Here is a 72,089-nt window from a genome sequence, read left to right on the forward strand (position 1 = left end):
TTGGTGATGATTTTAATTTGGTGTTTTCTAGGTGCATGGACCCACGCAGTGCTGCGTCCAAATAGATACCCAGACATTTAAAGACCAGGACCACTTCCACTGTTTCACCCTCCAACTTCCAGTGCAGCTTTTTCCTCTTCACAAAGCTCAGGCAGAAAACTATAGTTTTGGTTTTGTCGATGTTTATGACAAGAGAATTGCAGGAGGCACAGTGTGCTAATTTGTTCAAAGATGCCTGTAAACCCCAAGAGGTGGAGTCAAGGAGAACTAGGTTGTCTGCGTAACCCAACCAATGCACAGATCTATCCCTAATTTTGGAGCGTTCGCAGAACAGTTGTAAATGTAATTACCAAGATTTGTAGGAGGGGTCAAATATATTGACAATGAATAGTTCTTTCTTAGGCAGGAGGACAATGGCACGATGGAAGGAAATTCTGCCATCCAGAACCTCCTTAAATTCAGGCAGAACTGTCTCTAGCCTCAAAGGTTTCTTCACCCCCAATACCAGCTCACCCTTGGGACGGCCTCTCGAGCCTTGAGTGGCTGAACAAGAAATCAGATTCCAACCATCAATGACCAACAGAGTTGTGAGCCAGGTTTCGTGGAATGCAAATTTAACAAAACCATCAATCAACAGATTACCTTATTGAAATATGCAGCCGTTTTCACGCATGTCCTACCTTAACATTAATGAGTGGTGGTTTCAGTCATGGGTAGAGACATGGTAGTCCCCTCTGGTCCACCAGATTATCTAACCACACCCATCGAAGCTCCCTGCTCCTCTCGACAGCAACCGGTGCCTGATTCTGACAGCTGTCCATCAGAGTAGGTGCACCACCCTGGGGTGGCGAGCGGCCCCTAGAAGACACTCCCCAACCACCCTTGTCACCAACATAATTTTGTCTTGGGGACCCATCCTCTCAGATTTCCTGTCGCCGGGATTTGGGTATCAATGGGACTTCAAGCAGACTTACTTCCCATGGGAGGCCTGGATATGGTGAAGAAATCCAGTTACGCTTCCTGGTCAGTCCAAGAACAATTTTTAAAAAAGTTGTTCTTGTTTCCTACTACTCTGGGCTCTTCATCTTCCTTCTGCTCTTTTACCCAGTGGATATGGTATGTGTGCAAAGGTTTTTGCTGGTCCATTTGTTGAACTCAAAAGTTTATAGAGCTCCCAATTTCTATTACCGTGTACGGCACAGAACAGTGTGCCAATTGCTTTTTCTCTGAAGGTGGAAGTCGCAGGTCTATCTAATATGCCAGTGGCAGGGCATGCGTTATCCAGTCGTTTGTGCTTTGTATAAATTGGGCCATATTCACTGCTTGATTATCTTGAGCCTCCCAACTTTCCTTGAGAATTTCCAGTAAATCCCAGGGCTCCTGGCCATAGACTAGTTTGATTGGTGAAAACCCAGTGGATGCATGAGTGGACTGCAGGTGGCAAACAATGCCCATAATAGTATATCAGCCCAGTCTTTCCATCCTCTACTACCAGTATGCAAAACAGCTTGTTTTGTCGCTGATTAAGTTGGTCCACCACGCCATCCAGCAGGGGTCTGTATATGAAAGTGAGCACCATCTGTGTTTTAAAAAGAGTCTTCCCTTTTGCGTTTGGACATGTAGGTGCATCTTTGGTCCATAAGGATCTCTTTCATATCAATAGTTGTGTGGAGTTGTCCTTCAGAGAAACAGCGATTCCCATACCTAATCATGTGTTTTGTACTTGAATAAAGATAAAGTGGTTGGAGGAAGGCCACACCTGCATCAGCTTGGCAGGTTTTCTGGAAGATGGGGCAGGTTTCACAGTACTGAGTTATCAATAGATCCCTGGCCAGTATACTCTTGTTAACACATTATCTGGGGTCTTGGAAATATCTTTGTACTAACATTCTATAATAGATTTAGTGAACCATAGTTGAGCAAATTTTGTATACTGTTCCTTCAAGGCATTTGCTTGGGGTCCCACTATTTGTACCATTCACATTGAAGAATTGGCTGTGTGCATCCATGGTAGAGCACCTTCTGGAGGGCAATGTGTAACATCTTGCCCTCTTTACAAGTCAGCTGTTTGATATGATATGATATGGCATTTCTAACGCGCCTATACACAAGTGTTTCATTAAATGGAGCCTGTTAGTCATTTTAACTTCTTCTTCAAAAAAAGTTCACTTTCTGAAGTAATTTTCATTTTTGTTAAAGGAACTATTCAGGAGCCCATATACACAAGCGTCCCGATGAAGGCTCGGTTTTGAACAAATGTCAGTGAGAGAGCCGAAACCTAATTTCTTAAGTAGACGCAAAAACAAATCTCACCCTAGAAATTATCAAAAGTATAAATAGAATAAATGATAATGTTCTCACATTAAGGATTATTGTTTGATTGTGCAATATGCTAATATGCTTAGATTGTGACTGCATGCATTCGTTTTCATTTCTGGCCATGGTTTGTTGGTATCATAAATATTCTTTCAATGTGTCTCTTGTCTAGATATGTTACATAACCCATGTGTGTATTTCTTGTGCTTTTGTGTTGCTGTTTCTTGTGCTCTTGTGTTGCTGTTATATTCAGTGTCCATCAAATAAATGTGTATTACATTGCCACATTGTTGTTGTCCATCTACAAATGATTTGTAAAGATTTCTCACAGATGAATTTAATATACTACACCCAACAACATTTCTATGATCAAGCTTTAATTTAATAGTGCAGCAAAATAAATGAAATATGTATTGAAAGAAAATGATGTTTTTACATTACATGGCGTCATGTGCTACATGTGGAGTCTTTCATGTTTTTGTGGAGAGTGGACCATCTCCAGCAATGCCACGCAGAATAGACTTGAAACCAACAACTGTTTCTGGGTGGTAATGTCCACTTTTGCACTGCTCTCCCCACTTTTTTCAACAAAGAAGGGATACTGTGTCACAGCACCCTTCTCCACAAGCGCCCAGAAACGAGGGATCAAGCAGTTGAGCGGTGGCAATATTCCATGGCATTAGTTTGCTGAGGTTTGGGTGGCTGTCCCTTGACCCTGTAGGTATGATGGCGGTTCTGGCTGAGGATGTCCATCCTCATTCAGCAATCAGGGTTGTGCGTTGATTGTCATTTTCTGCATCAGGAGCCATAGCTTGCAGAGGTCACCGCCTATCAGTGATTGTATTTGGGTTACAGAATGTAATTTGCTTTCAGGGAACCACCGTCCTTAGCACTTACTTGCTGCGGGGTCCTGTGCATGCAATTGTGAAGGTATGCTGGGTGGAGGGGAATATGCAAGAGTAAATGCCAGGCAAACGTGCCTTTATTCTTGCATTTTCCTCTCCATCTCGTGGACAAGTAAACGCTGCCTGAAAATTACACCTAATAGGTGTCGTTTATTAATGTATTCCCAGGTACAAATCCAAAGCAAAATTCATAGGAATCGATTCATTTTAAAGCTGCATGAAAACCGCACTGATGAGACACATGAGATCAGCCCAGCAGAGACCTTACCTCCGCCCTGTGCCAATCCTCCACCTCAACACTGCTCTAAAATGCACAGGATGGTTAAATGGAGGCGTAAAAGCAACGTGACTTGCTTTCACACCTCCATTTAACGCACCACCTATTTGAAAAGGAGATTTAAAGAGCTACTTGAAAAAGGCCATTCATTGTTCACTTTGTCTTACTATGGGCTTCTTCCCCCAGTTTTCGCATTTCTGGTAGGGTGTGATGATTTCAGTAGATATTCCCTGTCTCCTGCATGGCAAGTATGCAGCGTTGGAACCATCTACGTTTGTTTATGTATTTATATATATGCACTATAGTACTCACGTAGTATGTCTGAGTGTCGGTGGCAGTCTTCCATGCATCCGAACACACAACTGATGACGATAGTAGCTGCAACCTAAAATAAGCCAAGAATGCATTTTGAGTATACCGTGGAATACAAGCAAGTGCCACATAATAGCTGTAAATTGAGTTTTGTGCATCTTCCAAAACTTTCAGACTGCATGTTTCGTGCATTCATGCACGTTCTCACAGATACTGTCAAAGAAGTGGTGAAGCTCATGTTGCTCCTGAGCGTCATTGGACGACGGGCACCTGGTTTGTTTGCACTCGAGTGTAGCCAGGTCCCCACTGCCAAATGTTCGTAATTTGCACTGCAGGGTGCAAATGTAAAGGGCACAAGGCGGTATACAAGCATGTATGCCTCATTTTGCCCTTCACATTTGAAGCCCACATTGCAAATTGAGCAAATGCTGCGTTTACTTTTCATTGTGGGCACGGCTTACAATCATCACTGGCGATTGGGACGGCTCTCGCCGGATGCTACATCTGGCACCACATGTGTAGTGTCCACAAGCAAACTGTAACTTCCTCTGGTGACCCCGTCCAAGGGATCACAAGAGGAAGTTACAGTCGACCCGGTCGTTGGCCATGACGCAGTTTATTTATATATATATGCAATGTTTGTCAGATACATGGACCCGGATTATTTATTTATTTATGCAATGTTTGTCGGATACGTGTATCCGACAAACATTACATTAATACATGAATGTACAAGTATCCGGCAAATACTGCATGAATAAATAAATACGCCTATTAACATTGAAACTATCACACACGATGCAGCCACCTAACTGCTTCATAGGCGAGCTGCAGGAGCTGTGTGCAGTGTGGTTCAAGTAAAAGAAAACGTTGCTAATGGCGAACAGAAATCACCCTGTTTGAACAGTACCCAAAGGGGAGATTTTTTTTTGTAAAATGGGATGCAAACTGCATTTTAAACGATATTTACTCAGCAACACTTAACAAGACGTATCCACATAGTGAAGTCATTCATCAGCAGTGCAATGGAAGTGGTTTAAAATGGAATTTATATGTAGTTTGGAAAAGAAGCAGCATGAAAGAAATAGCGTCGTTTAAAACTATTATTTTGGACATTTCCTTTGATTGGAGGTCAACTGCCAGCTCTGGCCCCCTAAACCCTGCCTCCTTGGGCAGTGCCCCCCCAACCTCCGCCCCCACCCCAGCCCCTGTGGGATCACCCACCAATTATTTTCCGTTTCCACCACTGCTTACCATGCTCATGTCCGGGAGGGTTTCATTTCAACTGGGAACGTCCTCGCATCGTAAGCAGTGTGCTCAACTGAAGCATGCCAGAGAGGGTTTAATTTCAATTTTACACTGTCCCCTCCATGCTCACACGGCAGGGAGCCTCTACAATGGATCCCTATGGTATCCTCCTGCCTTATGCTGGTGCATAAACCTGGCAGACCCTATAGGGAGCTCGAGCAGTTGTCCCGTCATGAAAGTCCATGCCGGAAGCATGTGCTGGAGCATTTGTATGGTGGAGAGGAAGAGAGGCTGCAAAAACACAAGTTGCGTTCCACCCCTTCTCTCTGACATACACATGAATGAAAGTGGGCAGCAGTGGTGTTGCTAGGAGGGTTAAGGGGCTATAACGCTGGGTCTTTTGGTTGCCGCCCAAGGTAGAAGGTCAAGGGCTACAACCAAAAAGCTAGCTAGCCCTGAATCCCGACAATCCCGACATTAGTGTAGCCCCAGATTTTCTCCAGACCTAGCAACACCCCTGGCGGGCTCTGTAGTCAATGAAAGGAATAAAAGCCTTATGCAAGGCTTTTGAGCCTTCCATTAATGTGTATGGCTCAATTGCACATGAGCCCCTATGACACATTAAACACTGACATGAGGGCTCATTTCGGAATTAGAATTGTGTCAGAGTGATAAAGTCTCTCCCACACCTGCAAGAAAAGCATGCAGCTGGGATCCGGCCATGGCATAGCTCATTTCTGTGGCGGCATCGACATTTATTGTAGAAAAATCATGTCAAATGAAGTCTTGAATACGGGCCCTGAAGAAGTGTAGGCAGTTACGAAACATGCGCTTGTTCGCTCAATGATGCACTTGGTGTATTGAAAATAAATGAATGCAAAGAAAAGGCCAAGCATTGTTGCATTTGTTCCAATTTTGCTTTTTTCCCAATTGCAACATATTTTGACCTATTTCAATAAAGAAATATTGTCTTGACAGAGGATTTCTTATATGAATTAGGGATGACTGCAGCAAAGTTTCATTTATTCATTACATTTACGATTGGAGTATGCAGAGAGCTGCGCCCTGGGCCTCTATAGAGCAATGAGTCGGCAGCTCATGCGCCTGTGGTGTGAGAGTTGCTACAGCAAGGTCAAGCTATTCGCTCTTGACTGCTCTGTTCCTCTATGTGATGCACAGAATAGGAGAAAAGCACCTAGGATGTGTGTGCACCTGGCTGGTCTTGCCGATGGATGACTGTCAGAAACCGAGTGTGTCTCTACTGACTGCCGGGAATGCTACAGATACACAGTATCCGAATGCACAGAGCAGCCTGAGTTCAGAAAACTGAAGCTGTGTACAGAGCCGCTTCAGTTCTGAAAACTGAAGCTGTGCACAGAGCCGCTTCAGTCCTGCACAGCGCAGCTTCAGTTCTGAAATCTGAAGCTGTGCACAGAGCAGCTTCAGTTCTGAAAACAGAAGCTGTGCATAGAGCTGTTTCAGTTCTGCACAGAGCCGCTTCAGTTCTGAAAACTAAAGCTGTGCACAGAGCGGCTTCAGTTCTGCACAGAGCAGCTTCAGTTCTGAAAACAGAAGCTGTGCATAGAGCTGTTTCAGTTCTGCACAGAGCCGCTTCAGTTCTGAAAACTAAAGCTGTGCACAGAGCGGCTTCAGTTCTGAAAACTGAAGCTGTGCACAGAGCTGCTTCAGTTCTGAAAACTGAAGCTGTGCACAGAGCCGCTTCAGTTCTGCACAGAGCAGCTTCAGTTCTGTAATCTGAAGCTGTGCACAGAGCAGCTTCAGTTCTGAAAACGGAAGCTGTGCACAGAGCAGCATCAGTTCAGCAAACACAGTACAAAGTATTGTTTTGTCTCAATCGACATCATTTGTAATGAGCGCAATATGAATAGACATGCTGGGAGTTGTAGTCGAAAACATCTGGCGAGCCAAAGGTTGCGAACCCATTCAGTAATGCATGCGTGTTACACAGTGTTCTTTCTCCCATTGGCCCAGCTCATTTTCCAAACCGGCTTGACACCTGTAATTGTGTGTGCATCAATTACAGGTCCATTTGCCAAAGCTCCATCTCTCTGTGTTCTTGAAGTGCGCTATTCCGCCACCAATGGCGGCAGTGTGTGGGGGGTGACGCATCTGATGTTGTAGCCATGATGCCCCCACGTCTGCTGGAGCCATGAAAACGGGACATTGGTCAGACCCTAAGGGGGATGCAATGCAAAGACGAATGCAATGGTGGAGAAACACAATAAAGTACTTAAAATAGTGCACTAATCTTTATAGCTTCAATCAGTTATGGAAAAGAGAGAACAAAAATATAGAAGGGAAGACTTACATGAAGAGTTGCATCTCAAAGATCCTTCTGATCTCAGTGCAGTCCATAGATAAAGAAGAAGGAACAGGACAATATATTCTTAAGCTACAAGAATAACATGGACTGCATTCCATAGTGGCCTGGCTATTCTAGGCACTTAGAGACAAGAAGAATTCTGCTACCTTTAATTCATTTCCCTGTTTGTTTGTGGCACTCCTTGTCTGTGTTTCTTCTTGTCTCGGGAGGATAGCTCAGCGGCAAAGTGCTCACCTTGGAAGCAAGAGGACACGGAGCAACAGAGGTTTGATACTTGGGTCCGCGCTTAGAAACCTCTGGGTATTAAGTGCATTATAAATAACCTATCATATCATATCACTCATACCTTTAGAGAACAAACAGGGCGTTTTATAACCATTCTGAAAACCAACAAGACATCATAGAGACTGATTAAAAATACTTGGGGTGGTGTTCAAGTTTGATAAGCTATGGTCAATGTATTATACAAACATGGGAATGAAACAGTGACAAGCAACCTGACCTCCTTGCCAAGCGTGTTTTCAATCTAACTTAAGAAATCTGCTGGTCCAAGTCTGCTCCCCCTACATCTTTCCTCTCCTCTGACGCCATGTTCCATTCCTCTGCATTCTATGTTCTGAGCACTTCTGGTGGAGATAGAATAAACACTTTCTGGTCAAGCTTTGGCACTCTCAGACCTCTCCAGTGGCGACTGGAGCAATATAAAAACGTGTTCTTGTAACAATTGGAATACAGCTAAAGGTGCTGCAACAAAATGGAATGCAACAGACATGCAACCAACTGGGATGCAACCTACAGATACAAGCTCATTATGCATTTCATGTGATGCGGAAAAGCAGCGACCACCCTCTGCAGAGCAAGCAATCACTACCACCAGGGAACACCCCAAAGAAGGAGGAAGGGGGGTCTTTGCTTGATAATGGAAGATGTGTTGTGCCTTGAACAACAGTCTTGAATGTGGAGACGCCCATTAGTCAAAGGGGTGGATGGAGTTTCACAGCCTTAAATGAAAAAACAGAACAGATATACTGTGTGTCTCTTCCAAGTCTGCAGGGTGACTCCCAGCAGCAATCAAAGGTTTTTTCCAATTAGCAGAAACTGTAGCAAATTCAGTTGATTATAGAAAAAACAAAGGCCGGCGCTTTGTGCAGCATCGAGTGCTGGCTTGAAAAATGTTAATTTCACAGGCTTCAGTCTACTTTCCAAACTTTAATGTCTGCGCCTTAATTATGCCAGGAGATCAACGTCTTGGAAGGCCGTCAAATCGTTTAGCGTTCACTTTCCGAAGCTTTGTTAATAACCACAAACATCAACCGCCATATTAATATGAGCAGAGCGCCGGCGCTTACTCGGCGTGCTGAGGAAAGCCTGTTAGTTGCTTGGAGAGATTTACTTCTTTCCCCTTTCATCGCAGGCAACAGGACTGTATTGTCTCTCTTTTTGTCTTATTAAAACAAGGAGCTCAAATACTTCATGCTAAACAGCAGGTATCTTGTTTCTGCAGGGCAGGAAAGCAGCATTTGGTCACCATGAATCTCGTCTGTGCACTGCTCAGGAACTGCAATTTCTTAGATGTTAGGGAGAATTCTCTGTTTAGGATGAATTTCCTAACCTAGTGAGTCCCCCAGCAGCTTTGCTGGATTTCGGGAGTTTGTTTTTTTCCATCCTGCCAAGAGTGAGACTCTTTTCCTCCCACTCTTGGACATGTATGTGTGTAATTCCTTTGAAATGTCAATGTGTTCGATGGGCTATGGGGACTTTTACTCCATAGGGTCTCATAAGTTTTTCTATGTGTGTTACACCACACCCTACGTGCCGTAACACTGGGGCGTCCTAGCGGACCTCCACCATAGACTCCATACCCGGGGACTGACTACTGTCTCCCCGGGCATGTAAAGTCACCATTGGCTTTACTAGACCTAAATTTACTAACAGAACTAGTACAAACCATCTTATTGTGGACGTACTAGTAGGGGTAATTCGATTACTCCTAGATCTGTTACTCGAGGGGCACTGTCCCGTCCCCCCTCGTCGAGTTTTGGCTGGTGGCAGTGGAAACTACTTGTTATGTTCGACCCCGAACATAACCCTATGGGATTCGTCCCATTGTTGGAGATTTACTCTTTTTCTCGTTAATCTCTAACGTACCACCAGTCTCCTTATCTTAAATAAGTTTATCGGATGGTATTTTCTGCCAGAACTCGGTTTTTAAAATGGGGTCTGTGTTCGTCTCTGTGACTCCTAAACCAAAGGTCGAGCCCTTTGTCCCACTTGTGGCAGGCTCTGTACAGAGACCCTCCAAAGTGGTGCCATTCTGTCTGGGTTACCACAGGGGTGTGGGAGGGGGTTTAGGCACCCTGGACCGAGTTGCCTTGCCAACTCCGGTCACACTCTGGAGTGATTGGCCCAAGTGGTGAGCCTTCCCGCTCACCACTTAGCATGTGTTGATTGACAGCTAGGCTGAATGAATGGGGGTTTTCTGCATAAAAGCAGGGCTTTTGGGACTGGATCTTCAGAAGTCGCCACAAGACCTAAGAATCCGACGAGGGAAACGCTGAGCCGACCTGCAACGACGACACCTCCGGTGGAGCCCTGCTGAGCTGACTCACCACTTCCCGACGACAGAGGAGATCTCCCTGCCGGAGAGTCTCTTCCCCTGACTGGTGGGAACAACCAGTCCCCTTTGCTTTTTATTCGCCTCAGGACACAGTGGTCGAATTGCCCGTGCAGAGCACCTCGGCAACTGGATAGCCACTACCCCTGTACCGCGACCAAAATGTGGTACCTTGTGACGGAGCACTCCGCGGCTGGTCTCTTCCCTGGTGGTGCACCGGACTTCACTTTCCTTCGACGACGAGATCATCTCTACTCTTGGCAAAGACCCGACGTGCATCCACCACCAGGAACAACTGCCCCCGCCGGAGCTGCCCTCCACAACAAGGTACCGTGTCTGCCTGGCTTCCCTTTCGTTCGGTTCGAGCGAGGTGTCTTAATCCTCTCCGTTCCGCTGGGTCGCCTCCAAGCTTTGCTCATTCTTTGTTCTGAACTGGTTCAATCTGCCGATAACAATTTGCTCTAAAGACTTGAATGCATCTCCACTAGAGACTTTTTGGGACATCGCGCCTTGCCTCTCTCCGAGTGGGCCTGGCCTCTGAACTTTATGATCTATTGTGATTCTTGCCTTCTTGCCTTGCACTTTATCCGCGTAGGATTGAACTGTGTTGATTTCATAAGCTGCCTATCTTTTTCTCTCCCGTCCTAACTAATATTCGAGTGTCATCTAGGTTGAGGTATACACCTCTGTCTGAAAATAAGTGGTACCAGTAGAACCTAGAGTTGTCGACATTTTGCTAGGGGGATTGATCGTTTTCTATTTCGTAGAGTAATTGTGTTTGATTTGTTTGCCGTGATTTGCTTTAGTGTTTTCCATAGATGTTGTGTTATAAATAAATACCTTGATATCTTTACACTAAGCCTCGTTGCGTGTTTGCTTGTCTTGCTGTGAAGAATTGCCCTATATTGTATACTCCACATACTGCTCAACTTTTCTTGAGAGAAGTCTGACTGCTCAGCCACAGCTACCAAGTGAAACTGTGTGGTGCAGACTGCTACCAAGTGGGTTCACCGCCAACGCCTGTGGTCCTAAATCTTTTGCAGTGGTCCCAGAGGGAACTGCACAGGTTTCCGCCTAACACTGGTGTACAGCGGCTAACCACAAAACTTTGCACAAAAAGCAACTTTCAAAAACATGTCTACGATGGAAACTTACAGTCAAGAGTCTTTGTCAGGTGAAAATACTGAGAGTTTGCGAGCTCTCTGTAGGCAACAGAATCTTTCTGTAAGAGGCAAGAAATTAGAATTAATTGAGAGATTGCTGGCGAACCAAAGTCTGGGTACTGGTTCAGAGGAACCAATCTCCCCAGCGACTGTAGACGACAGTAATGGTGTTGACCTGAATCATAATTCTGATGATTGCGATGAAGAGGCTGACGAGGACGGAGAGGCTAACAAAACTGTCTCTCCCGCTCCTCTACCTGCCTTACCAGCTGTGCCTACGGGGCCCATACCAGGTCCCACAAGTAACCTTGCTTATTTTGAACTAGAAAAAATTAAGCTCGAACTAGAATACAAACGGTTCTTGGCTCAATCTGAACAAAACCAAGAGCTCGAGTTCAGACGGATGAATGCCCAGGCTGAGCAGAAGCAAGCTGGCGAACCAAAGTCTGGGTACTGGTTCAGAGGAACCAATCTCCCCAGCGACTGTAGACAACAGTAATGGTGTTGACCTGAATCGTAATTCTGATGATAGCGATGAAGAGGCTGACGAGGACGGAGAGGCTAACAAAACTGTCTCCCCCGCTCCTCTACCTGCCTTACCAGCTGTGCCTACGGGGCCCATACCAGGTCCCACAAGTAACCTTGCTTATTTTGAACTAGAAAAAATTAAGCTCGAACTAGAATACAAACGGTTCTTGGCTCAATCTGAACGAAACCAAGAGCTCGAGTTCAGACGGATGAATGCCCAGGCTGAGCAGAAGCAAGCTGAGTTAAGACTCAGAGAAATAGAACTTAATCACGAATTAGAGATGAAAAAGTTGTCTATGGAAAATGCTTCTCTCTCCTCTGGTTCCTCTAGGAGCTCCAGTCCCAAAAGACCCCGGATGCCGAAGGAATTAGTGGGTATGTATGAACCGAGATTGGATGTGTTGGATTGGCTGAAACTGTTTGAATACAATCATGGGCTCCAGGACATCACCGGGAATGCTTTGCTTCCCTGGTTGTTCTCTAGGCTCCCTCCTGTTGCGACTGATGTGGTAATGGAGTTGGGGGAGGCGGATAAGACGGATTACAAAAGTGTGAAACTAGCTTTGATAGCTAGATTCAGGAAGACCCCTTCCCAGTATCTTAAGAGGTTTAGAACCCTCAAAAAGCATGATGGTACCCCTTGGGCTACCTGGGTGAGTGAAGGGTTGAAAAACTTAGAGGATGGATTAAGGGTTACAAAGTGAACACTTATGAGGGTATGATAAATCTTTTTATGTTGGAGTCTATTTATGATGCCTGTTCTCCTGAGCTCAGACAGCACTTGGCTGATTCGAAGGAATTGGATTCCAGGGTGCTAGCTAAGGCTGCTGACTTGTGGGTTGCCAACAGGGCTACTCATAAGGATTCTGGGGCAACTCAGAAAAAGGATGAGGGAAGACAGCCTAAAAAAGACTCAAATGAGAATTCGAATAACTCACCTTCCAAAGAGGGCCCCAAACAAAACCAGAAGGGTAAGCCACCGGGAAAACCACAGCAGAATAGTGTGTCTTCTGGTGCCAAACCGGAAGGAGGTCAGAACAAGCCACCATTCCAGAAAGCATTCGGTAAATGCTTTGTTTGTGGCTCGACTGACCACGTGAAAGGAGATCCCAGATGTAAGGGTAAACCTTCCGGGGTCCAGCTTGTCTCCTTAGCCTTCGCTCCAGAGGAGGAAGTCCAAATGGCAAGTGGAAACTTTCTACTGCTAGCTGACGAACCCATTGGAGTCTCAGCCAGCGTTTCTTTAGTATCTCTGGGGTTGTGGGAACAACAGAATTTAGATGTCTATAATTCTATCCCCGATAATACTAAAGAGTATTATAAGGACAGTGTCCAGGTGAATGGTCAGGAGACTCCTGCCATTAGGGACACTGGGGCCAGCATAACTGTGGTGGATAAATCGTTTTTTCAGGCTGAGGATGTTGCTAAGGCACCCAAACGCCTCACCAAGTTAGCTGGAGGGCCTGTGCAGATGCTTCCCCAATTACCAGTTCTCATCCAGTGTAACGACATGACTGTGAAGATACCTGTCACCATACAGAGTGAGGTACCAGGACGCGTACTGTTGGGTAACGATTTGAAAACTCTCGGAGTTGTATCGCATACTCCCAGACCTCCTAGTAAACGGTTACAGGAGCTAACCAGACCCGCAAGAGAAAGGACCATGCGCGCTACTCTCCAGGAGATGATGAAGAAAGAGATCCCTCCTGCTCCACTGAAATTGTCGGCCGCTGTCTCCAAGAAATCAGAAGCGAAGGGGAAACCTAAGACTTCTATCCCGAAACCAGCCGCCAGCATTCCAGTGCAGCTGACACGGACTTCCCCGCGGTTGTCCAACGTCACACCCGTAACTCCACCTCCAGCCGAGGCTGAGAGGGAGGTACAACCCTGTGTGGTGGAATTAGACTCTGAGGAAGAGCTAATGGAAGGCCAGGAACTCATTGGAGATCTGGATCCTGTTGACCATCCTGAGCTGCAGTCTTTACTGGCAGAAGGTGGACCCAGCAGGGCAGACTTCAGTAAGGGACAGAGAGAATGTCCAACTCTGGAAGGTCTTCGCCATCAGGCAGAAGCTCAGGCTGAAGGGCAAGAGCCTGGGAAATACAGGTTGCACTGGGAAGATGGCCTCTTCTACAGTGAACCGACCGAGTCTGCACCTGGAGACTACAAACGACTTGTAGTACCCCAAGAGAACAGACCACAGTTCTTGCAGTTAGCCCACGAGATTCCTTTGGCTGGTCACTTGAGTTTCAAGAAGACTAAGGAAAGGCTCTCTCTCTATTTCTATTGGCCAAAGATGGGGGCCGAAGTAGAAAAACACTGCAGGAGCTGCCACACCTTCCAGACCTCTGGTAAGGTTGGCTCCAAGAATGTGGCACCTTTAGTGCCTCTCCCAGTCATGGGAGTCCCATTTGAGAGGGTAGGGATTGACATCGTTGGTCCCCTTGATCCTCCAACCTCCTCAGGCAACAGGTTTATACTTGTTGTAGTAGACCATGCTACTAGGTATCCTGAGGCAATTCCTATGAGGACTGTTACAGCTCCGGCTGTGGCTAAGGCCCTCCTTGGTATTTTTACCAGGGTCGGGTTTCCTAAGGAAGTAATCTCTGACAGGGGGTCAAACTTTATGTCCCACTCCATGAAAGCCATGTGGAAAACCTGCGGAGTAACTTACAAGTTCTCAACGGCTTACCACCCACAAACCAATGGGTTGGTAGAACGGTTCAACCGAACCATGAAGAGCATGATAGGTGCTTTAGAGGAACCCCTTAAGCGTAAGTGGGACCTTCTACTGCCATGCCTTCTCTTTGCTTATAGAGAAGTTCCTCAGGACGGAGTAGGTTACTCTCCCTTCGAACTACTCTATGGTCATCCCGTCAGAGGTCCATTGGCCCTGTTTAAGGAGGGGTTGGAGAGTGCTCCTTCCCCCAAGCCAGTCCGAGTGACTGACTACGTGAATGGTCTCCGGAGGAGAATGTCGCACATGATGACGGAAGCAAGCGATAACTTGAAGGCTGGACAAGCATTGGTTAAGCACTGGCACGATCAAAAAGCTAACATGGTTGAGTTTGCTCAAGACCAGCTCGTTCTCGTTATGATCCCAACAATGCAGAGGGCCTTGCAAGATAAGTGGATGGGACCCTACCGAGTAGTGGGTAAACTCGGAGAGGTTAACTATCTGGTGGACTTGGGCAATCCCAAGGAGGCTCCGACAGTCTTTCACACCAACCGACTTAAAGCGTATGTCTCGTGACCTGATGTAGGAGCGTTGCTTCTAGCATCATCCGAGGAAGAAGAAGAGAGTGAAGCTCTTCCGGATCTCCTCAGAGGCTTTCCTTTAGATGAAAAAATTGAAGGAGTGAATCTCTCATCCAATCTGACACCCGAGCAACAAGAAGAGTGCAAATCTATGTTGAATGAGTTTGCCTCTCTGTTCTCGCTTTCACCAGGCTTGACCCCTTGGGGCCAGCACGACATACTCACTGGTGACTGTCTGCCTGTCAAAAGCAGGGGATACCGCATGTCAGAAAACGTACAAACCCACATCAAAGGTGAGGTCAGCAAGATGCTCGATCTCGGGGTAATAGAGCCCTCTACTAGTCCATGGTCTAGCCCAGTTGTGTTAGTACCAAAGGCCGGATCTAAAGAACTTAGATTCTGCGTGGATTATCGAGTTCTTAATGCAGTCACCAAGACTGATGCCCACCCTTTGCCAAGAACAGATGAGTTGGTGGGTAAACTTGGCGCCGCCAAGTTCCTCAGCACATTTGACTTGACGTCAGGCTATTGGCAAATAGCCCTGACAGACCATGCCAAGGAGAAAACTGCATTTTCTACCCCCGTTGGCTTATACCAGTTTAAGGTAATGCCTTTCGGATTGAAGAATGCACCTGCTACGTTTCAACGGATGATAAACCAGGTTCTGAATGGGATGGAGGACTTCTGCATGGCATACTTGGATGACATCGCAGTGTTCAGCAATTCCTGGGAAGAACATGTAACCCACCTGAGAGATGTTTTGCAGGCTCTTGGACGAGCCAATCTGACCATAAAGGCGAGTAAATGCCAAATTGGACAGAGTAAGGTAGTCTATCTTGGGCATGAGGTAGGCGGTGGAGAAATAAGGCCTTTGCTCAGTAAAATTGAAGCTGTGCAAACTTGGACAACACCGACTACTCAAACCCAGGTGAGAGCCTTCCTAGGCCTCACTGGGTATTACAGGAATTTCATAGAGAACTATGGGACCATAGCTTCTCCACTGAATGTCATCTCCTCGCCCAAATTCCCTAAAAAGGTTAAATGGAACGAGGAGTGCAATCAGGCTTTTGAAAACCTAAAAAAGGCTCTTTGCCAAGCCCCAGTACTCAGAGCTCCTGATTACGGCCAACACTTCATTGTGCAGACAGACGCTTCCAATGTAGGGATAGGTGCCGTACTCAGTCAACTGGATGGGAAAGGTAGGGAGCATCCCGTTTGCTTCATCAGCCGCAAGCTGAAGGATCCTGAAACAAGTTGGGCAACAATCGAAAGAGAGTGCTTTGCTATTGTGTGGGCTCTGAAGAAGTTTAGGCCGTACTTGTATGGTTCTACTTTTGTCATTCAGACTGACCACCAACCCTTGAGATGGTTAATGCAAATAAAAGGGGAAAACCCAAAACTATTGAGATGGTCGATCTGCCTGCAAGGGTTTGATTTCACCATTGAGCACAGTTCAGGGTGTCACCACCAAAATGCTGATGGTCTCTCTAGGATGTATGTCATCGACTAGAGGTATGAGATTCATCCAGGAGTGGATTAAATCCTCCTGTCCCTTAGTCTGGGGGGGGGGCGAGTGTTAGGGAGAATTCTCTGTTTAGGCTGAATTTCCTAACCTAGTGAATCCCCCAGCAGCTTTGCTAGATTTCGGGAGTTTGTTTTTTTCCATCCTGCCAAGAGTGAGACTCTTTTCCTCCCACTCTTGGACATGTATGTGTGTAATTCCTTTGAAATGTCAATGTGTTCGATGGGCTATGGGGTCTTTTACTCCATAGGGTCTCATAAGTTTTTCTATGTGTGTTACACCGCACCCTACGTGCCGTAACACTGGGGCGTCCTAGCGGACCTCCACCATAGACTCCATACCCGGGGACTGACTACTGTCTCCCCGGGCATGTAAAGTCACCATTGGCTTTACTAGACCTAAATTTACTAACAGAGCTAGTACAAACCATCTTATTGTGGACTTACTAGTAGGGGTAATTCGATTACTCCTAGGTCTGTTACTCGAGGGGGCACTGTCCCGTCCCCCCTCGTCGAGTTTTGGCTGGTGGCAGTGGAAACTACTTGTTATGTTCGACCCCGAACATAACCCTATGGGATTCGTCCCATTGTTGGAGATTTACTCTTTTTCTCGTTAATCTCTAACGTACCACCGGTCTCCTTATCTTAAATAAGTTTATCGGATGGTATTTTCTGCCAGAACTCGGTTTTTAAAATGGCGTCTGTGTTCGTCTCTGTGACTCCTAAACCAAAGGTCGAGCCCTTTGTCCCACTTTTGGCGGGCTCTGTACAGAGACCCTCCAAAGTGGTGCCATTCTGTCTGGGTTACCACAGGGGTGTGGGAGGGGGTTTAGGCACCCTGGACCGAGTTGCCTTGCCAACTCCGGTCGCACTCTGGAGTGATTGGCCCAAGTGGTGAGCCTTCCCGCTCACCACTTAGCATGTGTTGATTGACAGCTAGGCTGGATGAATGGGGGTTTTCGGCATGGAAGCAGGGCTTTTGGGACTGGATCTTCAGAAGTCGCCACAGGACCTAAGAATCCGACGAGGGTAACGCTGAGCCGACCTGCAACGACGACCCCTCCGGTGGAGCCCTGCTGAGCCGACTCACCACTTCCCGACGACAGAGGAGATCTCCCTGCCGGAGAGTCTCTTCCCCTGACTGGTGGGAACAACCAGTCCCCTTTGCTTTTTATTTGCCTCAGGACGCAATGGTCGAATTGCCCGTGCAGAGCACCTCGGCAACCGGATAGCCACTACCCCTGTACCGCGACCAGAAGGTGGTGCCTTGTGACGGAGCACTCCGCGGTTGGTCTCTTCCCTGGTGGTGCACCGGACTTCACTTTCCTTCGACGACGAGATCATCTCTACTCTTGGCAAAGACCCGACGTGCATCCACCACCAGGAACAACTGCCCCCGCCGGAGTTGCCCTCCACAACAAGGTACCGTGTCTGCCTGGCTTCCCTTTCGTTCGGTTCGAGCGAGGTGTCTTAATCCTCTCTGTTCCGCTGGGTCGCCTCCAAGCTTTGCTCATTCTTTGTTCTGAACTGGTTCAATCTGCCGATAACAATTTGCTCTAAAGACTTGAATGCATCTCCACTAGAGACTTTTTGGGACATCGCGCCTTGCCTCTCTCCGAGTGGGCCTGGCCTCTGAACTTTACGATCTATTGTGATTCTTGCCTTCTTGCCTTGCACTTTATCCGCGTAGGATTGAACTGTGTTGATTTCATAACCTGCCTATCTTTTTCTCTCCCGTCCTAACTAATATTCGAGTGTCATCTAGGTTGAGGTATACACCTCTGTCTGAAAATAAGTGGTACCAGTAGAACCTAGAGTTGTCGATATTTTGCTAGGGGGTTTGATCGTTTTCTATTTCGTAGAGTAATTGTGTTTGATTTGTTTGCCGTGATTTGCTTTAGTGTTTTCCATAGATGTTGTGTTATAAATAAATACCTTGATATCTTTACACTAAGCCTCGTTGCGTGTTTGCTTGTCTTGCTGTGAAGAATTGCCCTATTTTGTATACTCCACATACTGCTCAACTTTTCTTGAGAGAAGTCTGACTGCTCAGCCACAGCTACCACGTGAATCAGTGTGGTGCAGACTGCTACCAAGTGGGTTCACCGCCAACGCCTGTGGTCCTAAATCTTTTGCAGTGGTCCCAGAGGGAACTGCACAGGTTTCCGCCTAACATTAGAGTTGACCAAATTTCTACAAATATTGATTTAGCTGGTTTTGATTCTCTTTCTCCCTGGCGTGGGTTCAATCAGGGTGTGGATGATGTTTGATCAAGTCCAATGCTGGCTTTTTCCTGAAGAACATCTTTCTTGTTAACCGTTATCCCATAACACCTCACAGCATTTAAACTTATCACAAGGCCCGTCATCTTGCATTCATGCATATCTGGTGGGTATCCAGATGCTGCAAAATATATCCCTCAGATGTAGTCCAACTGATAACTGCAACAATGTAGTCACAATATTCTAGGTTGACTTTCAGTGATACCGGAACCTGTACAATCCGCCATTTTGGACAAAACAAACATCATCCAATTTACAGAGGTTGTACACATACTATTGTCAATAAAGGGTGAAACACACACTTGACGCAAACCTTTATTTAAGGCATGCAATGAGCTCCTCCTTCTAGGGTTTAAGACCTGCCGGTGGCTTCAGTGCTTTCAGTGCCTGATAACATTATGTGATATGCGAGGGTCTCAATCTAGGGAAATGATATCACTCAGTCAGTAGGTGTTTAGACTTAAATATGGTTACCCTTTCCAAGCCCCATACTCAGCCATCCTCTGCGGCTGCAAATAACAAGGGGGGTCCTAGGAGTCTCTCTGTCAGACATTAGTCCTGGTTACGAAAGCCTTACCCAGAGTCTTTAGCTCACTATCTTTCACAGAGGAGAAATATCCAAAACGTGCCAGTCTTTGTCCTGCCCTGGGGCAGTACAGCACGACATGCTAGGCAATTCTCCTCTGAATAAGAGTAACAACAGCAACCCCAGACACGTGTTTTGTTCTGGTTGGACCTCATCAGTAGGGTGGATCTGTGACTCCCTAAGAATAGCGAGCAAGGGGTCCATGTCTGGATTCCCATAGTAACTTAGAGTGAGACCCAAATTTACTTAAAATATGCAAATAACAAGGGGGGTCTGGGAGTCTCTCTGGCAGACATTATTCCTGGTTAGGAGAGCCTTACTCAGAGTCTTAAGCTCACTAAAGCCCATTTATCTCTGAGTAGGCTGACCTCTCCTCCTCCCTCCTGGCCTCTACCACTCAACTCCTCCTCCTCTGTGACCTCAATATCCATTTAGACTATCCTTGTTCCTCCTCTGTACTCTTCTGTGAGCTCTGCAACTCCCTCTCCCTGTCCATCCTCCCCTCTGGCCCGACTCACTCTGCAGGACACACACTCGATGTCTTGATCTCCTCTGACCTCCCCCTCTCCATTCTTCTGACCACTCCTCTCTCCTGGAGCGATCACTCCCTCCTCTCTTCTCATCTCTCCCTCTCTTCCCCCCAAGTCAAGCCTACCCCAACACTGCCACCTACCTTCTCGGATCCGGCCCATGAAGCGTGTGTCAGTTGAAGCTTTCGCCACCACGCCCCCCCCCCTTCACCTCTGGCTGTCTCACCTCCTGACACAGCCCTGTCTCTCGCCTACTCTTCAATTTCTGATACTCTTGATGCTCTTGCCCATGTAATGAGGATCCGTTTGAAGTCTAAAGGCAAGTCCAATTCCTGGTATGACTCTGACCTAGCTACAAGTGTAGGGCGGCTGAGAGGAAATGGAGGGCTTCTTGTTCATTCTCTGACAAACTGGCCTGTCGCCTGCTCCTAAGGCAATACTGGCTCCCTGTCCTCACCAAGAAGAGAGTTCACATTCAAGCTTGTGTCTCTGCAGCATCTAACAACTCAGCCAAACTCTTTAAAGTCTGCAACGAGTTGGCTAACCCTGCTGCAGTCTCTACTCCTCCTGTTGCCTTCAAGGTCTTTGAAATGCCCTTGCCTCTCACTTTATCTAAAAAATCCAGGACATCTTGTCCACCCTTTCCGCCCCTTCCCCTCCTCTCCACCTCTCCATCTGTGCTTGCTGACCCTCCTTCAGCCACCCTCCACCCCCCCTTCTGGTCCTTTCCTCTTTTCTCCCCTGACGAGGTTTCTGGACAAGTCCGATCTATGAAAGCCTCATCAAAACAGGTTCATCCCTGTTCCTCTAAAACCATCAAGGACCACATTGACACCCTCCCTCTGGCCCTTGCTGATTTTTGCAACCACTCCTTTGCCTCGGGATCCTTCCCCTCCCCTCTGGAGCACTCCCTTGTGCATCCTCTTCTCAAGAAACCCACAGCTGATCCTTCTTGTCCGGCTAACTTTTGCCCAATTTCCATTACTCCTTTTGTGGGCAAACTCCTGGAAAAGCTGGCCATCTCTCAGCTTAACATTCATTCCAATTTTGTTGGCTGTCTCCATGACCACCAGTCTGGTGTCAGAGCTGCCAGAAGCACGGAAACTGCTCTCCTGAAAATCTGTGAAGATCTGCTCTCCAACCTTGACATTAACATTCCCTCTGTCCTCATCCTCCTCGATCTCTCCTCTGCCTTCGACACGGTCAACCATACCATCCGGCTCAACCGTCTCAGTGATAACCTGGGTATGACTGATCAGCCTCTGGCCTGGCTGACCTCTTTCCTCTCTGAACAACCCTCCCAGATCCACCTTGGGTCCTTCCTATCATCTATCTTCCTCTCTACCTGTGGTGTTGCCCAGAGGTCTAACCTCTCGCCCTGGCTTTTCAGCCAATACCTGGCAACCCTAGCCCACTGATTGCCATTTTCTGCTCAAATTTCCAAAGCTACGCTTGATGACACTCAACGCATTTTCAGGCTGCCCTCTGCCACCCCCTCTCCCTCTTTCATCTCCGATTGCCTAACTGCCATTCAAGATTGGTGTGCCACCAATGATCTTTGTCTGAATGCCAGCAAGATGGAGATCCTCCTCATCGGAACATCTTCACCATCCTTTCCCCTCACTCTCTAACCAGCCTCCCTTGGCCCTCCTCCTACCCCCACCTTCGAGGCTAAGAAGAACCTGGTGGTCATCTTTGACTCCACACTTTCCTTCTCCACCCTCATCTCTGTCTCTAAAAAGTCAAACTTCCTACTGCACCTCTTCAGAGGTACTCTGCCTTTCCTTTCCTTCCCCCAGAAGCTCATGGTCTCCCAAGCTCTGGTTCTCTCTACTTTGGACTATTGTATCAGCCTCTTTCTAAATCTACCTGCCTCCACTCTCCGCCCTCTGCAACTAATCCAGAACAGGACTGCAAGATTTGTCCTTGGCCTCAGGCCCTGGGATCGTATCTCTCCAGCTCTGAAATCTCTCCATTGGTTCCCAGTGGATGCAAGGATTAAATTCAAGACCCTCTGCATTGTCCACAAGGCTTTCTGTGGCCTGGGTGCAAAATACCTTCAGCTTTCCCTCCGCAAATACCTCCCCTCTCAACTTCTTCACTCCTCTACCTCTAACTCCCTCAGGGTCAGACGTTTTTCAAAGAAACGAGCTGGGGGTATATCTCTGTCTTAGGTTGAGGCCTCCCTCTGGAACAGCCGCCCTGCCACTCTAAAACTTGAGGAGAACCATCCACGGTTCCGGAAGCACCTCAAGACCTCCCTCTATTCTTCTGCCTTCGCTCCCCCTCTACCCTGCTGATCTGTTCTCTATTGACACCGTGCACCTGGCCACCCTCTGTCCTCCAGGCCCAGGTACCTGCTCACCCTGCCACCCTCCTGCACTGCCTCCGGACCATCCCTTGCACTGGGTCTGTATCTGTACCCATACAGTCCCCCCCTTTTTTCTTCCTGCACTTATCACACCTACCTTATCTGCTGCCTTAAACCCAGCACTTTCCAATTGCTGGCTGAACTACCACTGTTTGTTGCCTTTATTATTAATTAATTTATTATTATTTAACTGTTTCTTCTTTGCTCCGCACTTTCTACTTCTCCCCCTACCATGCGCTTTCCCCCTCCGCCTCTCCCATGCACTTGCGCATTCTCAATGTCACTGGGACTAGTAAGATTTCTGTTTTGTTCTCCCCTGTTCCCCTCCCTTCTGTTGCGCTCTGAAACACTTGTGTATGAGCGCAATAGAAATTAAATATGTATATCAATATCAATACTATCTTTCACAGAGAAGAAACATCCAAAACATATCAGTCTCTGTCCTGCCCTGGGGCAGTCCAGCACCAAAATGCTAGGCAATTCTCCTCTGAACAAGAGTACCAACAGCAACCCGAAACACGTGTTTTGGTCTGGTTGGACCTCATCAGTAGGGTGGAGCTGTACCTCTCTAAGAATAGTGAGCAAGGGGTCCACGTCTGGATTCCCCTAGTAACTTAGGGTGAGACCCAAAGTTACTTAAAATATGCAAATAACAAGGGGGTTCTGGAAGTCTCTCTGCCAGACATTAGTCCTGGTTACGAGAGCCTTAAGCAGAGTCTTAAACTCACGATCTTTCACAGAGGAGAAATATCCAAAACATATCAGTCTTTGTCCTGCCCTGGGGCAGTCCATCACCAAAATGCTAGGCAATTCTCCTCTGAACAAGAGTACCAACAGCAACCCCGGACACGTCATTTACTTGCCCTGAAAGGAATAAAAGGTATGGGCTATGCCTGCCATTTTTTGGATATAGTATTAGGCCAACAGATAGTCAAATAACTAACATGCTTTTTTCACAATATGCATTGTATCCATGTTTTCAGAGTTCAATGGGGCATAGACCTTAACATATTGACCCTCATTACAAGTTTGCCGGTCTGGAAACAACGCACCATTGTTTCCGGACCGGCAAACTACGAGTCTGCTGGCGTGTGCCGTTCTGCCCGTCATGTCTGACCCTGGCAAGCGGAACGGCACCCACCAGCAGACTTTCAGGGAAGCAACAGTACTGTTATTAATGGTGCCGATGTTTCCGTGGTCCCCATTCCTGTGGAGTTCTATGGGATTCCATGGGAATGGGGATCAGCATTTTACCGGCGCCTGACTTACCGGACCCCGGGGCTGTAATGCCCTGGTTATTCCAGCAAGTCAGGTGCCGGTAAATCATTACGGGTCCGGCGGCTACCTGCTGGTTTTCCGGCAGGGTTTCTGCCGGACTCATAATGAGGGCCATTATGTTATAATTCGCTGCTTTACAAAAACAGTTTCACTGAGCACTTATCCTACCCAACAATTTAAAGGTGGGGTATGTTGCAAACAATATTGTATTCAATGTATAGTAATTGTGCACATGCAGATTCATAACATGTTCTTAAACTGCACATAATGTCATGGTGAGGCTTTAAATAGGTTTTGCTTGTATTGTGGGTATGCAAATATCCAAGTTAGTGCTTTGCTACTACAATCTCTCACTTTTAACAGAGCCCTGTCAACTAGTATTGGAGGGCAGCACAGGAGATGGGTAGGTGTATCGGTGGAAGGGCACAGAGAATGCTCCTTCAGGGTGAAGAACAAATCAGCAAAAACCAAATCAGATGTTTTGGCAGTACATTACAGTGAAGGAAATGTGTTGTTTATTTGCTAAAAGATAAGAAACTCTGGTAACAGTCTAGTAACTTCTGTTTCTTTCTATTCTCCGCTGCTGAGTGCTTTTCAGTATAATAATGTGTTCGCGTTATTGACTCTAGCATCCCCATGCATTTTCTTTAAATTATGTCTGGGAATTTCAGAAGAGGGGTCGCTAGTCAAAGAAAAGGGCACTCAATCTGTTGTACCCCCGAGCATTGCTGCTATTGACTTAAAATGTAAATATATGTGATATTCTTCAATGGGTCTCCTGAAGAAACCTCAGTAAGGCTCTTTTTGAATTTTATCTCGGCTGTGGCGAGGAAGGGTGGGCAAAACTTTAAGCTGCATTATGTGCCCTGTCATTTCACCTCCTATTTCAGGATTAAAAGCAGGGCTCTGTTACGAGTTTGCTCCCTACTTGGAATCAAATGATTTTTGAGAGAGTAAGAAAATAATTAGCTTTGACAGTAGGGATATTTCATGCTTATTATGTTCTTTCCCCTTAAAATTCCACTTGACATTGGGCAGTAATATTATTAGAGCTCCTACCTATGCCACTGTTCTGCTGGTAACTGATTGAAATAAATATCAGTGGAACCTTATTTTGAGTAAATGTTGTCACAGCTCACAGAACACAACATAATGTGGATAGTAAGCAGAGACCCAGGAATTCTGGTCATATTCTGTGGTGCGGTTTTTCTGATGCAATTATTATCCTTATACAACTAGAGGCATGTTCCCCAGGTCCTTGAATTACTTAATTAAAGTGACACATGAACCCGTATTGCATGTATTCTTACACACTCCTTTTAGTTGCCATTATTCCTATTACAAAAATCAGATCCTTTCTAAATTCGTTGACCACCACATCTGTGTTAAGCAATATTTGTTTTTGTAGTAAACTAGTGTTTCATTTCATTGACATTAAACACTTTCTGCATTGTCCCTGGGCGTTGTCGACAAATGAATAGCCTCAACGAAGCCTATTATTTATCCTGAGGATACAAAGCTTTTTCTGTGCATACACATTTTCTTCTCTGCACTGGAGTACCTTGGTAGGTACTATGGCATATCATGAAGTCTTGGACTGGTTGATAAACTCTCCCTATAATCACATCATGTTTTTTTTTGCCTATATATTTCTGGAAAAAATGTTGTAAGATGCACCTTTTACACTGGTTTGTAAAGAATTGCAGTGGTTAGGCAGCGGGCATACCCTTCCAAACTTTTCAGAGATGGTAGCTCACTAAGTATGCATTCTCACAAAGTGGATTACCTCGTTATTAAGTTGCGCACATGGAAAATAAAGTGCACGCAAAAGCTAACCATTCCCGCACTTAGGAAAGATAATTAGTGGAAAATTGCTCTTCACCATTCTTTTATTACTCTGTTCAAGCATTCCACCAAACCTTTGACCTGTGTATAGTAATAAGCTCCAAGTCATGTGACATGAGGAACTCTTGCATTTTACTGGACATTATGTACCAATTTCCATCATGAGTGTCAGGAGAAATCTCTCTCTCTGAAATACCTCTGACATGAATTGAATTAAAAGATACAAAAAATAGGGGTACCCCTAATGCTAATGTGGATAAGGGGGTGTAGAATACTACTTAACCACCAAAGAGGATATCCACATTTAGAACAATATTCATTTCATTGTCATTGATTTACAAAAAAGTAATGGATTTAGAGAGAAGGGTTTGAAACAGCGCCCAAAGGGTCACTGAGAGAAACAACAAGGTGAGAGTATACTCTGGTAGAATCAACGTTTTAATATATTAGAAATTGAAAAAAGAAAACATCTAAAAACAACCAAAAACATATGACATATATTCAAAATCATACAACAGGTTTTTGTTAGAGGTATATACAGACAAAAAATACATGTGTATTTACAAAAACTAAGTTCATGGACCAAACAAGTACATGTGTATTTACAAAAACTAAGTTCATGGACCAAACAATAAACAAGTGATAGAAAGCAGTTACATTAAAGTAGTCATTACAATCATCTAACAGGATTAACTCATTTGAAAAAATTAATTAATTAATTACACAATTCCTGCTGGGCAATCAAAAAAAGTCAGGATATTGTTATATATGAATCCTATAGGACCATAGTCGTTTCAGGGCTATAGACCTGCCTACTATTCGGACAAGTCTTTAAATTTGTTAAATGCCAACGTGTAAAGACGATTAATCCAGTGCTTCCGTGGAGGATATTGGGAAGATGTATTCCTCCGTAGGGTGTGTGAGGCACTGAAAGACACGTTTCGGCTATGCCAATGATTGGTAGCATCTATATATGGCCTTCCTCAGGACGAAAAAAAAACGAGCTACTATCTCTATTGGAGTGGAAGGCAAAAAGAAAAGATACATGTGTATATCAGATTTAAGGAAGAGAATACCTGCACAGTGTTGTTTAGAAAGCCTCCTCGCAAGAGAATGCTTCAAAAAGGTCAAAATGGAGTCCACAAATTACTTACTCTGTGGTGTATGCAGGAGTAAGTACGCTGTGTGACTTCACATATGTATGTCCAGAGTCACGGGACTCAGGCCAGGGCGGTACCCCAGTGTCCACCCCTGTACCTCAACAGAACAGATACCTAAAAATAAAGACAAAGTGGGTAGTGACTAAATTGGCAAGTACTTGGTGTAGTGAAAACATCCACACATCAATGAGTTAAAAAGTGTGAATGCCATTTGAACCGTTGGAAGTGTAAAACATGCATGAATCCCTACTTGGTACAAGGAGGGGGATAGTTCAAATTGGTAAGGCTAATTGTTGCCTGCAGGGGCCTAAAGTAAGGAGTCCGGTGGCCGATGCCTAAATGGAGCATTCATAATACGGGGAACAGTATAGATACCTAGATTAGAGATGTAACATGCATTCCCAGCATAACCACTGGAAACCTACCTGGACGTTACTCTTAGCGTCCTGGTTGTGGTCGAGTACTGATTTGAGTGTTCCATCCAGTACGTGGAGTTTGGGGAAAAAACGAATGCTCACTCCTTAGTGGATAAACATGGCAAAACTCTGTCCATTCATACTGAAAAAGGATTAAAATCCAGTATTAGAGGCCAAGAAACGCTGCAGCAGTAGTGAAGTGATATATTTAGTGTAGACTGAAACTACGGCATCCCGTTATCAGATTAAAATAATATCTATCAGGAGGATCCGGTGGATCAGATATCAAAGATAGAAGTCTATCCATGGTAAGTGTGTCGGGAAATACATCATACATGGGACATACCCTCCGTATGTTAGAAACCATGTTTGGAATGAAACCAAAGGCTCACAATTTCACTGGGTCTGTAACTGACGCTGCAGCTGTCACGCACGGCAGCGTGTAAGGTGAAGTCTGGCGGAGGCGCGGTGCCAGTGAGACTGTAGCTGTGGCCATTCCCTAGACTACCTTACGGAGTACGAATGGACTATACCAAAGGCAAGAGAACGGATGGTGTCCACGAGGGGCGTGGGAGGAATCTAGATACGTGGGCCATGTGTGCCCCGAATATCAGTGTGGTAATGTCCCCTCATGGTTGCAAGGCACAGGAGGGCAGGTACCGCACAATTTGTCCTGCGGTTTGTGCCAGGGAGCAGACATGTTGCACCCCGGATACAAGGTGGGACATGAAAGCCGGACACTTGGTAGGTGCCAGCATTGTGTCTGTTTGAGTTGCAATGGCAGCTGAACACGAGTCAGAGTTTGAAAGAACGTTGGGTGCGGAACACCTCAGCTGCGTATCGTCGGAAAGAGAAAAGGGGGATAAATTCCCAAACAAGAGTTGAAACTGAACGGTAAATGAAAATATCAGAAGGGGGTGGACGGACATCACACCAGAAATGGGTGCAGCCAGTAAAGGAGCAGATGCATCATGACCACGGGACCTACAGGAATAGGTTGCAAAGGGAATATGTACAGAAATGAAGCAGAGAGTGCTGGATCTTGTAGTGTAGTCCAGCAATCAGTTTGCAGGTTGCAGTCAGAGATCCCTGTGGTGGTGCAGCACAGGGAGGAGGACTTAGCATACAAGGAGAAAAATGCACAGATAAAGGGGGCATTAGCAGTGTATATCAAATAGGACATATACACTCCTCGTTAAGACCTTTGTAATAACTGTCTAAACGGTGTACCCACCTTGCTTATTTTTGCAACAGACTGTTTGTAATGTTAGTGGAGTTGGTTAAAGTGTCAACAATCCACCATGTTATGTCGTCTGGTTTGAGTGATGTTCCATATAGTGAGCTACCAAAGGTGCTGACAAATTCTTACATCTATTGCGAGATCTGTGCTCGCAAATTCTCACATGGACCGATCTTTGTGTCTGTCCCACACATCGCAGGCCGCATGGGCATGGGCATTCTGTCATGATGCCTACCTCTAAGGAGCCAGGCCGGGCCCAGCAACCCCAGAGGCAGACATCATTTTCCCCAGGGAAGTCTCAGCGGGCCCAAGTCGGGGCCCTTTGGACTCAGTCCTGGCGCCTTAGGCGCCAGGCTCATAGCGGACCCCAGTCCTGTTTAAGTGCTTGGGTGCACACTTACCTGATGCAGACCTTGCTGCTTCATCCAGGCCCTCTTGAGGCCTGAATGGGACTACTTAACCTGTAGGACTACTTCACCACCCGGGTGTGGTCGGGGAAGGATACATACCTGATTGGTGAAAGGATACATACCAGGAACTTCTTCCAAGGCTATTTAAACCCCACCCGAACAGCCACACATGCTTCGCGTTGTTCTGCACCTAGCAGCTGGACGCTCACCGTGTCAGCTCCTGCATCCTGACTTCAGCCACGCCTGCCAGCACCCTGGAACACCTGCAAGGGGAGAAAGGAAGAGAATAGGAGAAGAAAAGCCCTTACCTGCTAAATCTGCATCCCGGAGTCATTTCTCCAACGGCCCTGAAAAGGAAGACATCATTTTAAAGGCATTTCATTTCGATCGCTGCAGCGCTGCATTTTACTCACCTTTGCAAGGCGCTTCCATCTTCAGCAGCGATCTTCCGGATTCAGCTACGCCCCGGCGCCTAGAGGAAAAAAGACAAGAACAAAGGTGAGAGGGAGAAAAGGAATAAGGAAAGCTCAGTTTCCTTTTAAGTCTTACCTGTTGGATTATTCCCACTGCATTTCGGGTCCTGCCGCTTACTGGCATCTCCGGACCCCGGCCCCTATGGGGAAAAAAGACAAAGACATTGAATGAGCGAATGCAAAGACATTACCTGAGCGCTCATCCAGAACTGTTTCACTTTGGGTCGGCGCCATATCTCCGGCACACCGAACCCCGGCCCCTAAGGGGAAAAAGACATAAGCATTAGCGCTTGCTGCAATTAGACAACGAACATTATTATTAAGCTTGAACTTTTGAACAGAACTTTTACAGCGCCTTATCTGAACAGTCAAGCTTACCTGAACTCCCATCAATCCTCAATCCAGTGAAGTAACTGGGCTTCAACGCGCCCCTGCATCAGAAGCAGGATAGAGAGCTCATCCTTCCAAACCCTAAGGAGGGTATCCAACGAGCCAGGGAAGCCAGAATAGAGGGGCCCTTTCTGTCCATCTTCAGAGTTCTGCGCCTTCGACGCCGCGCCTCCGTGGGAACCAGGTGAGCGTTACAGAACGCGAAGCCTTACCACAATTTCCCACCTGGGCGCTATGGAGACTTCCGAGACAGATCAGCTGGCCCATCTTTTAGGGGAATTACGGGCAGAAGTGCACTCAGCCCGCCAGGAGACTAATGCTCTCAGAAGGGAACTAATCCTATCCAAGGAAAGAACTGATGATCTGGCCAAAAGGTTATTGCAGGGCCAGGCAGAGCACACTCCTTTACCTGTTTCCGGAGATATTTCTACAACAATGGGTTCGAATAACCCGGTACAAATCAATCTACCTGGACACATGCCTTTGGCCCCGCCGGAACGTTTTGCGGGGGATCCCAAGAAATATGCCGTTTTTATGAACCAATGCCGTTTACACTTTTTATGCAGGCCCGGGGCCTTCCCCAACGACCAGACCAAAGTAGCCTTTGTACTATTTTACCTCAGTGGCTGTGCTGCCGATTGGTCTATTCCATTGGTAAATCAGGATGATCCCATTCTCCGGGATTTCCAGGGCTTCCAGGCCAGCATGGAAAGATTGTTCGCTCGACACTCGCAGGGACAGGCCCTTGACAACGAACTGCTATCCTTACGACAAGGTAATCAGGATCTTTTGTCCTATATCGCCACCTTTAATAGACTAGTTGTGGAAACCGGATGGCCTGAAAACAAAAGGATCACATTGTTTCATCGAGGCCTGCGCGGAGAGCTTAAAGATGTTATAGCTCAGATAGTAGATCCACCCCAGGCCTGCGCAGACTACATAGACTTAGTGGTTCAACTTGATCACAGACTTCAAAATAGAAAAGCAGATCGGCTCAAGTATGAAACCAGAGTACCTATCAAGACCCACGTTAACTCCAAGAGTACTGACGTTTCCGAACCTGTGCAAATTGGCAGTGTTAAAGGACCATTAACGCAGAAGGAACGAGAGAGAAGGCGACAAATGCAACTTTGTCTGTATTGCGCAACTTCCGGTCACTTTCTTCAAAGTTGTCCAGTTAAACCACCCAAGAAGGTGGTTGGAGCCACTGATAACGAGTTATTGACACCTGGTTCGGGAAACGACCTAGCCCGACAAGCGTAGGGGTCCGCTTGCCGAGCTTGAAAACAAACTCTTTGACCTCGCATTTTGTCATGCCAATGGTGCTTGTGAACCCAAAACAGCCTCAGCAGTTGCATGCTATAAAAGCATACATAGACAGTGGAGCTATTGGAAATTACATAGACCGTGAATTGGCTTCCAGGATTAAGCTTCCTCTCCGCCCGAAAGTAACCCAAGATGTAATTACTACAGTTGATGGAACCGAAATAGCCTCAGGGCCTGTAACGCATTCCACAGTTGAAATCACTCTGGTGGGTCAGGACGGACATCGGGAAGCAATCGTGTTTGATGTGATCAAGGCCCCACAATTTCAAGTACTTCTTGGAATCCCTTGGTTAGAAACACATAATCCGAGAATAGACTGGCGAGCAAAGAAGATAACTTTTCCTGATTGTGAACCAACCTGTTACCCAAGGAATCCAGCTATGGGTCTAGCCTCTGTAACTTCCACCCCTGTACAGCTACCATCTGAATACCAAGAATTCCAAGACGTTTTTCAGAAAGAGCAGGCTAACACCTTACCTCCCCATCGATCTTACGATTGCCAAATCGACTTGGTACCCAATGCACAACTACCTTGTAGTAGGATTTATGCTCTTACTGAACCTGAGAACCTGCATTTGCGCCAGTATTTGGATCAATACCTGGCCAATGGTTTCATTCGCCCATCAAAGTCACCAGTCTCTTCCGCTTTGTTCTTCGTACCTAAAAAGGAAGGAGACCTTAGGGCCTGTATTGACTACCGCGCCCTAAATCAGATAACGATTAAGAATCGTTACCCTTTGCCCCTGATACCTGAGCTTATCGACCAAGTAAAAGATGCTCGTGTGTACACCAAGCTAGATCTCCGAGGAGCTTACCGCCTGGTACGTATAAAAGAGGGCGACGAGTGGAAGACTGCATTCCGCACCAAATTTGGGCTCTTCGAATATCAAGTAATGCCCTTCGGTTTGTGCAACGCACCTGCCGCGATGTTTGTGTCATCGTTTATATTGACGACATCCTGGTGTATTCCTCCTCAGAATCTGATCACAGAAACCATGTTAGGGCAGTTCTTGAGAAATTGCGCCAGCACAAATTATTTGCCAAGCTCGAAAAATGCGTTTTTCATACCACAGAAGTGGAGTTTCTCGGATTCATCCTGACACCTCAAGGAATCCGAATGGACTCGCGGAAAGTGGACGCCATTCTCAAATGGCCATCTCCTAGCTCTGTGAAGGGAGTGCAAAGCATGCTTGGCTTTGCCAATTTCTATCGAAGGTTCATCCCGGAATTTTCTCGAACTGTTCAACCCATCACAGCTCTCCTAAAGAAAAACAAACGCTTTGAATGGACTCTTGAGGCTGAACAAGCCTTTCAGGACCTGAAAACCAAATTCACCTCTGCACCTGTATTGAAGCACCCGCGCCCAGATCTCCCTTACATCGTGGAAACCGATGCATCCAGTTCGGCCATGGGAGCTGTCCTGTCGCAAAGAGACCCAGAAACTAACCAACTACACCCTGTAGCCTTTTGGTCCAGAAAATTCTCTCCACCTGAGCTCAATTACGCAATTACCGACAAAGAACTACTGGCTATTAAATCAGCTTTCAAGGCTTGGCGTCACTATCTTCTCGGTGCAAGACACACCATCACCGTAATTACGGACCACAGAAATTTGCAGTATTTAAAGACGGCCAAAGCTCAATCTTCGCGACAACTCCGATGGGCTTTATTCTTTGCGGAATTTGATTTTGTAATTACCTATCACCCTGGCTGCAAGAATGGTAAGGCAGATGCCTTATCCCGGATAGGCATGGAAGAACCCAATTCGAGTTTAGAACCTGTGCCAATCATACCGGAACAAAGAATTCTGGGCTTGACTTCATTGCAAACCATTGAGGACATCCAAGCTCAAGTAAAACAGCTTTTTGACTCTTCTGCCTTACTGTAATGGAGTCAAAAGGGTCCTCACTACACCGTTAAGGATGATTTACCCTACTTCCAAGAGCGGTTATTTCTGCCAAGTAAAGAATTGCAGGAACTTGTCATTACCCGTCATCATGAATCATTAATGGAAGGACACCCCGGTATCGCGAAAACAGAAGAAAAGATCAAACGCCACTTCTGGTGGCCTTCTTGGAGAAAAGACATAAAGTCATTTGTGTTGTCTTGCGGAATCTGTGCCCAAAATAAGAGTCAAAAGAAAAGGCCAGCCGGCCTACTTCAACCTTTGGACATTCCACCAGCACCTTGGCACACCTTGTCAATGGACTTTATAACTGACCTGCCTCCTTGTGGTGGTTACAACACGATTCTCGTAATAGTGGATCTATTCTCCAAAATGGCCCATTTTATCCCTTTAAAAGGATTGCCGTCAGCTTCCACCTTGGCCAAGGAATTTATGGAAAATATAGTGCGGTTACATGGTTTCCCTTCCATATTAGTCTCAGACCGTGGAAGTCAATTTATCTCCACTTTTGGAAGAAATCTTGCCAACTAGCACAAATAGACGTGCGGTTATCCACCAGCCACCACCCCCAGACCGATGGACAAACCGAGAGAACCAATCAGACTCTCGAGCAATATCTGCGGTGCATGTTACACCAATCCGAGTTGAATTGGAAGGACATCCTTTGGATTGCAGAATATGCATACAACAATTCAGTGCATTCTGGAACCGGACAGACTCCTTTTTATACCCTGTATGGTCACCATCCTCGGACCTCTGACCTAGATCCACCTCTGACCCTGGAGATGCCTGCAGTAAATCACCTACATTCCACAATAACCCAAGCCTTCAAAGAAGCTACAACCCACTTACAGCAAGCCAAGAAAAAGTATAAAGCAAACGCTGATTTGCACCGAAGTAAAACTCCTCCTTACCAAGTAGGAGATCAGGTATGGCTAGCAACTAAACATCTACCCCTCAAGGGTCAGCGAACTTTTAATCCCAGATTCATTGGGCCTTACCCCATCAAAGCTATTATCAACCCAGTGGCCTTTAAACTCGATTTACCATCCAACATGCGGATTCATCCCGTTTTTCACGCATCTCTTCTAAAACCAGTACAACCTGGAACCAGACTGTCTGAGCCCCCAGGCCCTGTCCAAATTGATGGAGAATTAGAATTCGAAGTGAAAGACATTTTAGATTCCAAGATAGTTAAGTCGAAAATCTTCTATCTTGTTGATTGGAAAGGATATGGACCTCAGGAAAGATCTTGGGAACCCAGTAAATATGTTCACGCACCACGATTAATTCAAAGATTCCATCGAAGATTCCCGCACAAACCAAAACCCCTGGAGGAAAAGACCTTGGGAGGGGCCTTGAGGGGGGGTACTGTCATGATGCCTACCTCTAAGGAGCCAGGCCGGGCCCAGCAACCCCAGAGGCAGACATCATTTTCCCCAGGGAAGTCTCAGCGGGCCCAAGTCGGGCCCCTCAGGCTCATAGCGGACCCCAGTCCTGACGCCTTAGGCGCCAGGCTCATAGAAGAGGATATGTGTTTAAGTGCTTGGGTGCACACTTACCTGATGCAGACCTTGCTGCTTCATCCAGGCCCTCTTGAGGCCTGAATGGGACTACTTAACCTGTAGGACTACTTCACCACCCGGGTGTGGTCGGGGAAGGATACATACCTGATTGGTGGAAGGATACATACCAGGAACTTCTTCCAAGGCTATTTAAACCCCACCCGAACAGCCACACATGCTTCGCGTTGTTCTGCACCTAGCAGCTGGACACTCACCGTGTCAGCTCCTGCATCCTGACTTCAGCCACGCCTGCCAGCACCCTGGAACACCTGCAAGGGGAGAAAGGAAGAGAATAGGAGAAGAAAAGCCCTTACCTGCTAAATCTGCATCCCAGAGTCATTTCTCCAACGGCCCTGAAAAGGAAGACATCATTTTAAAGGAATTTCGTTTCGATCGCTGCAGCGCTGCATTTTACTCACCTTTGCAAGGCGCTTCCATCTTCAGCAGCGATCTTCCGGATTCAGCTACGCCCCGGCGCCTAGAGGAAAAAAGACAAGAACAAAGGTGAGAGGGAGAAAAGGAATAAGGAAAGTTCAGTTTCCTTTTAAGTCTTACCTGTTGGATTATTCCCACTGCATTTCGGGTCCTGCCGCTTCCTGGCATCTCCGGACCCCGGCCCCTATGGGGAAAAAAGACAAAGACATTGAATGAGCGAATGCAAAGACATTACCTGAGCGCTCATCCAGAACTGTTTCACTTCGGGTCGGCGCCATATCTCCGGCACTCCGAACCCCGGCCCCTAAGGGGAAAAAGACATAAGCATTAGCGCTTGCTGCAATTAGACAACGAACATTATTATTAAGCTTGAACTTTTGAACAGAACTTTTACAGCGCCTTACCTGAACAGTCAAGCTTACCTGAACTCCCATCAATCCTCAATCCAGTGAAGTAACTGGGTTTCAACGCGCCCCTGCATCAGAAGCAGGATGGAGAGCTCATCCTTCCAAACCCTAAGGAGGGTATCCAACGAGCCAGGGAAGCCAGAATAGAGGGGCCCTTCCTGTCCATCTTCAGAGTTCTGCGCCTTCGACGCCGCGCCTCCGTGGGAACTAGGTGAGCGTTACACATTCAATAATATAAATGACCTGTTTGGTCTTGCAATTGGTCAAATTACGAAGAGTCCATACTCGATCAGAGATTTTAAATTCTTTGATTTTGCTGGTGAATTTACTGGAAGAACAGTTCCCGCATGGGAAGTGACCCTGTGTAGTACGCAGATTCCAAAGTCCTAATCTCGGCGCTGGTTTAACAAATCTGGAGTGGACCAGTTGGTCTTGCAAGTTCTTTGCTCGTTTATAAGCAAAGCGGGCAGAGGTTCATTGGGTACACAGAGCCTAGTCAGAGCCCAATGTTTGGATATAAGTTTGCGGATATGTGAAGTGTGTGTGCCATGTGTGATAACACAGGTCATTCTTGATTCTTGGGTTGTTGCATTTTCTTTCCCAGCTAGAAGGGAATCTCTGTTGTAGAATCTCGCTCTCTTTTTGGATTGTGAGATGATGCGATGGGGATAACCCCGTTCTTTTAATCTTGCATCAAGGTCAGCTGCATGTTTATAGAAATCATCCAATTCAGAACAGTTTCCTCTGATACAGAGATATTGGCCATAGGGTAAACTTTCCCTTATGTGTTTGGGGTGGTCACTCAGGAAGTGCAACAAGGTGTTACGGTCACTGGGTTTCCTAAAATGATTGCATTTGAGACCCCCATTTGCATGCTCAATTTGTAAATCCAAAAAACTAATGGCTGATTTACTGGATGTCATAGTAAATTGGATTTTAGGATTCCTATTATTGAGCCAAGTGTGAAACAGTTTGAGGTCAGATTCTTTGCCTTCCCAAATACACAAATTATCATCGATGTATCGCTTCCACTTGTGGACTTGTTTTCTGAAAGGGTTGTTGGTTGATAGAATATGAGTCCCTTCAAAATCAGCCATATACAAAATAGCCAGGCTAGGGGCAAATTTGGCCCCCATCGCAGTGCCCTTTGTTTGCAAATAGAATTCATTATCAAACTCGAAATAGTTCTTAGATAGAGCTAGAGTAAGTAGTTCAATAATACAATTGGCAGGAACACGATTTTGTAATTGAAATTGAGTGAGAAACTTCAGAGTACACTCTATGGCATCTGTCTGTGGGATGCTCGTATAAAGTGAACAGATATCTAGAGTCACTACATTTGTTTGTTAGGGTCGAAATTAAAGCCTTCGAACACCTGGATGGATTGAATTAAAGTCTCCATGGTAACTTCCCTAACTAATTTCCCCTCTGGCCAGTGACCATAGTAGTCTGCCATCACAATCCCTTAGCGCCTATTACTGGATAATGTGTGATAAGTGCCAACAATAGCTAATGCTACTTTCTGCCACGGCCTTCTGGGAATGCTTGTTGGCATGAGAGGAGCATGCCTGGTTGGGAGAGGCTCTGTCCAGTCCTGGCCACCAGAATTGCTCCATCATTATATTCATGGTGCTGCACATTCCTGGGTAAACTATGTATATATTGACTGTGGGGTGCTTCCTCTCACCTCAAACTTCTCACTTCTCCTCAGTGGGCCTCCTTACACAGACAGTTCTTAACAGATTGTGTTGCGTAGGACTTAAGGCTGTCCTCCGGGTTCTTCACTTGAGGCCAGGTCATGCTATCTAGTTCTTTGTCCTTCAATAGTGCTTCGGCATTGCTCTCGGCCTCCAATCAGATCCCATTATGACACACATGTCACCCAAAGTGCTTTAGATGAGGACTGCCTCTTCACGTTGCTTCTTGCCATGTTCTGTGTTCATGGACATATGTGACAAACTGTCTGCAATTTGTGGAGCAGTGGTTTGTGATCGATGTTCAAGACGAATGTTGCCCCCAAATAAATTGTTTGTAGTATTCAACAACCTTCCCGCACGCAAAAGCTTTCCATTCAATTATGGAGTATTGCTTTTCCCCATCATTCAGAGCCCTGGAAGGAAAACCTATAATCACTTCTGTTCCCTGGACTCTCTTCTATGCCAGCAAACCTTTGTCATTGACACATACAGTGAGGATGGTGGCATGATGGGTCTCAAATGTTTAAGCAAAGGTGCACTTATTATATTTTCCTTGGCTCTCTCAGATGCCTTCGGCTGCTCTCTATCTCAGTTGAACTTCTCTCCTTTCTTGAGCAGTGCATGCAGGGGCACAACAATGGTTGCAACATTGGTATACCATGCTCACAGACCCAGGAGTTCATCCTTGCTTTCCCGGTTTTGGTTGTTCAATGAAAGCCTTCAACAGTAATTCTTGAGTCTTACACCTTCCCTACACAGGGACACACGTTGCCCTGGAATATCTTGCAATTCTCTTTCATCACCTTCATATTTCACTATCTGAGCCTCTGCAGTACCATCTCTAGCATATGTACTTGGTCAGCCAGTTCATATTTGAAGAACAGGATGATGGTCTGAAATTACATTAAGTTAGATATCCTTTTGAATAATATTTCTATGAGCCGTTGGAAAACGGAAACTGCAGACACCAGGTTGAAGGGCATCTTGTTGAATTTGAAAATTCCACCCGGAATGGTGAATGTGGTGTGGTACTCTCTTTCAAGTACAGGCTCAATTTGACAATATGGTCTCTGCAAATCTAAAGTGGACGCAGTCTCTGAGATGGCTTGCTAGTGCCAATTGGAACAACCTAATTCGAAGACTCTGTTTCCTCAATGATACCTTCATCAAATATGTTCTGTAGAGGTTTCTCCAATACACTGTGTAGCTGCAGCAGTATCCTGCTGAGCTGGCACTTTTCAGGGATCACACCATTATTCACTTTTATGTGGTGCTGATATCCTGTTAGTGGCCTGAGTCTTTCAGAAAACATATCTGAAAACGTCTTTAATATTTGTTCTGCCATGTCCAGGACCTACAGCAGCGGTTATTGCTTGGGTGTGCTAGGTTTGAGTTCCCTCCCAAATTCAGCTTGGCGGCGCCAGCTGAGAATAGGTGGCTATTTAGTCACAACGTTGACCTTCCCCACTATTTGTCAACCTATATATTGCATATGGGCTGGGCAACCAACAATCCAGTCAGTTGAACTGGGTGGCACGAGTAAACCATGAGTTTAACTGGCCCCTCTATCTCCTCGATTGAGCCTTTGTATAGGGATTCCAGGATAATCATATGCAGGGACCCTGAATCCAACATACTTTTGTCCTCCATCCTTGCTATTGATACTATGCACATTGACCTCTTGATGGTCGACTAGTCCCTGGTAGTGTATTTATTATCTGAGAGCATGCAGGCAATTCCAGACCATGTGTTCTTAAGTTTCGAGACTTCCTCCAGGTCGTCCCCATCAGCCTTTTCCCCATCCTTTACAACAACAGCTGCACAGCCCTTTCATGGAGGTCTCCCACATCTAATTGGTTTCAACTTGCACCATTTGTAGAGTCCCATTGATATGCACGACTTTAATTTTGGGCTGTCCTTGGCAGTGGCTTTGTATTTACTTTCTCTGCACTGAAATAACAAACTTCCCAAGTGTCCTTTTCTGGATGTATGTCTGAAGGCCAGGAACACAAGACTGACCTTGCAGATTACAGGCCAAAAATGCTGCAGGGCAACAATAACACTTCATGCACTTACACTAGGAGACATGTCGTCAGGCCTAGTATCCCAGTATTTTTTTCTCTGTTTTGATCATTCAAAATCTTCAAGACCTAAGAATGATATCTGTATTCCCTTGTTCCCTTGAAGCACTTCACCTGTGTATAAGTGCTGTATAAATAAACTATAAATAAATCAAATAAACAATCCTCCTCTGCTGCTTGGCCCCCTCCGCCCACCACTGCAATTACCTGCCACAGGCCCTGGATGATTCTGTTTGCGGTCTTCAGGCCCTGAACCCACCAGCTCGTACACAGCCATTGCTTTTCTGTGCTGGACCTTTTGTGACTCTCGTTCCAGGTTCAGAGTCAATATATCGCGAATGCCTTTTCCTCCTTGATGTCTCAGCACACGGTAGTACAGACTTGGGCTTTTTCCAGTTGCCATTTCTCCTGCGTTATCTTCTTGCATGCATATTCTTTGAAGAGGAGGGTCTTGAGCCACTTCATGAACATGAAAAGAAAGGGATTGAGTAGGAGGTTGATGGGGGTTAGGTTCCAGAGTCTTGGGAAGTAGACAGAGATGGTTTGTCTTCTGATTCTTTCCTTCTTGCACCAGCAGAATTCAAGTCTGTTCATGTCTTTACTTTTGGTGGATCGTAGACCTCCGGAGATTCTGAGTAACTCAGTGACATCATTTGGAAGTTCAGACAGCCTTGTAGATGATGCAGAAGGATTCAGAGATAATATGGGCTTGCCACAGGAGCCAGTGCATTTCGAAGATGATTAGGATGATATGATTGAATTGGCAGAGTTCTTTGATGAGTCGTGCTGCAGCATGCAGGACACATCTCAGAAGTGCCAGGGTAGTTGCCGGGAAGACCTGCCAACAGGGCATTGGCACCTTCCTGGTGAGAGAGGATCAAGGCTTGGACAGCAGGTCTGATCTGGAGTTGTTTTGTGGGATGAAGGGCTTGATTTACCTTGGGAGAAAAAGTTGTTACAGAGCCGTTTGTGCCTTCCTTGCTATGTACTGTTTGAAGGAGAGGTGTCTGTCAGAGTTTAACCCAAGGGACCAGGTGCAGGTGGCTGTGATGCTGGAAATGCTTTTGAGGGACTGGGACTTTGTGTCCTTTTCCTGCACTCCCTTATCATGTGTGTTCTGTGTTGTTTTCTGCAAAGGAGACCACAAGGGACTCATGGCAGTGCAGCTCTTCCTCTTTTTGGTCGTGTGAACAGACCTTTGGGATAAATCTTATGACACCCATGGGTGGGGGTACAACCCTGTACCCTAGTGTATGTGTTTGGGCACCTGTGTGTGGCCCACAGAGCAAGGTATGGGCTGGTGGCAGCTCCATGCTGAATTTGACAGGTGCTCTGAGTATCCTCCATTTTGGGTTACCCAGGCCCTGCCAGAGGTATCTGTGGATTCCTGATAGGAGACACAATGGCCCTGTGGCATCTTGTTTTCTGTTACATGTTAACTTGTTTTCCCAAAGACCTGGGAAACCCTGACTCTGTCCCTTCCCCTGACTGGCTGTTGGGCGGAAGAACCATATATGGTATTGTGGGGAATTCCAGGCCAGACTGACTTGAGCCTTCCCAGTGTTGGTATGTGTGGGTACACCCTTGTGGTGGGACATGTGTGAATGGAGTGTGTGACCAATATGCATTTCAGTTTATAGGTGTGACACAAAGAATTAGACAGCCCTGCCCGAAACTGACATGAATGCAGTGTGGTGTGCTGAAAGGCTGGGTGCTTGCCCCAATCCACATTCCTTGTTATGGGTGTCTCGGTGTAAGTGAATGGCCTGAATGCACTGAGAGCCTGATTGGCTGCCTGCCTGCCAGAATGCCCTTCTGCATGATTTGCTGTCTGAGCTTGGCTCAGCAGTGTGAATGAGAGACAGAACAGTATATCTGGGCACCTCTCACTTCTCCAGAATTGTTCAGAAGCTGAAGTCGAAACTTGATGCTCAACTTTGAAGCCCAGCTGGAAGAAGAGGGTTTTACTGCTGCTTGCCGTCATCGAAATATGAAAGCTGTTGCGTCTGCCAAGGACTGATCCAAGAAAGGACCTGGCTAGAAGACCTCTGCCCGAGCTTCGAGGGAACATCGTGAACAAAGCTAATCTTCACCAAGGCCCCTGGAAGCCTGTCCCGAAAGACTGTCGACCTGAGATGGGGACCGCTGAGGAACCTGAAGTGAAGCACCCAGACATCGAAGTCCATCGTCGTCCACCAGGGTTCGGAGGACCGCTTTAACTGCTGTAAGCCCATCGAGTCGTGTTTCCCAGAAGCGGGAACAGCTTGACCCCGTGCTGCCAATGACAGGAGCCGCAAAGCTCCACCATTGCCTAAGACATTTGAAACGAAGGACTCCCTGGCCATCAACATCGACCACTTTGTTCCGCCGGAGTCGAGGTCATTGATGAACCGAGGAGAATCCACCAGTGTGTTTCCCACCACCGGAAGTCCACAAAGACATAGACCAACAAAGATCCAAAAGCCAGCCATAGTAGAGTCCCTACTGTCGACACCAACGCCGACACCCGACGCCCACTGCAGGGCCTACGTTCTTCATCGATCTGCTTTGCAGCAACAAACTCTTGTCATCGAGGTACACCGCACGCCTCCTCTTCACAGGACATCCACAACAGATCGTCGACGAGCGCAGTGAAGGTCAAAGCTGCTCTCTCGACGACAGTGTTCACATTTTCTTCGAGGAATCTTGATGGCCTGTGGCTCCTGCTTTAAAGGCAGTTCACCCACGAGGGATCCTTCGATGAACCGTTGAAGGAATTCTGCTAAACTCAGGTACATTGGGGTAGTAGAACATTTTAGCAGGAAACAAGACTATTTTAAACATATATGGACTGGGCTTGTTGACAGGTTGCCCAGGTGGGGGGATCGTCACACAGAACTGTTTCATGGAAGTGGGTTTCATGGAAGTGGGAAAAAGTATTCTGCCATAGTTTAACCTAATTTGTCTTCCTTTCTATGTCCTATATTGATATACATTGCTGTTTGATTTGTATGCCCTTGGAACTGTTAGCAGTTGGTGCATTTTAAAGGCGTCAAGAGTGAACTGTGGTACCACATAGACATTGTACATATTTACCATCTTAGATTTGCCAAAGCACAAAGCGTGTTATTAATTGTGTATAAATATTTGAACCTTATTTATAAAACTGTGTTATCACATAACATAGGGTGTGGACATTCCTTTCAGGGGGCTTGGCGAATACACTGTACTTAAGAACCAGCCTGCATCATCTCCTGAGAGCATAAGCCTTGGATGCTTGTCTAAGCTACCAACTAGAGAACCTTGGCTGGGGTGCTCTGTTCTTCTACTCTGCCATATAGAGGGCAGGACTACAGGTACCCCCTTCCAGTCTTGACAGTGGCTAGCTGGGGTGTGAAGCCCTCAAGGTTCATAGAAGGTGTTCAGCATGTTTGGTCAGTATTAGAAATTCAGTCTTGGAGGGGTTGAGTTTCAGATAAGCACTGGACATCTGCAAACAGGACCCGGTGCACAATATAAGGGTCCTTCCTTCCTACAAAACAAAGGCCCCTGGGCCTGCAACTCCCAGGACTCTGCCTACAAGTTTGGAAGCCACCTGGAACACTGTGACTGTCTTCTAGAATCTCCTTGGCTCAATAACACCCAGTACTCTGCCTGCAAGTGTCGAAGCCATCTAGAACACTGTGACTGGCTCTCACATGGACATGTGACAATACTTCCATTATTTAGTCTCCCCAGGGCATCCAATCAGGGAGTTTGCAACCACTGGCCAAAAGCAGCAAAGAGCAGCTCCCTGTTTGGGCATGTTGGAGCCTTAAAGGGCCTGTGGGCAGACCACCTGCTCAAGCCAGGACTTCACCAAACTCACCATTTACGTGACTTCTGCTTCCATGCCTAGGGATCCTTACATCTATTGACTATTCATTCACCACAGAGCTTCTGTTATGTCACAGGGCCAAAAACATTGCTGTTTAGGGTCTGTTAACTGTCACTTGGTTCCCTATATACCCATTCTGGTCCAACCCAGATCTCACATCTAAATCTTCTCAGCTAGCCATCGACCCATCTTTTTCTGGTCACCCACCCACCCTTCCTCTCTCGGGCTGCACCCTTTCTTCATTGTCTTCACTTGCCTATTTGTTCTGCTCTCCATCATGCATCTTGATTTTGCTCCCTTTCTCCTTCTATTCATTCATCTTTTTCCATTCTCTCATGGCCGTCAGCCTCAACTTGGAGTATCTTCTGCATCAGTATCCAGCCTCCCCATCATCCTCCTTTCCCCTGCACCCCTTACGTAAGACACTCCTGTGCTCTCAGGATCTTCAACCTCATCAATCCTGCTCAAATCTTGCATAACATATGATCCTCTCTCCCAACTCATGTCACGCTTTCACTTTGCCTCTGGAATGCACAATCCCTCTACAACAAGTCTTTCTACATCACTGACCACTTTGACTCTTATAATGCTAAACTTTCATGTCTTGCTATCACTGAAACCTGGATCTCCCCTCATGACCCTGCTACCCTAGAATCTCTAAACACTGACTCTGCTACCTTCTCCCACTCTCCCTGTTGGGAAGGATGGTGGCTTGGGTTCCCCTATCTGTACGCCCTCCACCGTAACCCTCTACCCCCATCTGACATCAATTGAATATGCAACTATTTAACCAGTCCCTAGCTACTAATATCACTGTTCTGGCTCTCTATTAACCCCCTGGTCTTCTCAACTCCATCTTCCCAGATCTGACCCTTCTCTTTCAGTCAATTCCTGCTGACATCACCATTTTCATGCTGGGGGCCTTTAACCTCACCAAGCCCGCTGCAGCTACCTACCCTGAATTGGTTTAAGCACCGGAGAAAGAGCAGGAGCGAGAGAAGGCACAAGGAGGTTATGGGATAGGGAGGTTGCGTGCAGAGGCAAATCGGAGGGAATGATCTGGTGATTAAATTGAGATGCAATCAGACAGGTGCTGAGGAGCAACAGCATTGATAGCTTTGCAGACTAGGAGAAGGAACTTGAAAAGAGAGTGGTTGTCCATGGAGAGCCAACCAGCATGTTTCTCCATACTCACCCCACTCGACTAGAACCTACTGTCCATAACAATCAAAGTCATCCCAACTGAAGAGCTCTTCAAAACTCTTCTTAAACTTCACTTACTTGATAAAGAGGGCACTCCCTCTGCCATCCTTCCTACCTGATCCCACTACTGCCTGCCGTGATGCTTAATAATGCAATTTTGTATTCTTCTTTAGTTTTAGCACTTGGCACCTTAGGTTAACGTTACTTTTGTAAGTCATATGCTTTCTTATATACATGTTTTTTATGTTTGTTTTGTCCCTTGTGTATGTCTTAATATTTTTACTCCATCATAAACTGGCACACTACTTGTTATCATCTTTATGCTATTGTACAGGAACCCTTTGTGGGAATGCTTCTGCCGTCTGTAAATATGTTACTGTAAGTCATTTATGTTCAAAATTGATTTCCCTGTTCTTCAAATAACTACAGATACATAGGAATCAATGTGAGGCAGGCTTGAGCCTTTGTTTGTGTTCGAAGGAGGATATCCTGAGGTAGGACACTGTGTGCCATCTGCGTATTGGTGAATGTGGATGTTGTATGGAGCAAAAAGGTTTACAAGCAGTACCGTGCAAATACTGAAGATAACAGGGAGAGGATGGATCCTTAGCGGGTCCCGCAAGGGGATCAGGGAACTAGGGAACTAATAACGGGACCGTTATTAACAGGCCCGTTATTAGCTCCCTCCCCATTCCCATTGAGCCCTCTGGGGGCTCAAATGGGAATGGGGATGGGTTTTTTCAATGAGGAATTACTGGGTCCTCCAAGGTTGGAATGACCCGGTAATTCCTCATTGAAGGAACCCGGTACTGGAACCCGGTATGGAGGCAGCCATGCCCTTATTAAGGGCATGGCTGCCTCCATACTCGTAATGAGGCCCTCTATCTTGGGAATGGAGCCTAAAGGTAGACATGGTCCATTCATCTTCACCCGCGCGTTGTTAATGCCCGCTAGTGACCATGAGAACAGTACCTTGTTTGTTGGCATAGGACTATTCGCAAGACGCGAGTTACCACTTGGGTAGCATAAAAACCAGAACACATTTCACCACCTCGCTGCTATATCAACCAACTGACCCTATTTTGGTGGGAGAAGTAGGTTTTTTTCTGCTCAAGATAATATTTTACAACATTTTCGAACTTGCTACCTTGTACGTTACCGTTGACTCCATTTTAAGTTAATGGGGGGATAACCAACTTCCCTCTTCCATGTGAAAATCCATCTCTTTACACGTTACTAATACCTCAAGATCATTTTGGGTGTTGGAGAGGAGGAAACTACTTCAGGACTAATTAACTGATTGCTGTTGATTAAACTTTAAGGCAATTGTCAGAACACACGCTTTACCGATCTACTCATGCTACTGTAAGATGTGTCTTATTTCGGTATGTGGCGCTCATTGTGACCCCTACGTATGCCACATGATAAGGCAACCTACAGGAGAGCACTTAACTCGAAGAAGTACCTGCGTTCTTGAAAGTGATCAGCCTAAGAGGAACACTAACAGTGTCTACCTGTTGTTATATAAGGCCTCCACCGGGTTTGAATCCAGGGCGTACTCCAGGAATGCCCCCCCTGTAAGGAAAAACACTCAACTCTCCATTACAGCTTATATGATAATGCAATAGAAGGCAGGGGAATCTCAAGAGTAGCTCAGCGCTCAGCAATTTAGAAAGCAATAAACCTCGCGCGGAAACATTATGTAGAATAAATAAATAATCAAATAAGAGCCCCGATTGTGGGGTAACATCTACAATAAAATAGCATACAGTATCTTGGCATAAAGTGCAGTTATTAATACTTCGCTCAAATAACAGACCGATAGAAAGTAGGGCAACATGAAATATGACTTCTTTCTTCAGTATGGCTTGATTTTCATCTAAAGGCTGTCCTTTGCGACGAAAGACATTGAAGTGGGTGCAGAATCATGTGCATGATTCATACTATCTCACAATACTGTCCCCCAAACACATTCTTTTTATACCAACTTATTTTACTCTAACAATGGAATGTTATTGCCAGTAGGTACCTGTGTGTCACAAATAAGAATAGTGCAATCACAAAGGTTCCATTAAGCTGCCCACTAACAGTTTATGTTTTATCGTGTAATCCTCTGATAACCTACCTTTCTCTTCCACTTTCATTGATATGATAGATTATTTATAACGCGCTTAATACCCAGAGGTTTCTAAACGCAGACCCGGGGATCAAACCTGTGTTGCTCGTGTCGTCTTACTTCCAAGGATAGCAGGTTACCCCTGAGCAATCCTCCCGAGACCTATAAGTCACCATTTCCTAATGCTAGGTGTAGATGATCAAAATGAAACCCTATTACACGGCCCGCGGTAGCGGGCGTGTAGTTATGGTTAAGTTGCTAGACCCAGAGTAAGACTACTTTTTGGGCGGTTCATAACTTTGCTCCCCCTGGACCAATCCTTACCAAACTTTGCAAAAAAATAATATGGCCTGCTCTTTTTTTGGAAAGTTGGGTGAGGTTTCGTGGAGGGTGGGCAAAGTTATAGGGGGGTGCCAACATTTTAACCAAATTTGCGGCAGGAGCAGGGGCTTGGTTCTGAAAGCGTGCTTTTGTGTGTTTGGTGGTAATCCGACCAGTACATTTGTTTCAAAGAACTGAAATGTACATCTAAAAAAATTAGTGATATCTGGCTCCGCTCCGTGGACCCATTTCCCTGTTCGTTCTGTGAATTAAAGTCTCATTGGCTTGCAGTACGCTGTGATGTCAGCGAACATTGGACGCGGCCGGTGGTTGGCTGGAGGGAAGCGTGCAACATTTTTGGGAAATGCCACCATAGTGTATCGGAGGATAGTGCAGCGCCGGAAGGGGTTGCAAAACATGGTTTGCAGGATAGGGTGGGTGAAAGAGGGGAAGACAAGTTTGGGGGAGTGAAAAGCGGAACATGTGATATATGTGTTTAGGTTGAAGAGGACATTGGTGTGCGAGTGCTGTTCACAAGCACTGCAGCAATTTGCGGGTACCTCCTCAGGTGACTTCCTTCTGTGGTGACTGCATGGACGCTCCATTGGGAATGTGGACTGCATTGCAGATGATACGAAGATATCATCTGTACAACCCCCACAACGCAGTAAAGCCATGCATGGGAGCAGTGTGATACTGGTATGTGGATTGTACACATATGTATGCAGAGTGTATTCCCTTTTCCTTTGCTCATTTGGGTAAGTAATTATAGCCATACGTTCCTCCATCCCACATACTTTTAAATATTTAGCTTTGAAGATTGTTTGTGGCAGCAATGTTAAACTTGTTACAGCAGCAGCGGTTAGACATGCAACCATTTGTGTTTGGAATAGTGTGGCCGTGATCACAGCCTTGATTTAGGGAGTGCAGTAAGACATTGCGTCATGAAAGCATTTCTTCAGCATCACACTTTTGCACTATGGACCATTTATGCAGCTTCTCACACATACTTAATTGTCGGGTAGCTGCACAGGTGCCTACCTTCTGTGGTGACTGCAGGCAGACTCAATTGGGGATGGGGCGTGCATTGCAGATGATATGAGAATATTTGAATTTGGCGTACCATGTTGTGTTGTGACTGCCAAGCCCCTACTGCCTTGTGTGCATGGAAAGGGCCCTTGGACCTAACAGTCTTGCCACTGATTAGAAGAAGGTTTCAAAATGTTGCCTTGTTTAGGTCAGTTTCTATACCCATACGTAACTTCAGTCAGTTGGCGTACGTGGCCACATGTTCCCTTGCATGTCTCCATTGCCTTGTAGTGGGTGTGCCCAAGCACTAGGCTCTTGGGTGCATGGGCGGAGGTCATCGGCCTCCGCATGTACCCAGGAGCCTAGGCCTTGGGCACAACCCCGCAACGCAATACGGCCATGAATGGGATCACTGTGATATTGGTATATGGATTGCACACATATGTATACAGACTGCATTCCCTTTGCCTTCGCTCATTTGGGTAAATTATTATAACCATACCTTGTTCCATCCCACACACTTTTAAATATGTAACTGTTCTAAGGTACTCACCTTTGCAGAATCATTGTGGAGGACATGTTAAACTTGCTACAGCAGCAGTGGTGAGATATGCCACCATTTGCGTTTGGAATCGTGTAGCTGTGAACAGAGCCTTGCTTTAGGGAGTGCAGAAAGACATTGCGACATGAAAAGATTTTTTTACCATCACACTTTTGCGATATGGACCATTTACTCAGCTAGTCATATATACTTCATTGGCGGGTAGCTGCACAGCCGACTACCTTCTGTGGTGAGTGCAGGCAGAGCCCATTGGGGGTGGGGAGTGCATTGCAGAAGATATCAGGACATTTCCATTCAGTGTACCATGTTATGTTGTGAGTGCCAAGCCCCTAATGCCTTATGTGCATGACTAGGGCCCTTGGACCTAACAGTCAGACCACTGGTTGGAAGTAGGTTTCAGATTGTTGCCTTCTTTTGGTCCGTTCCTATACTCATACGTAACTCCAGCGTATACTCTTGGAAATATGCATCGCTCCTGTGGGTGGTCACAATTACAGAATGGTTGCGGAGGACATTTTAGACTTGGTACACCACCAGAGGTGGCGTGAAGTGCCTGGACTTGCATATGGTGTACGTCATTGGACTTGTTGCTGTTCACGGACTGACATGCCACCATTTGTGTTTGGTATGGTGTGCCCCTGATCATACCCTTTGCTTTGAGAGTGAAGGAAGACAATGTGACATGACACAAGTTACTTAGCATCACACATTCAAAATATGGATAATGTACAGACCGACTCACATACATTTGCACCACACAACACCATTTACACGGTTAAGTCCCGCCATATACAGGATGGCAGGCCATATCACTGTTAGCTTTCTTTTGAGTATTTTATTAGATGGCCAACGAACGCAGTTGGCGTTCCTATTGTGTGCAATTGTTATGTGTGCATTGCTTGCATTACCTTTACGCGTGGGCGCAACACCCCATCGCAACAATCACTTGCATAGCAGACTTTAGTTGTGGACAGTCCTCTGCTCACGGCGTGCACTCCGGGTACTTTCCCAACGTACGTGCCCAGCGCAGCCCACTCTGTCATGTGAGCATCTAGGGCCGGAAACCAACAACATGAACAAAAGCAAAAGTAGACAATCGCACACAGAGCATAAGGTTCAAGAACATTTCCTTAGTTTACGAACAACACTGTTAATTTTTTGGAAGTGCTTTATTTTGCTACAGAATGTTCACGAGAACTGTAAGGTGGCTGCAACTGCTGCTCTTTTATTTTGCAATCAAATTCCAGTGTCCAATGCTGTTTGTGCACTTCTGTAATTCTTTTGTTGTCTGGCAAAGTGGGGAAAGGATTAATTTATGGTCCTTGGTGGGCCGTGTGGAAAAACACATTTTCTTTGCAAGGTAGGAAAGGTACCAGCTGTTTCCTCTGTGATGCCTTATAGCATAAAGGTTTGCAGGTTGGTTCTTATTGCTGGAACCGCAAATTGACATACAGGCCCATATAGGTCGGACCAGATAACAACGACGGAAAAGACATTGCTAATGGTAATCTTGCAATGATTGGTCCACCACCCGTCTGTTGGAATGTTGAAGTTGTGACACGCGCAGTGAGGTGCAGGTATCTGAGCAGAAACAGGAATAAAAATACATGTAATTAGCCATTATTAGTGGCAGCGTACAGGACAACAGTTTATGGGAAGGATGTCATAAACGGGCTGTAGGTAGCTGCCTCATGGACCTTTGGGTAATCTACTGTGTGTTAATGAGTAGCGTCATATGTTCACCCACTGCCTTGCTCTCTGCTTTGTAGGTGATACTGTCTTTCTACGGCTTCACAGTAAATGGTCTCTATACTACCTGGATATGCGCACCGCCCTGACAAGGTAAATCCCAAATTACCCCAACATTCTGGTTTGTATGAATTCTTGATGCTATCTCACAGCATTGTCTCCCATACCCCTCTACGTTATGATTGCTGGCCTATTGAGATTTGCATCAATTGAAAATGTGCACCACCTAAATCTCCTACAGTACAAACCAACTACCAGTTTTAACGGTGTGCGGCTCTAAGATGAAGCTTCCCTTTGACAAAAGATATTGTATGTGTAAACTGAACCATGTACTTGAAATGGCTAAAGATGTAATGACTGAGTGTCGTACTCTCTGAGGTGTTTACATGTTCAATTTAGAAACATTTGTTATGACACAATCAAAAGGCTGGATTTTTTTGCCCTTTTGCCTTAATTCTGGCAACATTTTGTAGCACATTGAACTTTATAATATTAGGTTGCACATTGTAAAATTATTGAAAATATGAACTGAGATATAATTATGTGATGATTCTGAGTTTATATTTTTAGAATGTAATTTGTTTTAGAAATGTACAATTGTACAGTGTTTTAATGATTGATCTGTATGGTCTTTTAGTAAGTAGTCTAAATATTAGTTCCATTATTGTGATGTGAATTTGAATACGAATGTTGTCTTCATTCTTTGAACTAATCACTTGTGAAAAGTTCTTTTAAACCAGACACAATAAACACAAAATAAAAAAGTTTACTTTTTTTGTTGTAAAACTAAGAATCTTCTCTAATTCATCATCAGCATCAGAATCGGCTTGGTAATCCACACAAGCAGCTATCAGCTCTGCAATAGACTTATCTTCAAAGTCTAATCCTCTCTCTTCACAAGCACTCTGTAGAGCTTCTAAGCTCATTCTGTTAGTTTACCATTAGCGATAGGTTCTATTGTTTGTAGTGATGTCTTTTTTGGTATATACCACTAAACCTTTCTAGTGTAGATACATTGTAGGTAGCAAGGTTAAACACTCAGTCCAAAAACCAGTGATCTCACCACTCTGCCATCTGTGTAAAGACTGGAGGGGGGTATCTGTACAGCTACCCACTATATGGTTGGGGTAGAGGCACAGAGGTACCCCAGCCAGGGCTCTCAATTAGTAAACATAGGCTGAGACTCAAGGGAGTTACAGTAAATCCCAAGACCCCACAAAGGAATGTCCACAAATTATTTCGTTTTTATTATTGTTATTTGGTTAATTAAATCAACCTTTAACATTCCACAAAATATATAATTCATTCATAATAAAAAATAAGTAAAACCAACATTTTTTAACAGAAAAAATTAAATAACTTCTGGCTAAGTAAAAAACAACAATTATTGAAAATCAAACAATCCCTTCCCAAAGAAATGAAAGATTTTTAAAAAATGTGTTTTTAAAAAAAGAATGTTCCATGGTTTTTCCCTACCAAGATTAAATGACCTCAGAAATCTTACAACCGAAATCATGTCTGAAGTTATCGAGCCTTACAAGCATATATCCAACAAACATTCCAATTCAGTATGATCTAGGGAGTGAAAACATTTTTTAAAGTATTTTAATCGCATAGGTTGGCGTACGGAACATTCCAACAACAAATGCTTTATTGTTTCTATCAAATTCTCCACTTTTCAAAATCTGCAAATGATTTCATCACTCCCAATCCTATTATGTCTAAGGAAACATTCTTTAGTTCGATTTAGATTCCACCAGAATCTCAGAAATTCACTCCTTAACAACCGACTGGGATAGATGGAGAGAAAAGGAGCTAAGACACCCGACTTCTAATGGCGGTATAATGCCCTTTCATCGACAGTTGTAATTTCGATGTTTTTTTTAACAAGTATTTTTTACTGAAAAAACTCATCACAATATATGGGGGTTCGGAAAGTGTATATAAGGAGTTAGGGGTCGGGAATAAGTAAACAAAAACTTGTTAAAAAAACCCATTGAAATTACGACCGTCGATGAAATGACATAGAGCCTTTATGGTATCCTGCTAGATGAATTAACGAAGAATAACTGCATTTTTTCTGTTGTATTAATCCAGTTTAACTAAATATTTAATGGCACACCGGGAGCCTTTGTTTTTCTGATGGATCATTGTTTCACTTATGCCACCATAGAGAGTGTCTGTTTCAGCATTCAGGATTCTGCAGAATAAAATGAAATAATTCCACATTCCCCTTAACAGGGACCAAATACCCAATGTATATCTTATTACCGCACTTGGCAGTGATTTGGGGAGTTTTAGCACTCTTCTCCAGATTAGTGCCTCCAATGCTAGTAACTAATTCAGAGTCAATAGATCTTGTAACTCAATACCATAAATTAGCTTTGACACTATCTAGCCTTCCAAAAATGTTAAGGCCAGTAATATGGTACATTTGCTGGATTTCCGATCCACTTTATTAATCTGGTTAGCCAAACCTGAAGTCTTAAGTAACAGATACTATCTGATGTTGGCTTTATTACATCTACTAAATATAGGAATGCCTAAATAAAATAAATGATTCACTGTTTCCAGTTTGTGGGTTCCGCTCCACCATGCAAATGGTTTCCTTTTTTGTTTTGTGGTACACTGAATAACCTTTGTTTTGTTTTTATTAATAGCTTAGCTATTACCTTGTGCATATTTGCCAAAGGCTTCAATCAATTTTTATAACCCTCAAAGGTGCCCTGTCAAACAACAGAAAGTCATCAGTGCAGGTTTGCCAAGTTAGCCGTTGGTCATTAAATTTAGGTGATGCAAAAGCAGCTTTGGGTAACGACTCGCCCACGTCCGAAACGTATAGATTCAAAAGACAGGCAGCAAGAAAGAAACCCTGTCTAACTTGCAAATAAGTGGGTTTTTTCCCAGACAATTCTCTGTTATAGTACAATCTGTCCACACACTATGGTATGTTCTAACACAGTTCGTGTATTAACTAACAAAAAAGTTATGTGGATATATACAAATAAATAAGACTAACTTTTTACTCAGAAATATAATCAAATAGTTAACGCAATGTATACAGTTCTATACGGTACCACAGTTACCCTTGGATTCAATTCAAATGCACCAACTGCTGACAGTTATTAAAAAGGATAAACAATATTAGGCAATGTTTAACCTCTTAGCCATTAAAGTAGAAATGTAGGCCATAGAATATTGGTAGAATGCTTTCTTTGGGAATAGAAATGCAGTACTGTGTGAGGATCCCACCATCTGGGCAACCTGTAAGAAAAAGGTAAATTACACTTTGTTTTTAAAACAATGCCCAGTTGTTATATGTTCAGTTATTGTCTGCTTTTGTTTATAGAGATCTCACCACCCCAATTTACCCGGGAACCCATAGGAGAACAGGATCCAAGATGTATCTGGGACCCTTGGATGTCGGGTTTCGGTATTCCACAGTTGGCCACTGCTCGGTTGTTCAGTGCTGATTTCACAGCACGGACGACAAGTTGGCTTCTTGGGCACTGGACTTCTCAGTGGCCAACCACCAAGTTTGGACCCTTGCGACTCGATCTTCGGTTCGCAAAGGCGGGAATCCCACCAGCGGGCACTTCTCTGCAGGTGGCGACACAGGACTGCCTCAGCCGTGCAAAAGTGGACAGATGTCATGCTTTCAGTGCACCTTGGAGATTTCTTTGGTTGATTGGAACTTGACAAGCTCCAGGTGTCCAGCAGCACTATGCCAGGGTACCCCCCACTTCTGGGCATTGCACAGCAATCTGGCTCCCCAGTGGTCACAAACAGCCCCTGGACCTTGGATGTTGCTGGTGGACTTCTTGGGCTCAAGATGTCCAGGCACTCCTCTTCAGGACCCACAAAGATACCTCTGCAGGACGCATGCACACAGGACTGGCTTCCAGGACACTTTGGGTGAAGAGCAGCAGTTGCACAATTTCCTCTGGTAGCTAAGGGAAAAGGTCACCTGCCCAGGTCCTCTCTGGTTCAGTCCTTGAATCAGCAAAGCAGTCTTTGGATTTGTTGAAGAGTCGCAGCTGCAGACTCTTTCTTCCAGCTGGATTCAGGATAAAGGCTTCAAGAATGCTCCATGTTTCTTCTTCTGGCTTCTGGACTTTAGTTTCTGACACAGATGTAAGTGAGGGGTCCTCTGTTATACACAAATGTCCCCCCCTTACTCAGGCTGAGCTAGGCTTAGGCAGCCAATCACACACTAGTGCATTCATCAGGCAGCATCCAAGCAGGCAGAATCCAATCAGACTCACAGGCATTAAGGACATTCACCCACAACAAGACACCCAAAACAGTGTATGTGTATTGGAGGCAACTCTCATTGAGGTATCCATGGGTATTGTTCACCAACAATAAAAAAGAAGAGCTGCCTTGCCAGAGGTCCAAACTGGACTCATGTGCAGAAAAACATACCGAAAAACCACACACAGGGAAATAGTAGGACAAGGACGAGGAGGCCATGTCCCTCCAAAACCATTTTCAGCATCACAGTAACCACAGGGACCGTGACTTGAAATGGATGATGATTGATCTAATTAAACTAGATTGGCATAATTGTTTTATTCTGTACAGACTGCATCGTTTAGAGCGGAGATGGATCTGAAATTTGGTGGAGAAAAACACAATTTTCAGACATTTCACTCTGGCCACCCACTGAAACACGCCACCAACAACACATGTCCTACCATCCTGCTTTCCCACAGGTGTTCCGACAAAAAAGGGACCTCACATGTGTGGGTGCACCTACCTGGGCGCAAAGGGAAAAGGTTAAACCACTGGTAACCCCCAAAGGGGTTGGGGAGACAACCTACAGATTTGGGCCTAGGGTGTCGAAGCCACGAAGGAAAGCAGGGCACCACATCCATTTCCGAAAATAAGACACCTGTGGGAATCCACAGAAACCTGACTTGATTGAATCGCCCCAGAATGTATTACCCACAATCCCAGACAAAGTGAAAATAGTGTTTTCTCCACTAAATTTCAGACTTGTCAGGGATTGTGGGTCATAGGTTATGGGGAGAATCCCGCAAGTCAGACCTCTGTGGATTCCCACAGGTGTCTTCTTTTTGGAAATGCATGGGGTTCCCTGTTTTCCTTCGTGGCTTCAACACCCTAGGCCCAAATCTGTAGGTTGTCCACATGAGCAAAATTCCTGAAAATCGCTGTGTGAAAAGACTTTCGGTTACCACTGTTTTAGGCTGTTCCCTTTGCACCCAGGTAGGTGCACCCACACATGCGAGGTACCGTTTTCATCGGGAAAACTGTGGGAATGCAGGAAGGTAGGCCGTGTGTTGTTGGCTGCGTGTTTCGGTGGGTGATCAGAGTGAAATGTGCGGAAATTGTGGGTTTTTTTTCTGTCATTTTCCCGATTTCCCCCCAAACTATGGAATCTTTCCCCACATAGTTGTTGCCTCACCTGTGCAAATCACCCCTTCCTAAACTTGGAATATTATCTACTTTTCAGAAATGTATGCCTTTCTTCCCATTCACCTTTCCTACCCTTTTCTTCCATTCCATCCATGCATGTCCTATTGGACAAAAAACTCCAAAAACGCCTACGTCTCACAAAACGGCTGATTAGCATATCAAAATATGTTATTTTGGTTTCCACTCAATCTGTTCTTGAAAGCCTGGAAAATGGTGAATCCAGCAAAGCAAACCATTTGTTCCTAGCTCTTACAAGGAAAACACCACAGTCTTCTTTGTACAACATTTTATTGGCATTTACCGAAAAAAAACAACTGTTCTCCTTTCTGGTTATTTTCTCTCACCCCCCTACTGCAAACTACGATTCCTGGGTAGCGTTACGACCGCCTGCATGTGGGAAAAAAGAGGCCAACTTTGGCCGAGGTATCTCATGTAACAAAGAAGTTACAAGGGATTGAATGGCGACATTCCCGAAATCACCAAAAAAAGGCATTGGCACAGGGGGGAAATATCCATGGCAGTTAAGGGGTTAAGACAGTAAAGCCCACGAGGAGATATTATTTGTAAGGTAGCTCATTTAGTTAATTCTCCAAATGCAGATTGTGCACAGGAATATGTAACTCCTGTGTTCAGCACCTCGCTTAATCTTCCGGGTGGATAATAGGCAGAGTGAATGCATTCAGCTTCCAATGCAACACAGCATTTTCCAGGTCAATTGGTTCAGAAAAAGTGGTGGAAAACCCTATTACTGTTGCTTTTTCTAATTGGCCAGATTTTTGTGCATTTTCGGGTGGAGTTCGGCAGCCGAGTGGACACACCAGGACCCCCTGTATTTCCTGCTCCACCAGACAAATGCGGCCTTACTGCCAGCATGTATTCTCATGCTGGAAATAAGGAAAGGGATTCCTCTGGGATCTGCTTAGAAATTAAATCTGGTAAAAGCGGGAGTGGAGTCCAGAGGAAGCAATTGTCAATTCCACCAGCAATCGCTAATTGCATGAGGTATTTACACTCTTCCAAAGTGGAAAAGGAATGTGATTTCACCTGCCTTTTACGCTAAAATCTTCCATTCCAAAAGTAAAATGTGCGCCAATGGAAGTGGTCCACTCCATGCAGTTTACTTTGCGCCTTGATGCTTGGGGGTTTTGCGTGATGTTACACATGTAATAAATAAATACAGTTAACATGACCCCAGATAAATGCCAATTCATGATCAGAATGAGTGAGCATGGCATATCGCTGGTAAGAGGGTGTCCTGTGCTTCTTGGGAGCGTTGGCAAATGCCCTTAATTGCCATCTCGCGTTAAGCAGGTGCTGAAACCCATCGGTGTGGATTGCGCAATAATAAGTCGACAGAGGTATTTCAAATGGCCATTTACGCTCTTTGGGTGACATTGTCAAAGTGGGAGAATGTTGTCCAGCATGTGCCACTTTCTCTGCGGAGTAAATTGTGCTCACCCCGAGGAAGAAGTGTGAAAAACCCACAAGGGCACTGTGCCCTGCTCTTTCTGTGTGTGACTTCCCCACAGGGCGACAGGTGCCGACTCAGACATGGGTAAGTCTCAGGTGGCAAGCCTGTACCCATGTTGATATGGCAAAGGATTTCAGACTTCTGAGGCTGATAACATTAGTAGCATTGAGTTACATGCCATCTGACAGGTATGTGTGATAAAGTTGCAAAGCAGAGCTGTTAGTGGACTAAAGCATGAGGCAATGTCTGCCCACCCTCAAAGGGTACGTACAACCAAAAATAATAGGTGTTAGGCAGAATTATATGCAGTACCCTTTGGGAACACCACACACAATTAAGACTACAAGTGACAGTACAATTTCACTTTTGGAACAAGCCTGTAATACACAGTTAGAGTGGTAGCAGTAGCGGAGCAGCCAGACTTATCGCAAGAGTAAGTGAGCAGCATCAAATAGTTACACAAAGGACAGCAATTACTAAGATTCAGGCAAACACTGACTCAAGGTTTTCAAGTGAAAGAATATACATTTATTTCACTCTTCAGTTGTATAACATTACACTATTATAAGCATTCTAAAAATCACACTCTTAATACACCACACCAAATTCCAGACAAGTTAAGCTCACAGAATGAAGTGAGAGCAAAATGGCACTCCAGCAATTTAAAAGGGAGGGAAAGACAGAAGTTAACAGAAATTGAATCACACCAACAGGTAAGTACTCAGGGCAATCGAACAAGAGAGACTACAATGATAAAATCAGATAGAAAAGGCTTAGGGCCAAAGTCAATGGTTCAAAAGTCTTTTGCTCAAGATAATACAGTTCACTGTAGTTCGCAGTAAAGTTCGTGGCAGGGTTTCCGGACAAGGTTGGTTGGTAGAAAAGTTAGTTCAAAGAGATGGGAAGACAAGCCCTCGGATTGGAGAAATATTTCAAACACTTTCACCGTGGCTGAACAAAACGAACAACCGGATTTGCACAGTACCTTAAAACGGAGAGGGAGATGTAGCTGAGGCAGAAGTTCCTGGTAGTTCTTGCAGGCTCACAGTTCCTGAAGCGACTGTCGGACTGATCAGAAGTAGGAAGACTGGAGGGTCCTGCACTACCCAGGGAAGAAACCAGCAGCAGAGCAAAGCAACAAATAAAAGGTGCGCTCCTTAAAACCCAAGCAGGGTCCGACCTTCCTGGCTATCCGGCCCACGGTAGCTCTGTACAGCAAATTCCACCAGAGGAGGGGTCCTGGCTTGCAGTTTTGGTGAACTGGTTGGTCCCACCAGCTCAAGGGAAGAAGGTTCCTGGAGGATCTTCAACGTCGTTGGATTCTGAAGATTAGGACCTGCAGCAGGGCTTCACCGGGAGGTTCAGTCATGGTAGGGGTCTTCTTCCGTCAGTTCCTCGTAGGTTCTTTCGTTCTAGTGGCGACTCTGCTCTTCCAGTCCCAGAGACCTGCTTTTTATGCAGTTTTCCCTCATTCATACAGCCTGGCTGTCAATCACACAGCAGGGTGGCTGTCCTGGCAAGGACAGTCGCCCAGCCAATCAAACAGGAGTGCGACTTGGGTACCAAGGGAACCCATGGCAGGGGTCCTAAAACCCCTCCCTCACATCCATTCTCAGGCGCCTAAAGGAGGGCTTCTGTGTGGAAGTCCTCCAAAAGGCGATGAACAAAGGGACCAAACCTGGTTTGGCGCTCACAGTAAAACACGAGAAAGACATTTACAAAAAGAAATGGTGAATAAACCCAGCCGGAACCGTAATAAAACATATATGGTCAAGCGGGTTTATGTTTGAGGCTAATATGATAGCTTAAAACCATACCATGGTTATTTAAGATAACCGCGGTATAAAAATAGGGTAGATACCACTGCCACCAGCCAAGTCTTAGTGTAAAGGGAGCGAAACAATGCTCCAGGAGACACAGACAAAAAGGGATAGGAATTAACCCTTTCCAATACTCAATGGAAGATGGGGCGTACTGGGTCTGTGGTAAAAGTGACTAAATAAAGTTAATGGCAACTTTATCTTTTCTGGGGGACGGTAGTCAGCCCCAGAAAATGGAGTCGGTGGGAAGTCTAAAAGACAACCCTGTGTCACTGCACTGAAGGTGCCATGGAGTAGGTGAGGCTCCCGTGCCCAAGATCACACAAAAAGTAGAAATACACATAGCAAAACACATGAAAGAGTGGGAAAAAGGCTCACACTCTTACCAGGTGAAAAGAATAAACCCTAGAAATCCAACAAAGCTGCTGAGGGACTTATTAGGTAAGGGAAATCAGTCATTTATGAGAATTCTCCTTAACAATAGGCCCCTCCCCCCATCACGGCTGTAGGGGCTAGGCTCCAAAACAGGGCAAGAATGCCCTCTAATCATCCATGCCCACGAGTAGGGTACCCCTCATTCTCCAGGAACCCTGTTGAGCCACCTCTGTGCTTTTCAGGTGATACTAACATTATTTAAAGCCAGAAGTCTAAAAGGTAATCGCTTAATTGCAGCTGGAAATTAGCTCCTGGCGTGATCAAAATGTCTTAACCAAGTGTGACATCATCCCCTTCCTTTATAAGCAATATGTGTGCCCTCGCATTTCTTCATCCACTGAATTACTGTAAGAAACAAAGGAAAGAGTTGTGTCTCTTGTGTAGGCATTAGGAAGGCAGTTGCCAGCCTCTGGCATAATAAACCCATTTTCTTCCAATAGTGGCTAGCTGTTGCCCTCTTATGGCCAGGTAGAGCCATCATGACAGTGACTGGAAAATGGCTTTCCCCTGCAGACAGAAAAGCAGAAATAAGAGGCCAATTCAAGGCACAGAACAAATAGAAGTTAAGACAGACTGCAGCTGCCTTTGCTGTGTTAGGGAGAATATGTTGAGTGTTCAAGCAATGAGGTATGTATTAAGCAAGCAAGCAGTGAGACAAGGGAGAGGCAAAGAAAGGCCAGAGGGGCTCTTTGAATAGTGTAACAGGACAGAGAACCCATGCTCTGCCGTCCTAGTAACATATGAGAGAATCAAATAGATCAGGCTTTACAGCAAATGTTAAACGAGAAATTAACAGAGTCCAGCTCTGCATTCAGAATAACAAGAGATAATTTTCTTCTGTTTACTTTTCTTCTTTTCTCTTGTTTTATACAGTGCTATTCTGCATTCAGAGTAACAAAGGCAAAGAAAGGTTAGGCTCTGAAGCCAGCATGAGATGGAATAAGAGGGACCAGACTCAGCGTGAGAGGCTGGCCCGGCCCTCGCAGGGTCCTAGAGGGGCATCCCACATAGCGGGCTGCCCCTCTGGCCACCCCCTGGGTCCACATAAACTCCACCTACTAGGCATCCCCCGGGTCCGACAAATCCGGCCGCGGACCTTGGGAGTGCTTATAAGGGGGGGGGCTTGTGATCACTCATCCTCGTTGTTTGCTGTGCCCCCCCAGCCCTCTGGAGGACAGTCAAAGCAGCAACATCACACAACAGGTCCCTCTACTCGCATAACAGGGCTTATTCAGAGGTACAAACAAGATTTCCTCTTTCTTTGAAACCCCCATCTTTCCATTCCAAGAGACACACACGTCTCCTTGTCCCACACAAAAAAGTAGCAACTTGCAGTTGGTAGAAAAGGCTTCAACTCCTTTATTTGGCAGGAGTCCACTTACAGGTGATCTGCCTCTTAACGAGCTGGCGTCCTAGCTGTGGCCGACTGGAAGTAATTGTTATTTCCTCTCTCTTACCATGAGATCATAGTCAGATGAAAAATCCAGAAATGCAACATACAAAGACATGTTCTTTGCTGCTGCATCCTTTAATTTTCTTCTGTTTTCTTTTCTTCTTTCTCTTGTTTTATACAGTGATATTTGTAATTTAATACGTACTGCTATTTTAATTCTAATTTTGTGAAAAGTCGAGTTCTTTGACTAAAACACAATAAATAAATAAAGCAAAGTCCCCAAGATGTCCCCTGTCCCCCCCAGATTTTATGTGTCTCCTACGCCCCTGGTTGTAGTATCACTTCTTCTCATTGCTTCCGGCATATGGCTCAAGATGAGTTCATGTATAGACAAAGGGCTCCTCCTCTGTATTACTTGTGCCCATGCATGAAATGCTCTAGGGTTAGGGATGTGTTCTTTTTTTTCATTTCTCTCCTCTTTGGTTATGTTTTTTTTCTCAGGTGTCATTCCTGCGTTGATCTAGTTTGCATTAAAGGCACTGCAGCACACCCATGTGCAGGTGTAGCTGAAGGTCGGGCGCAAGTACGATTTCTGAGATCCCCGCTCAGAGGATCCATCTGGGAGCAAGGGAGCCGGAAGCCAGCTAATTGTGGCTCTCACCGTTTGTCTTCATCTCTTGGCCTCGGGCTTCAGTCAGCATAACTGATGAAGTCGTGTTTGGTTGATTAGGGGTTCTCAATTACAGGATTCTCTCTCTCTGGTGCCTCACTGGTGCACGCCACGGTGGCGCTCGTGGGGATGGCCATTGTAGAGCATTGACCACAGGGACATTAGCTAGTTTTTTCTTAAGGCTCTGCCTGAGGAAGGCATCAGTGCATTGCTGCACACTTTGAGCTGAACAACTTTGTTACTTAGATAATGCCCACCTTAGGATGATACTATCTGATAGAAACATATTGCACCTAAAAACACTCGTACGTGCCTAAGAAACACTTGTGTACAGGCGCGTTATGAATTTTGGATCATATCATATGCATGTAATGGCAAGTTAGCTCCTGCAGGTGACCTAATAAGTGGTGCTCAATGCGATAAAAAATATGCAGTAATTATTTTGAATACACTAAATAGAGCTATGAAAAATCAACTAATTTTGTTATAAACAGTAGAGTGATATTCACTTGCATGTTATAAACCGCCCCCTGTATCGACTAGCCATACTCATTTTGGATATTGTTGGCACATGATTTGATTGATCCATGGCCAGGATCTGGACATATATGATGGTACAAACACAAGAACAAGATTGTGTTCAATTGATCTTTTTTCTGTCACAAGAACAACAAATTCTTCTGTACCACTCTTCATCAAAAAGGCTTACGAATAATCAAGCCACCCACTCAAGGCAATAGCTCATCCAGTCATGGACTTTCCTGTGCATTCAGGGACTTCTAGACCTGTGGGATCATGTGTGTTTAAAATTGAAATTCCACACAGGGGACCACTTCTGTTTGCACTTAAGTGCAAAACTTCCCCTCCGTGCAGTTTTCAACCATGTAGCAGAAAAGTTTCGAATAAATAAAAAGGTGAAATCCCCTTTAATGTTCACTTATCCAGTATGTTCATGGAAAAGTGTAAATGCTGCCCACAATTAACGATTAATTATTAACTGCTGTGCTCTGGCGTAGTTCCTTTGGTCTGAATATCAGATTTGTCTATGGAGTGTGTTTGCGTTGTGGCTTGCAGGTTTCAGCAGATGGTTCATTGGGCACCATTGGTGAGGAAGAGCATGGGTAGCATGGGTCTCTAGGATTGGCAATGCCCAGATGTGGGTCCTGAACCTGCTACCCAAGCTATACCTCAATGATGTTGCACAATTAGGCATAAACATGTCTGTAGTTGCTTATGGTCTTGTGCAGTAGTGATGTGACCTAGCTGTTTGGACTGTACTGCCCATGTTGGGATGTGATCAAGCTTCTTAGCATATGGTCTTTATTTCTATGGAATGGTTAGCAGGCTGATAATCTATGGCCTGGAAGTTTACCCAGAGCAATGTGCATGGCTATGATTAATTCACAACCTTTGAGCCATTGCCCTTTAGTTTTGCATATATTACACTGGCAGCATCATGAACATGATATATAATAGCAATGCTGTTATTACACAGCCCGCGGTAGCAGCCGTGTAGTTATGGTTAAGTTGCTAAACCCATAGGAAGACCACTTTTTTAGGCGGCTTATAACTTCACTCGCCCTGGAGGAATCCTCACCAAACTTTGCAAAAAAAAAGTGTATGGTCCACTCTGAATTTTTCTGACAAGTTTGGGGAGATTTCATGCAGGGGGGGCAAAATTATAGGGGTGGTCCCAAACATTTTTTTTTCCCACAGACTGAATAGGGAAAAACGTTGCGCACCGTGCAACTGAGCATTGTGTGCTTGGCTGGGGCTCTTGTACATAACAGTGTGGCCATTAAAATTAGTCATATCTGGCTTCTCTCCCACGTCCCATTTCACTGTTCGTTGCGTGGTGAAAAATTTGATTGCACTGCAGTGTGCAGTGACATGATGTGCTTCATATGTTTTCGATAACGCCGGCATGTTGTATCCGAGGACAATGCAGCGGCGAAAGGACCTGGAAAACATACTTTACGGCATCTGGTGGTGGGAGGAAGGGATGGAAATGGTGGGGGAGTGAGAAGTGCTTCATCTCATATATCTCATTAGAAGAAGACAGTGGTATGCCAGCGGTATCCGTGCATACTATGCCAATTTGTGGTTACCTCAACAAGCAACAACCTTGTGTTGTAATTGTAGGCAGCCTTCGTTATGGCATGACAGCTCCAGCGGCAATATCTTTCTGTGATGAGTGGTGGCAGGCTGAATTGCAGAAGGGGAGTGCATTCCACATGACATGAACATTTAGACATAGCGTGTTCTATGGTGTGTTGTGTGTGGTAAGTCCGTAGCCCCTTCGATGCATGGCTGGAGCCCTTGCACAGAAAAGTATGTCCTCTGGTTGAAAAGGTATGTCCACTAGTTGCAAGTAGGTGTCACATTGTTGCTTTGTGTGTGTTGTTTGGCTGCATTGGACACAATTTTCAGACATTTCACTCTGGCCACCCACTGAAACACGCCACCAACAACACATGTCCTACCATCCTGCTTTCCCACAGGTGTTCCGACAAAAAAGGGACCTCACATGTGTGGGTGCACCTACCTGGGCGCAAAGGGAAAAGGTTAAACCACTGGTAACCCCCAAAGGGGTTGGGGAGACAACCTACAGATTTGGGCCTAGGGTGTCGAAGCCACGAAGGAAAGCAGGGCACCACATCCATTTCCGAAAATAAGACACCTGTGGGAATCCACAGAAACCTGACTTGATTGAATCGCCCCAGAATGTATTACCCACAATCCCAGACAAAGTGAAAATAGTGTTTTCTCCACTAAATTTCAGACTTGTCAGGGATTGTGGGTCATAGATTATGGGGAGAATCCCGCAAGTCAGACCTCTGTGGATTCCCACAGGTGTCTTCTTTTTGGAAATGCATGGGGTTCCCTGTTTTCCTTCGTGGCTTCAACACCCTAGGCCCAAATCTGTAGGTTGTCCACATGAGCAAAATTCCTGAAAATCGCTGTGTGAAAAGACTTTCGGTTACCACTGTTTTAGGCTGTTCCCTTTGCACCCAGGTAGGTGCACCCACACATGCGAGGTTCCGTTTTCATCGGGAAAACTGTGGGAATGCAGGAAGGTAGGCCGTGTGTTGTTGGCTGCGTGTTTCGGTGGGTGATCAGAGTGAAATGTGCGGAAATTGTGGTTTTTTTTTCTGTCATTTTCCCGATTTCCCCCCAAACTATGGAATCTTTCCCCACATAGTTGTTGCCTCACCTGTGCAAATCACCCCTTCCTAAACTTGGAATATTATCTACTTTTCAGAAATGTATGCCTTTCTTCCCATTCACCTTTCCTACCCTTTTCTTCCATTCCATCCATGCATGTCCTATTGGACAAAAAACTCCAAAAACGCCTACGTCTCACAAAACGGCTGATTAGCATATCAAAATATGTTATTTTGGTTTCCACTCAATCTGTTCTTGAAAGCCTGGAAAATGGTGAATCCAGCAAAGCAAACCATTTGTTCCTAGCTCTTACAAGGAAAACACCACAGTCTTCTTTGTACAACATTTTATTGGCATTTACCGAAAAAAAACAACTGTTCTCCTTTCTGGTTATTTTCTCTCACCCCCCTACTGCAAACTACGATTCCTGGGTAGCGTTACGACCGCCTGCATGTGGGAAAAAAGAGGCCAACTTTGGCCGAGGTATCTCATGTAACAAAGAAGTTACAAGGGATTGAATGGCGACATTCCCGAAATCACCAAAAAAAGGCATTGGCACAGGGGGGAAATATCCATGGCAGTTAAGGGGTTAAGACAGTAAAGCCCACGAGGAGATATTATTTGTAAGGTAGCTCATTTAGTTAATTCTCCAAATGCAGATTGTGCACAGGAATATGTAACTCCTGTGTTCAGCACCTCGCTTAATCTTCCGGGTGGATAATAGGCAGAGTGAATGCATTCAGCTTCCAATGCAACACAGCATTTTCCAGGTCAATTGGTTCAGAAAAAGTGGTGGAAAACCCTATTACTGTTGCTTTTTCTAATTGGCCAGATTTTTGTGCATTTTCGGGTGGAGTTCGGCAGCCGAGTGGACACACCAGGACCCCCTGTATTTCCTGCTCCACCAGACAAATGCGGCCTTACTGCCAGCATGTATTCTCATGCTGGAAATAAGGAAAGGGATTCCTCTGGGATCTGCTTAGAAATTAAATCTGGTAAAAGCGGGAGTGGAGTCCAGAGGAAGCAATTGTCAATTCCACCAGCAATCGCTAATTGCATGAGGTATTTACACTCTTCCAAAGTGGAAAAGGAATGTGATTTCACCTGCCTTTTACGCTAAAATCTTCCATTCCAAAAGTAAAATGTGCGCCAATGGAAGTGGTCCACTCCATGCAGTTTACTTTGCGCCTTGATGCTTGGGGGTTTTGCGTGATGTTACACATGTAATAAATAAATACAGTTAACATGACCCCAGATAAATGCCAATTCATGATCAGAATGAGTGAGCATGGCATATCGCTGGTAAGAGGGTGTCCTGTGCTTCTTGGGAGCGTTGGCAAATGCCCTTAATTGCCATCTCGCGTTAAGCAGGTGCTGAAACCCATCGGTGTGGATTGCGCAATAATAAGTCGACAGAGGTATTTCAAATGGCCATTTACGCTCTTTGGGTGACATTGTCAAAGTGGGAGAATGTTGTCCAGCATGTGCCACTTTCTCTGCGGAGTAAATTGTGCTCACCCCGAGGAAGAAGTGTGAAAAACCCACAAGGGCACTGTGCCCTGCTCTTTCTGTGTGTGACTTCCCCACAGGGCGACAGGTGCCGACTCAGACATGGGTAAGTCTCAGGTGGCAAGCCTGTACCCATGTTGATATGGCAAAGGATTTCAGACTTCTGAGGCTGATAACATTAGTAGCATTGAGTTACATGCCATCTGACAGGTATGTGTGATAAAGTTGCAAAGCAGAGCTGTTAGTGGACTAAAGCATGAGGCAATGTCTGCCCACCCTCAAAGGGTACGTACAACCAAAAATAATAGGTGTTAGGCAGAATTATATGCAGTACCCTTTGGGAACACCACACACAATTAAGACTACAAGTGACAGTACAATTTCACTTTTGGAACAAGCCTGTAATACACAGTTAGAGTGGTAGCAGTAGCGGAGCAGCCAGACTTATCGCAAGAGTAAGTGAGCAGCATCAAATAGTTACACAAAGGACAGCAATTACTAAGATTCAGGCAAACACTGACTCAAGGTTTTCAAGTGAAAGAATATACATTTATTTCACTCTTCAGTTGTATAACATTACACTATTATAAGCATTCTAAAAATCACACTCTTAATACACCACACCAAATTCCAGACAAGTTAAGCTCACAGAATGAAGTGAGAGCAAAATGGCACTCCAGCAATTTAAAAGGGAGGGAAAGACAGAAGTTAACAGAAATTGAATCACACCAACAGGTAAGTACTCAGGGCAATCGAACAAGAGAGACTACAATGATAAAATCAGATAGAAAAGGCTTAGGGCCAAAGTCAATGGTTCAAAAGTCTTTTGCTCAAGATAATACAGTTCACTGTAGTTCGCAGTAAAGTTCGTGGCAGGGTTTCCGGACAAGGTTGGTTGGTAGAAAAGTTAGTTCAAAGAGATGGGAAGACAAGCCCTCGGATTGGAGAAATATTTCAAACACTTTCACCGTGGCTGAACAAAACGAACAACCGGATTTGCACAGTACCTTAAAACGGAGAGGGAGATGTAGCTGAGGCAGAAGTTCCTGGTAGTTCTTGCAGGCTCACAGTTCCTGAAGCGACTGTCGGACTGATCAGAAGTAGGAAGACTGGAGGGTCCTGCACTACCCAGGGAAGAAACCAGCAGCAGAGCAAAGCAACAAATAAAAGGTGCGCTCCTTAAAACCCAAGCAGGGTCCGACCTTCCTGGCTATCCGGCCCACGGTAGCTCTGTACAGCAAATTCCACCAGAGGAGGGGTCCTGGCTTGCAGTTTTGGTGAACTGGTTGGTCCCACCAGCTCAAGGGAAGAAGGTTCCTGGAGGATCTTCAACGTCGTTGGATTCTGAAGATTAGGACCTGCAGCAGGGCTTCACCGGGAGGTTCAGTCATGGTAGGGGTCTTCTTCCGTCAGTTCCTCGTAGGTTCTTTCGTTCTAGTGGCGACTCTGCTCTTCCAGTCCCAGAGACCTGCTTTTTATGCAGTTTTCCCTCATTCATACAGCCTGGCTGTCAATCACACAGCAGGGTGGCTGTCCTGGCAAGGACAGTCGCCCAGCCAATCAAACAGGAGTGCGACTTGGGTACCAAGGGAACCCATGGCAGGGGTCCTAAAACCCCTCCCTCACATCCATTCTCAGGCGCCTAAAGGAGGGCTTCTGTGTGGAAGTCCTCCAAAAGGCGATGAACAAAGGGACCAAACCTGGTTTGGCGCTCACAGTAAAACACGAGAAAGACATTTACAAAAAGAAATGGTGAATAAACCCAGCCGGAACCGTAATAAAACATATATGGTCAAGCGGGTTTATGTTTGAGGCTAATATGATAGCTTAAAACCATACCATGGTTATTTAAGATAACCGCGGTATAAAAATAGGGTAGATACCACTGCCACCAGCCAAGTCTTAGTGTAAAGGGAGCGAAACAATGCTCCAGGAGACACAGACAAAAAGGGATAGGAATTAACCCTTTCCAATACTCAATGGAAGATGGGGCGTACTGGGTCTGTGGTAAAAGTGACTAAATAAAGTTAATGGCAACTTTATCTTTTCTGGGGGACGGTAGTCAGCCCCAGAAAATGGAGTCGGTGGGAAGTCTAAAAGACAACCCTGTGTCACTGCACTGAAGGTGCCATGGAGTAGGTGAGGCTCCCGTGCCCAAGATCACACAAAAAGTAGAAATACACATAGCAAAACACATGAAAGAGTGGGAAAAAGGCTCACACTCTTACCAGGTGAAAAGAATAAACCCTAGAAATCCAACAAAGCTGCTGAGGGACTTATTAGGTAAGGGAAATCAGTCATTTATGAGAATTCTCCTTAACAATAGGCCCCTCCCCCCATCACGGCTGTAGGGGCTAGGCTCCAAAACAGGGCAAGAATGCCCTCTAATCATCCATGCCCACGAGTAGGGTACCCCTCATTCTCCAGGAACCCTGTTGAGCCACCTCTGTGCTTTTCAGGTGATACTAACATTATTTAAAGCCAGAAGTCTAAAAGGTAATCGCTTAATTGCAGCTGGAAATTAGCTCCTGGCGTGATCAAAATGTCTTAACCAAGTGTGACATCATCCCCTTCCTTTATAAGCAATATGTGTGCCCTCGCATTTCTTCATCCACTGAATTACTGTAAGAAACAAAGGAAAGAGTTGTGTCTCTTGTGTAGGCATTAGGAAGGCAGTTGCCAGCCTCTGGCATAATAAACCCATTTTCTTCCAATAGTGGCTAGCTGTTGCCCTCTTATGGCCAGGTAGAACCATCATGACAGTGACTGGAAAATGGCTTTCCCCTGCAGACAGAAAAGCAGAAATAAGAGGCCAATTCAAGGCACAGAACAAATAGAAGTTAAGACAGACTGCAGCTGCCTTTGCTGTGTTAGGGAGAATATGTTGAGTGTTCAAGCAATGAGGTATGTATTAAGCAAGCAAGCAGTGAGACAAGGGAGAGGCAAAGAAAGGCCAGAGGGGCTCTTTGAATAGTGTAACAGGACAGAGAACCCATGCTCTGCCGTCCTAGTAACATATGAGAGAATCAAATAGATCAGGCTTTACAGCAAATGTTAAACGAGAAATTAACAGAGTCCAGCTCTGCATTCAGAATAACAAGAGATAATTTTCTTCTGTTTACTTTTCTTCTTTTCTCTTGTTTTATACAGTGCTATTCTGCATTCAGAGTAACAAAGGCAAAGAAAGGTTAGGCTCTGAAGCCAGCATGAGATGGAATAAGAGGGACCAGACTCAGCGTGAGAGGCTGGCCCGGCCCTCGCAGGGTCCTAGAGGGGCATCCCACATAGCGGGCTGCCCCTCTGGCCACCCCCTGGGTCCACATAAACTCCACCTACTAGGCATCCCCCGGGTCCGACAAATCCGGCCGCGGACCTTGGGAGTGCTTATAAGGGGGGGGGCTTGTGATCACTCATCCTCGTTGTTTGCTGTGCCCCCCCAGCCCTCTGGAGGACAGTCAAAGCAGCAACATCACACAACAGGTCCCTCTACTCGCATAACAGGGCTTATTCAGAGGTACAAACAAGATTTCCTCTTTCTTTGAAACCCCCATCTTTCCATTCCAAGAGACACACACGTCTCCTTGTCCCACACAAAAAAGTAGCAACTTGCAGTTGGTAGAAAAGGCTTCAACTCCTTTATTTGGCAGGAGTCCACTTACAGGTGATCTGCCTCTTAACAAGCTGGCGTCCTAGCTGTGGCCGACTGGAAGTAATTGTTATTTCCTCTCTCTTACCATGAGATCATAGTCAGATGAAAAATCCAGAAATGCAACATACAAAGACATGTTCTTTGCTGCTGCATCCTTTAATTTTCTTCTGTTTTCTTTTCTTCTTTCTCTTGTTTTATACAGTGATATTTGTAATTTAATACGTACTGCTATTTTAATTCTAATTTTGTGAAAAGTCGAGTTCTTTGACTAAAACACAATAAATAAATAAAGCAAAGTCCCCAAGATGTCCCCTGTCCCCCCCAGATTTTATGTGTCTCCTACGCCCCTGGTTGTAGTATCACTTCTTCTCATTGCTTCCGGCATATGGCTCAAGATGAGTTCATGTATAGACAAAGGGCTCCTCCTCTGTATTACTTGTGCCCATGCATGAAATGCTCTAGGGTTAGGGATGTGTTCTTTTTTTTCATTTCTCTCCTCTTTGGTTATGTTTTTTTTCTCAGGTGTCATTCCTGCGTTGATCTAGTTTGCATTAAAGGCACTGCAGCACACCCATGTGCAGGTGTAGCTGAAGGTCGGGCGCAAGTACGATTTCTGAGATCCCCGCTCAGAGGATCCATCTGGGAGCAAGGGAGCCGGAAGCCAGCTAATTGTGGCTCTCACCGTTTGTCTTCATCTCTTGGCCTCGGGCTTCAGTCAGCATAACTGATGAAGTCGTGTTTGGTTGATTAGGGGTTCTCAATTACAGGATTCTCTCTCTCTGGTGCCTCACTGGTGCACGCCACGGTGGCGCTCGTGGGGATGGCCATTGTAGAGCATTGACCACAGGGACATTAGCTAGTTTTTTCTTAAGGCTCTGCCTGAGGAAGGCATCAGTGCATTGCTGCACACTTTGAGCTGAACAACTTTGTTACTTAGATAATGCCCACCTTAGGATGATACTATCTGATAGAAACATATTGCACCTAAAAACACTCGTACGTGCCTAAGAAACACTTGTGTACAGGCGCGTTATGAATTTTGGATCATATCATATGCATGTAATGGCAAGTTAGCTCCTGCAGGTGACCTAATAAGTGGTGCTCAATGCGATAAAAAATATGCAGTAATTATTTTGAATACACTAAATAGAGCTATGAAAAATCAACTAATTTTGTTATAAACAGTAGAGTGATATTCACTTGCATGTTATAAACCGCCCCCTGTATCGACTAGCCATACTCATTTTGGATATTGTTGGCACATGATTTGATTGATCCATGGCCAGGATCTGGACATATATGATGGTACAAACACAAGAACAAGATTGTGTTCAATTGATCTTTTTTCTGTCACAAGAACAACAAATTCTTCTGTACCACTCTTCATCAAAAAGGCTTACGAATAATCAAGCCACCCACTCAAGGCAATAGCTCATCCAGTCATGGACTTTCCTGTGCATTCAGGGACTTCTAGACCTGTGGGATCATGTGTGTTTAAAATTGAAATTCCACACAGGGGACCACTTCTGTTTGCACTTAAGTGCAAAACTTCCCCTCCGTGCAGTTTTCAACCATGTAGCAGAAAAGTTTCGAATAAATAAAAAGGTGAAATCCCCTTTAATGTTCACTTATCCAGTATGTTCATGGAAAAGTGTAAATGCTGCCCACAATTAACGATTAATTATTAACTGCTGTGCTCTGGCGTAGTTCCTTTGGTCTGAATATCAGATTTGTCTATGGAGTGTGTTTGCGTTGTGGCTTGCAGGTTTCAGCAGATGGTTCATTGGGCACCATTGGTGAGGAAGAGCATGGGTAGCATGGGTCTCTAGGATTGGCAATGCCCAGATGTGGGTCCTGAACCTGCTACCCAAGCTATACCTCAATGATGTTGCACAATTAGGCATAAACATGTCTGTAGTTGCTTATGGTCTTGTGCAGTAGTGATGTGACCTAGCTGTTTGGACTGTACTGCCCATGTTGGGATGTGATCAAGCTTCTTAGCATATGGTCTTTATTTCTATGGAATGGTTAGCAGGCTGATAATCTATGGCCTGGAAGTTTACCCAGAGCAATGTGCATGGCTATGATTAATTCACAACCTTTGAGCCATTGCCCTTTAGTTTTGCATATATTACACTGGCAGCATCATGAACATGATATATAATAGCAATGCTGATATTACACAGCCCGCGGTAGCAGCCGTGTAGTTATGGTTAAGTTGCTAAACCCATAGGAAGACCACTTTTTTAGGCGGCTTATAACTTCACTCGCCCTGGAGGAATCCTCACCAAACTTTGCAAAAAAAAAGTGTATGGTCCACTCTGAATTTTTCTGACAAGTTTGGGGAGATTTCATGCAGGGGGGGCAAAATTATAGGGGTGGTCCCAAACATTTTTTTTTCCCACAGACTGAATAGGGAAAAACGTTGCGCACCGTGCAACTGAGCATTGTGTGCTTGGCTGGGGCTCTTGTACATAACAGTGTGGCCATTAAAATTAGTCATATCTGGCTTCTCTCCCACGTCCCATTTCACTGTTCGTTGCGTGGTGAAAAATTTGATTGCACTGCAGTGTGCAGTGACATGATGTGCTTCATATGTTTTCGATAACGCCGGCATGTTGTATCCGAGGACAATGCAGCGGCGAAAGGACCTGGAAAACATACTTTACGGCATCTGGTGGTGGGAGGAAGGGATGGAAATGGTGGGGGAGTGAGAAGTGCTTCATCTCATATATCTCATTAAAAGAAGACAGTGGTATGCCAGCGGTATCCGTGCATACTATGCCAATTTGTGGTTACCTCAACAAGCAACAACCTT

The sequence above is a fragment of the Ambystoma mexicanum genome, chromosome 2p (assembly GCF_040938575.1).
Source record: "Ambystoma mexicanum isolate Mex_15411 chromosome 2p, UKY_AmexF1_1, whole genome shotgun sequence".
In the NCBI taxonomy this organism is placed as follows: Eukaryota; Metazoa; Chordata; class Amphibia; order Caudata; family Ambystomatidae; genus Ambystoma; species Ambystoma mexicanum.